Source organism: Camellia sinensis, chromosome 14 (assembly GCF_055761805.1).
Source record: "Camellia sinensis isolate YWXY chromosome 14, ASM5576180v1, whole genome shotgun sequence".
NCBI classification, from domain to species: domain Eukaryota; kingdom Viridiplantae; phylum Streptophyta; class Magnoliopsida; order Ericales; family Theaceae; genus Camellia; species Camellia sinensis.
In genome coordinates, this window is record NC_138974.1 from 86,796,856 (window position 1) to 86,868,944 (window position 72,089).

At 34.1% G+C, this 72,089-nt stretch overlaps 3 protein-coding genes across 7 annotated transcripts; 1 reads left to right on the forward strand and 2 right to left on the reverse strand.

Annotated features, from left to right (window-relative positions):
* The first annotated feature begins 2,699 nt into the window (after positions 1-2,699).
* LOC114289627 (uncharacterized) lies at positions 2,700-5,054 on the forward strand. The gene is made up of 3 exons (XM_028233386.2): positions 2,700-3,153; positions 3,300-3,429; positions 3,898-5,054. The coding sequence occupies exons 1-3, from the start codon at positions 3,018-3,020 to the stop codon at positions 4,682-4,684; spliced, it is 1,053 nt and encodes a 350-aa protein (XP_028089187.2). The 5' UTR covers positions 2,700-3,017; the 3' UTR covers positions 4,685-5,054.
* An 11,445-nt stretch (positions 5,055-16,499) lies between these two features.
* On the reverse strand, positions 16,500-24,412 carry LOC114289647 (lactoylglutathione lyase). 4 transcript variants are annotated; one of them, XM_028233410.2, is made up of 9 exons: positions 24,295-24,412; positions 23,904-24,035; positions 23,740-23,801; positions 21,708-21,768; positions 20,028-20,107; positions 19,854-19,924; positions 18,807-18,896; positions 17,628-17,750; positions 16,500-16,728 (listed from the first exon to the last, which is right to left on the reverse strand). In XM_028233410.2, exons 2-8 carry the CDS (start codon positions 23,994-23,996, stop codon positions 17,650-17,652), a joined length of 558 nt encoding a protein of 185 aa, XP_028089211.1. In that variant the 5' UTR covers positions 23,997-24,035; positions 24,295-24,412; the 3' UTR covers positions 16,500-16,728; positions 17,628-17,649. The 4 variants fall into 4 exon arrangements, with proteins under 4 accessions (XP_028089211.1, XP_028089214.1, XP_082761720.1 ...); XM_028233413.2 differs by having other exon boundaries at positions 16,500-17,217; XM_082905594.1 differs by having other exon boundaries at positions 16,500-17,217; positions 24,123-24,353.
* Positions 24,413-41,088: 16,676 nt separating this feature from the next.
* Positions 41,089-55,545, reverse strand: LOC114289650 (lactoylglutathione lyase). 2 transcript variants are annotated; one of them, XM_028233414.2, is made up of 9 exons: positions 55,327-55,545; positions 55,107-55,241; positions 54,943-55,004; positions 46,609-46,669; positions 45,569-45,648; positions 45,395-45,465; positions 44,346-44,435; positions 43,012-43,134; positions 41,089-41,190 (listed from the first exon to the last, which is right to left on the reverse strand). In XM_028233414.2, the coding sequence occupies exons 1-8, from the start codon at positions 55,441-55,443 to the stop codon at positions 43,034-43,036; spliced, it is 717 nt and encodes a 238-aa protein (XP_028089215.2). In that variant the 5' UTR covers positions 55,444-55,545; the 3' UTR covers positions 41,089-41,190; positions 43,012-43,033. The 2 variants fall into 2 exon arrangements, with proteins under 2 accessions (XP_028089215.2, XP_082761721.1); XM_082905595.1 differs by lacking the exon at positions 41,089-41,190 and having other exon boundaries at positions 42,826-43,134; positions 55,499-55,524.
* Between the last annotated feature and the right edge of the window lie 16,544 nt (positions 55,546-72,089).

Here is a 72,089-nt window from a genome sequence, read left to right on the forward strand (position 1 = left end):
TTATTATTATTATTTTCTTATTAGTATTTTTTAACTTATTAAAGGTTGTTCAAATCTAAAAAAAAAAAAAAAAAAAAAAAAACCGAACAAACAAACAAACAAACCAACAAAACAAAATAATAATAAAAAACTTATTAAAGGTTGTTGGTTTTAGTTTTAGTTTCTTTTTTTTTTTATTACCAAAAGTTAAAACTAAAACAAACTATTTTTAAAAAAAATGAAAAAATACACACAAAAATAAAAATAAATTACAAAAACACATAAAAATAAAATAAGATTAAGGGCAAACAACTTTCAATTGGCCTAATTTTGACTTTTTATTTTAAATTTTGTATCTATTTGGTCTAATTAATAACGTTCTTAGTTTTTCTGACGAAAAATAAGAATCATGTTAGGGATCATGAAAATATCATAAAATGCTTCATGAAAATTATTCATTCTTCGATTACACATACAATAAAGTACCACATACTAATCAAATGATGAAAAATCTTCATGAAGCATCGCATGATTTTTTTTATGATCCCAAACATTACTTGGAAAATAAGCACTAAATAAATTGAGGTTTTTTTTTTTTTTTTTTTTTTGATCAGCAAAGAAAAATTTCATTAAAAGCATGAAATTAAAGGTACAGGAAGATGACATGCATCGAGAGAGATTCGGAAAGTACAGAATACTCCTACTACTGCTACTCGCATCCATACAACCAACCCCTTGGCTTCACGATTTTTTTTTTAAACAAAAAAGTTAAGAAGAACTTAACTAGAAAATAAAATACAAGACTCCCCACAAAATCAACCCACACAACCCGAACCCAAAAACCAACACCAAAATACCCAAGCTTAACAAACTATCTCCCATTGCTGCTGCACTCCCAATCCACCTGAGCTACCAAGACTATCATCAGCCTCTTCTCCACTCTGCTGATTACCTCTTGCTGGCTCACCTACCCTGGTACACCATCCTCCTTGCCTCTGTAACCATCTTTTGACTCCAAGCTAGCAACCTATTTGAAGACCAACTTCTCTGCAAGCCCCTGAATAATAGGACACCCACCACCACTTCTATGGTCGGAACACCTCCTTATAGAACACCCAACTCCACTCCACTTCCGATTCAAACCTCCGAACACTCACAACAACCGAGCACACCTGATGACGAACAAAACCCGCTACCACTGCGGAACAAAACCCACTGCCAACTCCAGCTCCATGGTTGGACACCTCTGTTCCGATCCAAACTCCGAACACACCCACTGCAGAAGCTCCAAAGTTAACACCCAAAACAACAACCAAACCGCCAAGGCACCGCCATACATCTGAAAGAAGTTCACCCCTCAAATACCCACACGGAAAGGAGCGCTCGAATGAAATCTTAGATCTGGATCGAACATCTGGATCTAGATCTAAACTTTTAGATCTAAGATCTGGACCAAAACATCACCAAAGACCGAACCAAAGATTCATCCCTCAAACTCCCACTCGCACAGGAACGCCCGAATGAAACTCCTAGCCAGATTAGAACAGCTAATCCAGACCAAAACCGACCACCATCTACTCTGTTTTGACCCCTAAACCAAGCACCCCCTGGTGAAACAAAACAAAACAACCCCAATGGGAGCTGGACCAACAACACCAAAACACACCTAAGTGGGAAAAAATGTGGGAATCAAGTTATTATAAGGAAAGACCAAAGAGGGAGCTGGACCAGCCGACCGCCATAGCCAAAAGCGGCGGCCGGCCAGCCAAAAGTGAGGCCCGATGGTAGAGGTTTTTAGTGAGAGAGAGAGAGAGAGTTGGGGTTGAAATATACTTGAACGTGGTTTTAAACTATGATATTTGTCCTAAATAAATTGAGGTTAACTCACTAAGTTAAGAAAATTCATAATTTTGCATATAAAAACATGACACATGATACTTCCTTTTTATATATTTTTTTTATTTTTATCAGCAAAAAAAAAAAAAAACTTTATTGATGACAAAAGCATACAATTACATATGAGATTTACATCCATAAAGGAGTGGAATAGCAGAAAGCATCATAGCGAACCAACCCAATTCCAACTAGGTTGACATTGAGAAGATGGCTCAATCACTTACAAGCTCAACCACAAAGGGTTGGTGAGAAACCAGGCTCAACAAAAAAAGAAAACTCCCAAGAAAATCAACCACAGATTGCCAGGCAGATCACAACACAAATAACAACCCTAGCAGCAGCCTTAATCAACACAAAAATCAACCCTTTATGCATAATTTAACCTGCTGCAAATTATACACAATATCATTTACCGAGTAAATAGGGGTTTGAAGTTCTGACCCACAATGCAACCCTGATCTTAATAGAATCACACAGCCCTTCAAAATCCACTAGTGAGCTCTTAAAAATGATTTCATTCCTCTGCTTCCAAATAGACCAGAGCACCGCCAATGGTATGACTTTCCAGATAGCCAACTCCTTTTTTTCTAAGTTTAACACCTGCCCACTACTGTAACAAACCAGAGACTGATTCCGGCATTGCTCAAAATACACCCCACCAACTAATAATTATAATGAATTTGACTAAATTAAAATAAAATCATAAATTTACTGTCAAAATCAAATCAATTAAAATTACAAAAACTAAAATAACACAAGAATTAAAATATAGGAATTATTAACATAATTTGTCTTAAAAAAAAATAAATCTTGTTCAAAGGAGTAAGGTTGGATTTGGATGTAGGGTTTCAAGTTGTTGAGATGAAAATTTTTCTGTCTAGTTATTCAGCAAAGGAGTTAGAGGCTGATCAAACAGGCCAATCATTTTGACTTCTGCATCATCTCTCAATAAATAATACTAATAATAATTTTTGTTTTTACTGTTACAAACTTACAATCCCCAGGGCTCTCAATAAAAGGTCACTAGAAAGAACCACAAACACACACCACCAAGTCCATTTGAAAAGAGAGACAACTTTATTACTTCCTCAAAAAGGCCAAAAGAGATCCAACAAAATCACAACACACAATTAGAGAGAGAGATGGGGAGGGCTCCCTGCTGTGACAAGGCAAATGTGAAGAAAGGGCCATGGTCACCTGAAGAAGACTCCAAGCTTAAAGAGTTCATAGAGAAATATGGCACTGGTGGTAACTGGATCGCTCTCCCTCAAAAAGCTGGTAACTATTGTGAACTTTTCAACACAGACAAACCAACCAACCCCATTTCAAATTTAAATTCAATTTGATTTTGATTTGTACTCTCTCTCTCTCTGTTATTGCTTTATTTGTGGTGGATTTTGATTTGATTGGTGTTGGATCATCAGGTCTAAAGAGATGTGGGAAGAGCTGCAGGTTGAGATGGCTAAACTATCTAAGGCCTAACATCAAACATGGTGAATTTTCTGAGGAAGAAGATAGGATCATCTGCACCTTGTTTGCTAGCATAGGAAGCAGGTACACTCCAATTTCCTTGCTTTTATTATATTTTTTTTCATTTTGTTTTCTTGCATAATTTCCTTTATGATAATCAAGAACAAATAAATAAATAAATAAAAATCCCTTTTTTTTTGCTGTTTCTAGATACAAGAGACCTATACTTACCCAAATTGACCTGGTTATCCCTTTTTACCCATTTTCCCTAAATCATCATCTCTTCTGATCACTGAATATTGATGGTGTCCATCCAAAAATGGGTTAAAAGAACATAAATGAGAGAGACAAAGAGAGAGATTGATTTGGTTAAGAGTATTAAAGATGTTTGTTACAAGATTCTGCTATATTTGGACAATTCTGGTGCATGCATGACAAGTTTAGATCTAAAACCAAAACTCAATTACACAGCTGTTAATGCATAGGGATAAGCTCAGAGACAGATAAGCTTTCCTTCTTCTTATGTATGGAAGTTATTCCCATCAAGTGCAGGTGGTCAATTATAGCAGCTCAGTTACCAGGCAGGACTGACAATGATATCAAGAACTACTGGAACACCAAACTCAAGAAGAAGCTCATGGGTATGGTAATGGTCCCACCTAATCACAGAAAACCACCACCATACCCACCACCACCGCCGCCTCATTCTCAATTTCCTCCACCACCGCCACCACCACCACCACCACTGTACAGAGATTGCACTTCATATTACAACAACAACAACCCAGCTAGGTCTTTCACAGCCCTTGAACCCACTTCAATCCCACCACCTAATCTCATCAACAACAACTACAATCCTTCTTTATCAGCCAATTATTGTCTTCTTCAAACACAAGAGAGCTTGTTCAGTCCTATGCAGTATTACCCACCATTGAAAGAGAGCTTCCAATTGGTGTTTGTTGGTGATCAAGCAAGTTGTTCATCTTCTGATGGAAGTTGCAGTCAGATCAGCCATGGAAAAGAGATCAAACAAGAAGACATGGGGTTTCAGAGTTACATGTCAAATGGGTTTGAAGAGAATCACAAGTTCATGCTTGATTATGGAAACAACAACAACCCCAACAATGGAGGTGATCAAAATCTGATCAGTAGTACATGTACATGGATTGATGAGAAGCCAAATGTAAATGGGTATTTTGGGAATACTCCATTAGAGTATGATCTTGAGGAAGTTAAGAAGCTGATTAGTACTGATAATGAGTGTAACAACAACAACAATAATGGCTTCTTCAATGATGAAAACAAGACACAAGAGAGGACCATGGACTACTATTACTGATCATATCATGAAATATTAAAAAACTGACTGTAAGTAAAATCAGAAAGATTTGAAGGGGCATGGCATGGTGTATGGTGAGGGAAGGAGATTCATTCATCAGAAAAAGACTATCAGTTTCTGGGATTTTGTGTTGTGATGGATATCAATGAAAAACAATTTCTTTCTTTCGTTTTTTATATTTCTTTCTCTCTCTCTCTCGACAGTACATGGTAAAGCTTGCTTTTCTTTTTGTGCATTTCTTTTTGGGCAGTGATGGTGTTTGCATGTTTGTACGGTTTTTCAGAACTCAGAAATAAATGTCATGAAAATTGTAGAAGTTCTATCACTCAAAAATGTGGAAGATAATAATAAACCATCCACTGTTTGTTCATTTCAGTTCCTTATGTAGTACATATTGTGTGTGTGTGTGTGTGTGTGTGTGTGTGTGTGTAACTTTTGGCATTGATTTTGAATGCACTATTGAAACTAGTAGTTATTTTTCTTTCCAGCAACAAATATGTAGTGAGAAAAAGTTTCTGAAGATAAAATGTGAACATGAAATTTATTCTTGATATGATTAGTAAACATGTTAAGTTCAAATATGTATCATACACTTCATCTATTAAAATATATTTTACAGAATTTTTTTCGAGCTATAAGGTTTGTTTGGTTTTACTTTTGTTTTATGTTTTTGAAAAGTTTTTTTTAAAAAAAAATTATATAAGAATCTATACAGAAAACCTGTTTAGTAAAATGTCTTTTTAAACTATTTTCAAGATAGTTTAGAGAACACTTTCAAATTATTTTCTGAATTTTCAAAGACTATTTTCGCACAAAATTGAAAATAATGAAAATGAGAATTGTTTTCAAACTTTTTTGTTATTTTCATATTAGAGAATTCTCTTCATCTGGTTCTTTAGAGAGGTTAAAAAATTGTGTTGCTTGTTGTGAGAACATATTCAATAAAAGACAAGCTAATTAAGAATCTCACTCATTTGAAATGGTCAGGCTAAAGGTGGGAAATTGTATAATATATAGAACAAGAAAAATAATGACAATTTTTTTTGGATTTTGTGGAGGGCTCAGGCTTTGAGAAAGACCAAAAAAAATTAATCAAAATCCCAGTCTCTTCTTCCACAAACGAGTTTAATAATAAAGCTAGTACTATATATTATATATTTATTTAAGTGCATGGAAGAACATGCATCTACTTGTGTATATGCAAGTGTAGTATATAAATATATAGATTTATAATCTTTGATAACAAAATCAGTAATATATATTTATATATAGCATTACGATTAAGATGTTATGGCTAACAGCTAATGGCCCCCATTGATTGGGACTTGGAGATGGCAATGGATTGATCTGTTTGATCATTGACCATTGTTTTTTCTTTTTCTTTTTCTTTTTTCATTTTTCATTTTTCATTTAATTATATAACTGTGGAATGGGTCCCAATCAAAGTTGACCTTTGTTTAGAACAATCAGCTTAGGTAGGCTCAGTTGGAGAAATACAATTTGATGTTGTTAATAATATCACCCACTATAATGTTCTTGTCAATATTTCTGTTTACAAGGGTACATTTGTCTTTTCATATTTATGTGTTACTATTTTTAATCTTCTCACGCTCATGCGAGAAAAACTTTTTGATGTGTGACATTATCATGTTTCAGAAATAATCAGTACGTGTGACTTCAGTTTTTTGAATTTAATTTTTTAAAAATTAAATTTTTTATTTTTCGTATTTTTTTATTTTTAGTGAATATTTTAAATATTTTTTTTTTTTACTTTTTTAGATTGACCTTACTTAGATGTATTTAAATAGTGAAATATTTGTGAAAAAATATTTTAAAAAATTAATAAATACATAAAAATATAAAAAATGTACTGAATTTTTGTATTTTTTTTTTGTATTTAGAGTATTTTTTAAAAAAAAATTCACAAATATTGTACTTTTTAAGTGTATTTATGTTAGGTGTGTCTAACAATTAAAAAAAATTGCTTAAAATATTAAAAAAAAAAATCATTGAAAATATTAAAATAAGGAAAATAAAAAAATAGAATTTTTTGAAAATTATTTTCAAAAAACTAGAACCAAACAAAGTGAATAATTTTTTTGTCACGAAAGATAACACCACCTTAATTTTCTTTCAAAATAAATAAATAGAAATTTGTCAAACTGAATGGCCACGATCAACATTTGAACTATGTTTGGATTTTCAATATGTTAAGAAAAATGAAAAAATATGGAAAATATAATAAAAAATAGAGTGAAAGAAATTAATTTTTTTTTTCTTTTTGTTACAAAATCTAAGAGGGAGAAAGAGAATAATATATGATGTGTGTGTATTCAATATTATGCTAAATAATTAATGTAACAATGTATACAAGATTTCTTTATATAGGAGGATAGAAACCTAATTATGGTAATCTTAACTATGGTAATAAATATGATATGGTATGCATGATAAACCAGATATATAGTTACTATATTTAACACCTCCTTTCAAATTCAAGTAGGGCTACCAACTTGAGTTTGGAAAGAGAAACTAAAATATGAAATACAACTAAAAATAAAATAAAACATGGACAGATCCGAGACAAATATATTACTAAGTCCAGATAGGAGCACATGGGCACTTGAGATAGATCAGAGGCTAGAGCTAATGCCAATAGACAATTTATGATCGTGTCAGACCATTGTATGAACAGGACTGGAGAGCATAGAGGCGTTTGAGATAGATTAGATACCGGAGCTAATGTCCAAAGATAGTTTATGGTCTTGTCAGACTGTTGTAGCAACAAGACCAAAGCTAACAAAACTAATGTCGGAAGACAGTTTATGGTCGTATCAAACCGTTGTAGAAGAAGAACATGTGTTGAACCAGCAAACGTAGCATACACATAGCTTATGACATGGTGCTGAACGATAATGGCAACAAATGAATCATGTGTGCTAGAAGGTGGCTTGGAAATGAACAAATACACCAAGGGAGCGGCTTAGGGTAGTGTGCCAAAGGGGCAGCTTAGGGAGTATGCCAAGGAAGGCGACTTGGGTGGTTTGCATAGTGTATAACCATGCTCACCATAATATAGATGTAATATTCTCTCCTCAAACTCAAATAGGTTTAAAGATAGATACCTATTTAAGATTGAAGCAGAGGGAAAGACAAAGTGGAGAAGAAACACACACATACAAAAAAATGTATTGCGAATATATATATATATGATAGAGATATTTGAGGTAGAAATAAACTAATGTTAGAGGAAGAGATTATTACAAAGTGATACTGAGGAAAATATGATAGCGGAATGGGTTGAGGTATAGCGGGCGTTCAAAGCAAAGTTGCTGCCCGCATGTAAGAAGACAAAGAACATCAAGAACTCTAATATCATGTTACAACATCTAAAAGAGAGAAAAATAGAATATTATATGATGTGTGTATTCATTATTATATTGAATAATTAATGTAACAATGTATATAAGACTCTTTATATAGAAAGAGAGAAATCTAATTATGTTAAGCTTAAATATGATAATGAATATAATATAATATAATATATATGATAGATAAAAAATATAATTATTATATTTAACAATTTCGTTAACAATAAATCCAATTTTTTTCATTTTATCATCGACAAAAATTGAAATGTCTGTAGAAGTAATTTCACATCTTTCATTTTCGTTTCTCCTGAAAAACTTAAGACTCAACATATTAGTAGAGTACAAGTCACCAATGTTTTAAAAACTAGATTGGTGAGCGAACCGGAAAAGAAATCGGGTGGACGGATTACCGGTTCAACCGTCGGATTGAACCGGAATTAAACCGCAACGTAATAAATACATTAAAATTATATTCAAATAAAAATATAAGTAATAAAATTGTAAATTAAAAAAATTAAATTATCTTAAATATTTCTCCTAATATTTTTTTATTAAAAATATAATAATATATTTTAAAATATTATTAATTTTAATTTTGGAAGAGGAAATCAAATATTCAATATTCCCTCTATATGATTTTAATTCAAATAATTTGATTGAAGGAAGAGCAAAAATTTTGGAGTGATATCAAAATTTCAAGTCTCCCTCCAATAAATTTGATTGAATCTCACATGGATTTTTTGAGTTTTTTTGAAAGAATTTTTTTCTTATAAATAGGTAGAGACTTTCACAATAATTTCAAGCTCTTAATGGGGATTCCTCACAAGAAGAAACCCTTGAAAAAGAGTTTCTAATTAAAAATTTCTTATATATATATATATATATATAATAAGGAAAAAAAAAGTTAGAAAATATAAAAAAAAAAGTTCAAAATTTCCAAATTCATCGACCTGGTGAACCGTGCCCTGGTCGACTGGTTCGGCAGTTCAACCGCCGGTTTTGGTTCTCTCTAAATAGGCCGTTTTTTTTGTTTCGAACGATATAGAGGATATATCCAGAACGGAATCCCGATCGGTTGATGTTTCAACCAGTCGAACCGGTCGGTCCATGGCTTCCAAAACCATGCAAGTCACTACCCATAATTTTTATTTTTTTATATTAAAAGACCACGTAAAAAATGTTAATTTTGAACAGAATTATTGAATAGTGATCTCTATTTGTAGGTGATTGAGTAATTTTGAATTTAATGAAAACAATTTTATGTTCAGTTCAAAGATCATATCCACAGTGCCTAGTCCAAAAAACAAGTACCTCGAACAAGTCAGTCATTACTAATAATTTTGTTTTACTAACATCACGAAAAAAAGAGAGCATATTTTCAAATTATTGAACAAAAATGTTAGAGGCCCCAAAAATTCTACTAAAAGTTTTACCAAATGTCTCACATGAGTGTGGGACCCACATGGGACCCACATTGTGTGGGTCCCACACCCATGTGAGACAATTGGTAAAACTTTTGGTAGAATATTTAGGGTCTCTAGCATTACTCATTATTGAAAGGAAAATGGTCTCTATTTGTAGATGTAAAATAATTTTGAATTTAATGAAAGTAATTTTATATTCAGTTCAAAGATCATATCCAAAGTCCCTAGTTCAAAAAATAAAAATAAAGAAGCAAAAATTGTTTGGTAGAAAAAAAAAATAAAAAAAAAAAAATAAAATAAACAGTGTTGAGCCTAGTGAGAACTTGGAATTGGAAGCTACTATGACATTGGACGTCAAGGTTCAAATCTACCAGTTTTAAAATGTTATAAACTCAGAAAAAAAAATTCAAAAATAATTTAAAATTTAAAATTTGAAATGTATAAACTTGATTCATTTTATATAAGAACCCCACCACGCATCAAATTTAATATCTATGATGCACCCACTTTCTAGATAAATTCTTCAATATTTTTCTTTTTATGTTTAATAGAAGGGGGGCCATCGACCAAACAACTACTTTTAATCTAAATTTTGGACTGGATGAAATACTAGGTCTAAACTCAAATTTGTACTCCATATTGTTTTTTTTTTTTTCTCTTCTTCTTCTTCTTCTTCTTCTTCTTCTTCTTCTTCTTCTTCTTCTTCTTCTTCTTCTTCTTCTTCTTCATCTTTTTTTTTTTTTGTCTAAAAAAATAACACCATAAACATCAATAAAAGGCCATGTGTGGAATTTCCATCATTTACTAGATAATGAACATTGTACAAATTGATATCTCAAATTTTTCTACCAAAATTTTGAGTTTTTGTTTTAAATATTTATTATGACTAACGGGGTTGTTCATTGTCTCTTAAGAGACACTTTACCTCACAAACAGTTGTTATGATTTCAAAAAAATACTTTCTAATTAATTTTTTTTTTATAATATTCATAAGTTAATACATATATATACTAATATTTATTTTCATTTACTAATTATGTTGTTTTCACTTTTTTAATGTAAAAAATTAATACTAACATTTATTGAATTAATATGAAAATGTGAATTGTACATTTTGTGGTATGGTGTAGAAATTGGTCTGACCCGATCCATTTGGATAAAAAACCAACCCAACCCAGCTAGCCTCAGATGGGCTTCCTTCTCAATCAGACCAGGCCATGCTGGCCCCATAACCAAAAATTTCAGGCCCAGTCCTAATCTATGTCCAAACATTAAAATAAGTTAGACCTTTAATAATAACTTTTGATTTCTTTTATTGAATTACCCGTGAATTATGAAAGTTAAACCACCTCTACACACTCCATAAAAACATGTTTGCGTACTATGTTATGTTCTTAAATAAAAGTACAACTCATTTTTTATTGAGAAAATTATTCATTCAATTGTACTTTTAAAAAATTATTAGAGTCATATAAAAATATAAAATTTTAATTATTAATGTTTGTAAAATTACTCTGTAATTTTTTTAAATAAAGTTATGCCAAATTGATTTTTTTTTTTTTTTTTTTTTTTGATTTTTGAAGGAAGAAAAATAAAACTTGGAAAGAAAAGATAATTGAAATCATTTGATGTGGAGGAAGTGGCAGGGAATCCACATTGGGAAGCAACCGAAAGGCTCCAAAATTATATGATCACAAAGATCTTTGATATGTCAGGGTAATGCCCTCTGCTCTGCTCCATCCCCTCTCCCAATGGAGAAGTTGTTTCCTCGGGTAGGGTCATATGGTGTCGAAGTAATTGATGAAAGAGTAAAATTTATAATTTTGTATTCAGAAATTAAAATAAAAAAAGAAATATGATAATTTGTGATTAATTAAAAGTATGATCACGTGATTCTGTTAGATCAAGAAATAATTTTTCCTCCCAATGATATTTTGAAGAAAGTATGCACAATTTGTTTATTTTGATTGAAAATATATTTAAAAAAAACTTTTTAAATAATTACTTTTTGAAGAAAAATATTTTTTTCATATTTGATTGTTCAAAAAATTAATATAATAATGGTTGTATTAGCGATAAATGAGGGGGTGGTGAGGCTGCAGTAGCGACAATTAAATAGGGATGAATTTAAGAAAAGCCAAGGGCTCACTTGCCCACCTCACACACTTTTTCATTTTCAATTTCCCTTTGTTTAGGGTAAATTACATTGATACTTTTTGAAATTTGGTCCGATTACATCACATTTCTTGATATTATAAAAATTATATTTTTATCTTTGTGATTAATAGTCTCATTTTACAAATCTCTTGCTTATGTAAAATGCAACAATTTCTAGTAAAAAAACATAATAAATTACATTGGAAAAAAAATTAAAGCAAAGGAAACTAAAAATAAATAAATAAATAAATAAAGCAAATTAAGAAAAAAGAGAGTGTATGAATTTAATGTTTTTTTTATATCAACGTTAATTCTGTCTAAATAATTACAATGACAGGGGTCACTGTAATTTCTCAAACATTAGGAAGTGATATGTATTAAATTCAAATATCAGAGTGTGTAAACATAATTTATCCTTTTTTTTTTTTACAACATACAAATTTATACAAAAATATTATTAAAATAATATGACTATCATTTTTGTAAATCAAACTCATCTTCATAGGTGTGTTTTATTTTAAAAGTGAAAGATTCACTTTAAGTCACATCATTCCAGGTAGAAATTTTGTATAAATTTTTTGTTTTTGATAGAATTAAGAAGTTTAATGTGTTGAAATTAAGAACTTTGATTTAGGGTGATTCGTACTAAAATTATACGGGTAAATTATACTGATACCTCCTAAGGTTTTTTTTTAATACAGATCTCCTTTCGCATTTAAAAAATTATACTCACTTGTCAGGTTAAAATAACATATTTATCTCTTAACATTTATACATATAAAATAATAAAATAATATAGATATTTTGTTCATGTTATTTCAAGAAAAACAACAATCATCTTCTTTGGTTTAACTCACACAAAAAAATTAATTTTTTTATTTTTCAAGTTTTTTTATTTTTATTTTTACTGAATTTTTTAATATTTTAAGTAATTTTTAATTTTTATTTTTTTAGATACACTTAATCTAGATATACTTAAGACGTATAATATTTTGTGATTTTTTAAAATTCATCAAATACAACAAAAAAATTATATATATATATATATATATATAACAATTCAATACATTATCTTATTTTGTTATATTCAATGGATTTTTTTTAAATTTTTTGTACAGATTTTATACCTTTTAAATATATATAGATTAAATTGATCTAATCTAAATATAATAGTGAAAATAAAAATGAAAAATTATATTCATATATAAAAATTTATACAAAAAAGTATCATAAAAATATTGTGATAGTGATATTATTATAAATATAAATCATATTTCTAGGTGTTTTGTTTTAAAATGAAATGTCAACATTAAGCTATATCATTGTGTTTGAAAATTCTATATAAAATTTATGTTTGTATATTATTCCTCAATAAGAATATGTTCATGTAGAATTTAATGATAGAAAGTTATAGAATGTAGACATGATGATAGAAAGAAGAAATTGTAAGAAAAATGGTAAGATGACCATTTAAAAAAATTTAGGACATGACATCAGCAATCTATGAAGTAATTTTTAATGGGATAACAAACTTTAGAGAGGAGAATGTAATTTTTCAAATGTAATGGAGAATCTGTATTAAACAGAAATCTCAAGAAGTGTTAGTGCAGTTTACCCAAATTATAAAATTTTGAAGGGATTTTAGTTTTTTTTTTAAAACAAACATGAAGAAATAATTTTATTTTTCAGTTGAGTATTGTGAAGAACTAATTATGGAATTAAATGGATGATCAATGAAATAAAAAAGTAGCTTAGTTATATACATTGAAAGTGACAATTTTATAGTATTGATAGTAACTTTCAAAGCATAAAAGTTCATATTAAAAACTTTTGTAAAGAATATTAAAGTTTTTATACTTAAAAAATAGTTTGAAATTTTAATATTATCTTTTTACTATTAATTACAAGGAGAACAAAAAAAAAAATCAACATTGTAATCAATGGGTGCCCTTTTTGAACTAATTTTTTGACTCCGTCACTAATAATAATAGTAATGGGGTAGCAATTGTAACAATAGTAACCACAGTTCCGATTTGTAGCTCAAAAATACTGAGACTCGAATGGCCTGAGTTCCATAACAATGTCGTTTTGGAATTTTTTTTCCCCCCTCTTGTCTCTCTGAGGTAAAGAAGAAAAAGAAAGGAGAGAGAGAGAGAGAGCAAGCACCAGATGATTCATCATCAACAAAGCAACCTAAGATCATCATCATCATCATCAACACCAAATGATGCATATTTCCTAATCTACAACACATCATCATCATCAACACAGCACATATCTATACACACACATATCTATATATACATATATGAGAGAGAGAGAGAGAGCCACCCACCGGCGCCGCCATTACCGCCTCCTCTATGTGTATAGAGATCTGTGCTCTTCTTCCTCCTCTCCATCTTTTCTCCTTCTCTCTCTCGCCTCTTCTCTCTTTCTCTGTCTATTTCAGAGAGGGAAGGGAAAGAAAAGGGGGGAAAAAATACCCAAAACGACGTCATTTTGAATATTTAAGCCAATTTTTTTCGAGTTACGAAGGATTATTCATAGTAACCATGACAATGACAACAATGATAGTGATTGTAATGGTAGTAGTGATAATACTAATATAATGACATTAGTAAAATTCATCCAAAAAAAACTTATTTTCATTGACTTTCAATTTTTGTTAACCAAATATAAAAAAAAAAATATACAACAAAATAAATATTTATATTTTTTTAAATGGCGCAAGACAACATAAATAATAACAAATGAAAAAGAGGACGTGTTATATCACTGACAAATAAAATTTTTTTTGTGATTTTTATTTGAGTCCCACAGCTTTAACAAGTTCAAAGAAAGTGTGAAGTACCACACAATGCATATTAAATATCATATTAAAACAAAAAGTAATAGAAAAATAGGAAAAAAAATTTAGGACTCTGCCAACCCATTGTCTGCAATATGTACACCACCACGTATGAAGAGTATATATTAAATTAATCAATAAGACTGCCAATTATACTATTTCTTTAATCAAATTAATTAATTAATTTTATTTATTTTTTAAGTTGGGAGTGTGCAGAAAGCTTTTTTATAGGAATGTCTTTTCTGGTGAAATGTAAAAGGTCAAAAGGGGTGGAACCTACTGACAGTCTGACACTTGATATATATATATATATATGTGTGTGTGTATATAAGCTTTTAATAAAATTTCTTGGAACAGTTTTTTTTCTGCTTTTAGGAATATGATGATCTGTTTTCAACATACCCAAAAACCAAAAAGAAAAAAAAGGGCCTAACAGGTGAAGTTTTGGACGTTTGCATAGGGGAAGAAAGCATAACTTTTATGGTTTTTTATTTATTTATTTATTTTTATTTTTTATTATTTAATATGGTGTGGGGTTCATTTGTGCAACATTGACTCAAATATCAGACCTTAACCAACAATTTATTTTTTATTTTTTTATTTTTTCAACATTGACTTTTATGTGCCACTTTAGTCTGTTAATGACAAGGCAGTTAGTTCATAAAAGTAGAGTTAGTTATTGGGTGTTGATTAGCTGTTGTTGTTGTTTATTTTTATTTTTATTTTTGTCCAAAAAAAAAAAAAAAAAAAAAAAAACAGTTGTGTGTTTACTTTTCAATTTTCATTTTCTAATTTTAGTTTTTGATGCTTCTGACACAAAAATAAAGAGAAAATCAAGATTTTACATTTACATTTTTTTACAAAAACTGTTCTCAACTTTTGAGATTTGCTTTTAGATTCACTTCGTCAAACAAATTATTCGTGTTATTTAAAATTAATAAACAGAAACAAAACCACAACCAAACAAGCAAAGATTTTCCAAACAAACACATGGAGAAGAATTTTTTTGTAATGGAAATCAAACCAACTACCAAGGAACTGGAACTCCTTGATGGATTTTGTCTTTGCAAATTCATATGTATTTGTATTAGAAAATATTCCTAGTCAACAGACCACTATACTTCTATAATTAGGTCTCTATACGAGTCGGAAGATCTAAGAACACACACACATGGATAACATATGAGAATATTAGTATACTAGTATAAGACAGTCATGTCATAAAATATTAGCCAAAAACAAGCTAAGCTTCTATATAATCCTTGAAGCATATTGATATTAACTACCCCTGTTTGGCTCTCATTTTTTTGGGACTTTTCTTCTGTTTTTACTTTTAGTAAATTTTATATGCAAACATATATATAGGTTGTTAATATAACATGTATGGATCCAAATTCCTTAAAGAACTTAAATAGCATCTACATTTCAAGCTCCTACTTGATCATCCCAAATCGATAGGTAAAAGATGTATATTCTGCATTTATATCTGTGTATACTACAATTTCTGGAGGGGTTGTAAGACCGATACACATATAGCACTTTGTACAAACTTCATTTCCTTCCATCATCAATCTACTTAGTGACAAGTAACAAAGGGTGTGATAGAGATTTGATCTTTTATTTAACATCTTTTCCCCTCCCCTTATCAGACTACATTTTCATGTCCTAATTTCAATATGACATCATAATAAATATATGGATAGCAAATTGGTAACAGTAAATATTCACACTCACTTTTGTCTAATAGATATTCATTTTTCTACCCCAACAAAAAGAAAAGATGTTCTCAAAAAAACAGAAAAAACAAAAGGAAAATTTATCTTATTTCACTTTTTTTCCCCCATCTTTTCTTCTCTTTCAACAAATTCAAAATCCAAACATAGCATTATATCTCTAACAATGGAGGAAAACATTAAATAAATAACTGGATTTACAATATGCAAAAGGTACCAATGGATTCTCTGAGCTAAGGTTCACCATTACATGTTGAGCATTTAAAAAGTAACAGTGTAGAATAAACAGAATAGTTATTTATTTCTTTCATCATGTTTTTTACAAGAGAAATTTCATTAAAACTTAAACAGTATAGGTCTCATCTTTATAGGACTCAATACATGGAAGAGCAATAAAACTAAAGAAAGTGCTTACTATCAAAATCTCTTGCAAAAGCCAAGTCTTTGGCTAACAGAAACCGTAGAAAGATCAAAGCATGCATGGAAGCCCACATGGTAAACCCCAAGGGACCTGCATCGCAAACAATTGATTGTCACTGCCATCCAGCAAGGCCTACATATGAAACCTGCTATATGATTCACTGGAATACTATCCTATCCACTTCCCATGTGGCATGGTGACTCCTATTATTTTTTATTTATGACGGATCCTACATATACATATGGCATTTGTTGAGTAGATACACAAGATAAAGCCATGCAGTACATATGGTAACAATATCATTTTCTGAGTCTCAGCAAAAGTCGAAACCCCTGCTACAAGTAAGCAAATCAACCATGGTATACTTGATCTAAGCAAAGTTGGCATAATTGTTACATACACTTATGAACTAATGCAACCAGACAACCCGTTTACAATGGGGGTACAAATAAGCACCAATTGTCTTGGCTCCACATATATTAAGGAACTGGTATTTAGGGTAACTCTTTAACCGATCAACCAAATTGACTACAAATACACCAATTATTTAACATGATAATGGAAAACAGCTGGCATGGCCTGTCACAAGGGAAGAAATGTTAATACAAACTGAAAAGGAATGAATAAAAACAGTGAAAACAGATTAGAGCATCACACAAAGTAAAATCCTAGAACAACCAATACCATAACAAAAGAAGGGAAGGAAAAAAAAGAAGAAAAAGGAAATTTTCCATCATGCATTTTTGTTACTGAGTGAGAACCTTTTTTTTTTTCCAAATGCAAAAACCAAATTAGTCCAAGAATAGAAATTCAAAAGATCAGCCCTTGCTAGTTAAATTAAATCAAGTTCGCCCAGTAGTACAGTTATATGGGCCATTACATGCCATCAACCATTTCTTATCACTAGTGTTGTGCTGACTGATTTGCCAATATTCTTCTCAAATATTTACCAATTGCTAATCAAAGAAAAAAAAACCTGGCATGTTTACCTCAAATATATTCAGCACTATATCAAGCAGCACCAGAAGTTGTACTTCCAATTGTTTTAAGATCGAAAATCTCAATCCAATAGCCATCAGGATCCTTAATGAATGCTATCCCTTTCATTTTCCCTGCAAGCAGCATGGCATGTTTCTGACATCAATGATAATTACACAATTATTCATCCTTAAAGTTTTGGTAATACATCCAGCTTTTACACTCCTACCAATAAAGCAATGCAGCATTAGTAATTTTCAGTTAAGGGTGCAACTTCGGCAAGTTCAACCCAAGAAACCTGATCCCAACCAGAAACAAATCAGGCTTGGGCAGTGTATTTAAGAATTCGAGCCAAGCTTGGGCTAAATTTCTCCAGCCCAAAATAAGTTCAGGCCAGGCCCGCGCAGAAGCCACAGACAACCAGAGCACGATTTATGAAAATTATATATGATAAATACTAATACCTATACAGCTCTGAATGTTAGATTACCGTTGGATTAAATCTTAAGCTGAGATTATTAAAAATCCAGATAGATTACCACTGGATTAAATCTTAAGCTGAGAATATTGAGAACCTCTCACCTGGCTTCCCCTCACACTCCCTCCCTCTCTCACAGTCTAACTCTCTGCCTCTTTGTAGACCTGGCACCACTGTCAATGTGCTGCACTGTGACTTCCTACCTTTCCTTCTCAGGTATCTCTCTAGTCGCAGCCCCTCCCCCGCCTCTCTCCATCCTCACAGGTCACTAACACACAATCACCTTCGTTCACATCAGCACCAAGACTTGCTGGTATTTGCACCTCTTGCAAAATCTTAGCTCATGGCTCCTGATAAGGGACCTCAAAGAAGCAATATCCTCCAACCATAGGGAATCATCTTTCACTAGGACTCAACTCTCAATATAAAGAAGGGAAGAGAGGTTCATTCAAAATGGAGAAGACTGTTTTCTCACATCATATAACTGATTGAGTCAGCTTGAGACATGGTTCTCCCATGCACATGGATTTGCAGAAATGCAGAAAGGTGGACCAACCTTTTATCTACAAGCAGTCCCGACCTTTTATCTACCATAGTCAGTACAATATTATCCCTCCTCATCAGCACTTGTAGTTTAAGCTTGAGACTATTTTTTATTGAGGAAGCATCCCATCAGCTTAATTGAATTATAAAAATGAAAAGAGTAAATTACCATCATCAGGCTTCTTCACAAACTCCACCCCTAGATGTTCAAATCTCTTGCAAGCCTTGATTGTGTCATCAACAGTAATGCCTATGTGTCCTGAAAGCAAAATTAGGGAAGTCAATCTCATGAAATGTTGGTTAAAAACCCAGCATCCAAAAACCAAAAATCATCTTTACAAAGAAAACATCCACATGCCTAAAGAAAATGAGAACAGAGTCAAGCACAGTCAATGAGGATTAATTCCTGACAAGGACACAACCATCAATCAAGAATAGGCTCATAGCACTTCATGTCTAATCTAGTACAGCCCCTTTAAGTTTTACGAAATTTAGAAAAGCCAATTGAAAAGCCCAGCTCACACTTCTTAAAACTCAAGTATTAAAAAAAGAGAAACTAGAGCCTTCTAACTAGCACAGATAAGGCAACTCTAGGTAATGTAGGACACATTCCAACACACCCTCTTGGACTGCAACATACAGTAGCCGGACAAACGACACACCAATCACAAACCCAACCAAGCTCTGATACCAAATTGAAAAACCCAGCTCACACTTCTCCTTAAAACCCAAGTATTATGGAAAGAGAAACTGGAACCTTATAACTAGCATAGATGGGGCAACTTCAGGTAATATAGGACACATTCCAACAAAGTCAAGTCATGCTATAATCATTGTCTGAAGCAGCAACAAGCGCTGATAAGCTGTGGACAATAACTCTTACAAAAACAAGATTCATTTCTTGGGCAGTCCACATTTTAGGAAGTAGACGAGTAAGTTGGCATGGTTTTATTTTGCCTAGTTTTAATGGTTGATGGTTTCAACTTTGATTAGATGAATTAATTCCATGGCAGATTATTCTAGGCGTGGAACAACCTCGGCAGTATGGAACCTAATCAAAATGATCCAATATGCACTATCAGATTGATGTGGCATTCAGCAAATTAGATCAGCAGTGCCGATGGATGGTCTTCAAAGTCAACAGAAATGGTACGTAGGAATCACATCATAAAAGATACATATGTGCCATTCAAGCCAACATCTAAGAGTTACATACCAAAGCCACGAGGTTCTGAGTTCCCATTATGGTAACCTTTGAAATCAGGATCACTCTCAGTACCCCAATTACTGTGGCAAGCATTTGAGTGTCAAAATGTTACGGAGAAGGGGAAGAATAAAGAATTGATTTCCACGAGAGAGAAAAAAAATGTGATATCAAAATAAAATATACTGTGTGAGCTCAATTGTAGCCTTCTGACTGAATGTCCAAACTGTACGATCAACTGCATTGCTGGGAGCTGATGTTGGGTCCTGAGAAAGAGACAGAGAGAGTGACGTCAAGTTAATTGTTTTTAAGTGAATTCACTACATAGCACCAAAAGGAGGAGCCCATGTATGTGTACTAGTTAAAAAGACAAAAGTTGTACCATCCTAGAAAGAACTAATATCCCAAGTTATCAACAATATCCCTAATGCTGTGGATTAATGACACAGTTGTCTTCCACTCCATCTAAGTGTTCATCCCTCCCATCAAATGGCCTTCAAATCTGATGACTTTTGCCACTAGTTTTAGTACCCTTCCAACTACCAAACATATCAACCAGTGTGTTTGGGAGAACCCATCTTACAAGAATATACATATATATATATATATATACAGCCTCTCAAGTAACCTTACAAGGTTTAAAAAGATAATCAACTGTCTCCTCGTTGCAGAGGGCAGAACGCCAATTAGAAAGTGCCATCAAGAACATCTTTTCAAGAAGAAAATTTAGAATATCATGGTTTTAGAAGATAGAAATAGATAGAGATACACAGACAGACAAATACATATATATATATATATATAGAGAGAGAGAGAGAGAGAGAGAGAGCTAGGGCTACAAACGAGTCGAGCCAAGCCGAGTTTTAATATGTTTGGACTTGTTTATTAAGATTTTAACGAGCTCGGGCGGGAACTCGAGCTGAATAAAAATTTAACGAATCGAGCTCGAGCCAAGTTGGCTTAGGCTCGACTCGAGCTCGAGCCTGTTCACGAGCCTTAATGAGCCAAAAAATTTATAAATTCATACTTGCATGTGAGACTAAAGTTACAATTAAAAAAACTTTGATTATATAATTATATATACACAATATATAAACATACTAAAAAAAAGTCCATATTTTACTAAAATAATAATATCTACTACCACTATTATATAAATGTACTATCTATAGTTACCTATTATTCACATTTATATTTTTTAAATATATAAATAGCATATTTCTCTTATTTTTTATACATATTTTTATATTATTTAATATATAAATAATAAATATTAAACGAGCCGAGCTTTGGAATGTTTAGGCTTATTTATTAAAAATTTAACAAGCTCGAGCGCGAGTTCGAACGCAAAAAAAAATTAACGAACTGAGTTCCAACGAGCTCTTACCGAGCCGAGCTCGAGCCTATTCACAAACGGCTCTGTTCATTTGCAACCCTAGAGAGAGCTGTCTAGAACATTTGGAAGAAAACTAAAATATTTTATGCTTTTATCATAAATGCATGGCTTATTGGAGGATTTAGGCCCCATTTGGGGTGGTGGCTTTTCGGCTAAAATAGCTAAAAAGCCAAAACACCCAATCATATCGCTCTCTATATTTTTCTACACGTCTTTTGTAAAAAGCCAACTAAATTTCTAGCTTTTTATGAAAAACGTACAGAAAAATATAGAGAGCGATATGATTGGGTGTTTTGGGAATTTTGGCTTTTTGCCTATTTTAGCCAAAAAGCCACCACCCCAAACGCGACCTAATATGAAGAAAGGCCTTCCATTGCTAAACACAAATTATGTACAAGGCACCATTAATGACCACCAAGGCATCGGTAGTAATAAAAAAAATATTGCAAAAGTAATGTAGAACACTTTACCTCATATCCTATAAAATACAAGCTAAATTTCATTTCTGGAAAATCCAACCTCTTAAGTAACCTGTAATATGCAACGAAGAAATTCATATCAAATTCAATTACATAAACTATAGATTTACTCCCAACTTTCCTTTTTTATGAGCAATAAGAAACTATTATGAAAGAAAAAAGATACAAGGCAACTAAAAGAATCCTTGGCACCCTCCAAATTTTTAAATATAATTCTCTAAGGTTATTGTGATTGATAATGAACTTAGAAGTGACTAAGTTTCTTTGGTGCCTGACGGGTAATGTTGTTTCTCACAACCCAGAGGGTCAAAGGTTCAAAATTTGGTAGAGAAGAGGAAGATAACGAAATTAGAAATGCCTTTGCGGCTATGAAGCACAGGGTACTCCAAAAATGGTGCCATACAAGTACCGGGTACTTACCGGGTGTAGGTACACATACTGATATGATGGTACGCGCCGAATACTTGCCGGGTACGGCAAATATATTTGGGTACGTCATGGGTATGGTCCCGGTACGGCGAGGTGACTTTCTGTTTTTTGGCAGCTGATAGAATTTATTGCAACCTTTATTATTCTTCTTTTAAGTTTGAAAATATTAAGTAATTTATTTCCAATACTCTTTGCCCACGAGTCATAGTTTTGCTCTCTTTTGCATCATGTTTTAGACGATCAAAAAAAAGAAAGAAAAGAATTATATAACTTTTTAGACAAGTTGTTTTCGTTTTAGTTTTGATATTGAAACTTTGATTTGTATGTTGGATGTTTAGCTATCAATTTTTAAAAATTAAAAAAAAAATTGACGTACCTTAACCGTACGCGTACCCTACTTTTTTAAGAATTTGCCGTATCGGTACCCATATCGTACCCGTATCCATATCTGTACCAGCACATGTGCTTCATAACTTTGCGGGATGCTTGTGCAACCTTACCTTAGGGGTTATAATTCATAGGGAGTTCACGGTGAGATTCCTAGTGTATTCTTCAAAGGCCCCAAAAGGTGCCTTTTTTTAACCAAAACCCTTACCTGATTGTGCACAAATCATCCCCAACCTCTAATTTGTGGACTTTCAGCACACAGTTTTTAAAATCCTGCATCCTGCAACTTTTAAACAAGTCCAAACTATTTTTTCCCATCTACAAATCCTAGATTTCTCCTTTTAATCCTACAATTTTTTTCTGTCCAAAGCCCAATACAAGTCCAATTGTTTGCACCACTAGGCCCTAATTTCCTAATCAGTCCTACATCATAATACCTACAGGTTGAGAATCAATCAAGAACTCAGAAAACATATTCAATGAATTACTTTGAATCTACAATTGACAGTCATAGGTGATAACATAGTCACCAAGACAGAGAAACTAAGTTAGTCAGAATGCTTTGTTGAATACTTGAAAAACTCTACTGCTTTCTGGATCCTCGCTGTGAATTTTCTATATATACCCCTCCTATCTGAAAGTTGCAACTACCAACGTTAATGTGAAATCAATTTGAAACAAAACTAATTCACATATTTGAATCAGTTGCTTTTCCTACAGTATCATGATTTCATCATTGGATAATGACCAGTACTATTCAGATCATCAGACTTGGATCTTACTCTGAATTGTTGAGTGGCCTAGTTAACCACTAAACTAATTGGATTCACGATGCCTTTTATGGCCATTTTGGGACCTCACGAAATAAACATATTTGTTAATTTGTTACTAATTCACAGTCATTAGTGGATCGCCAAGGTTACAATTTTCCACCAAAACATGGACATAAAGCTGTTTTGACACCCATTATGAATATTGCATTAGATATGCCCATTGGGAGTTGACTATTGCACGATCACATTTAAGCAAAAAATAATACTTGGTCTACCAGATATGAACAAAATTACAGTAAAAGAACAACTTATGAACAAAATTGAAGCACCAGACCTAAGTATTAGACACACGTATCAGCATCAAAACACAGAGGGAAAAAGAAATCTCAAAGTAAAAAAAAAAAAAGGAAAAAGAAAAAGAAAAAAGGACTTACGACATGCCCAATACGCGAGAATAGAAATCAAGACTGACTTTTGGGTCCTTAATCCGAAACATCTGAATTCAAAACAAATTCCAAACATGAACAACACATGTACATACAGTCTACAGATACATACATATAGGGCATGAATTAATTGAAGAGTAATTGGGACTTACAGTTTGTTGCATGAAGTAACTTTTAGTGGCTTCATCGGGAGTAGTGTGAAGGCCTGGATTGTTGGAGGGAGATTCTTTGGATTCTGAAGCCATTGATGATGATGATGATACAAAACGAGAGCGAGTCGGGTACTGCAAAAGAGATAGAGAGAGAAATGGAGATTAGAAGAAGGTGAATTGGGAATTAGGGAATCAAAGCATTTTTAGGGTTTTGGGGACCTTTGGGTTGATGGTGGTGAGAAAGGTAAGGATTGAAGGTGAGGTGAATTTGGTGGTTTTGGTAATGAATCGGAAGAGAGAGGGCCGAGATAACGAACTTGCAATCGACAACGCCATTATTGGGTTCTGTTCTAGAGAGAGAGGGAGAGAGAGAGACGAGGAGAGAGCTCACCTTGTGCTGAGTGACGACGAAGTGGCGGCGTTGATGATAATTTACAGGGATTATATTATACAGAGTTTTTTTGGCTGAAATATTTTAATTATACTATATATTTTATTTTCAAAATATTTGACGAGTGAAAAAAAAAAAAAAAGAGTTAGTTTTTTGGGTTTTTAATTTTTTTTTTAAGTTACCATATTTCCTTATATTTTTACATTAAAAAAAGTCAAAAGTCATAAAAAAGTTAAAAAAATTAATTTTTTACCAACTTTCTAAAACATCACTTAATTGAAAAAGATTCATGGTATAATGAAATTCACACTTAAAATTGATATGAACCATATACTAAAATTTTAGATAATTATTTATCCAAAGCCCTTTTACTTTATAAGATTTTATTACTATAATAATTCATAAAAAAATAAAATTCTTAGTTGAAATCTTAAAAGTTCGTGGAAGACACATTTTGATTAAAGAGAAATACTTCAGACCCTACTAGGCCCAGTGGAATCTGATTGGTCAAAATTTTATTATTTATTATTTTTATTTTTTTTCTTTTTGTCTAGAGAGCACAGGAGTGGGGGTGCTGGGTCACTCTACTGAGAATTCCAACACAGTTGTTGATTAAACTAGAGGTTGTTTGGTGACCAAAAAAACAAAAATAGTTGAAAACAGTTAACTTGTTTAGTATATTGTTTTTATTTATAAAATAAAATAAAATAAATTCTATTTTTCTATAAAATGAAAAAAAAATTATTTTCATTTATTTTTAAAATAAATTTTCACTTTCTCCTCCCTCTTACCATCAATGCCTGCCATCTGCTATCATCCTCGGCCACCCCCAAATGGTATTTCAATAATTATTTTTTTCAGTTTCCGTATGTTAAAGTTATTAATTATCATCTCATTAAAATTTTAAGATGCTAGAAAAAAAGAATAGTTATATTATTAAGCCTTCGTTTGACATATCATGCTTTTTGATTTTTTGACTATTTTAATTATAAAAAGACAAAATAAACTTTTTAATCCAATAAGACAAAACATCACATCCAATTCATAATCATTTTATTTTTTTCTCTCATAAAAATCAAAAAACTTATTCCAAATAAAATTTTTTAACCTTAAACTAAAAAAATCTAAAGATTAATTCACATCTCAAACAAACCATTAATAATTTCAATTGGCGTCACGACCTGGTGCTCTCTTGTAAATAGCCAAAAGCTCTTGACCTAGGGGGGTTCTGTCCAGTGTGTTCACCGTGATTTACGCCCTATTTGAAGCAGCCCCTCTTTGAAGATCCAGTAATGCTAGGTATCATGAAAAGTCTTTCATGAAAATGATCATGAAAGATTTGTGACCTTTAGATTACACTTAAAATAAAATACCACACACTAATCAAGGTAATCTAAGGGTCATAGATTTTTCATGATCATTTTCATGAAAAAATTTTCATGATCCCTAACATTTCTCTTGAAGATCTGGTCTCACATGGACTGTAGTGTTGAACTGATTCTAATCCCTCAGCTGATTGGAACAAACATTGGCATTTGGAAAATGCTAGAGGTCCTAAATTTTCTACCAAATAAATGACCAAATGTCTCATATGGGTGTGGGGCCCACAAAATTACGGACCCCACACCCATGTGAGACATTTGGTCATTTATTTAGTAGAAAATTTGATATCCCTAGCATTACCCTTGGCATTTTCCTCTTTATCCATTCCTTTTTCATAATCATAGAGGAAGGTTTTGTGAAAGTCTTTTTTTTTTTTGGTCTTGTAAATGCAAATTTTTTTCTATTCAGTTTCCTCTATAAGGGAAGTATTTTAATTAGCAAATAGTATTATATTTTAAATTGTTAACACACCATCTTATTTGAAAACTTTAAGCTATTTGAAATAAAATTATTGTATTATTTATATTCTCAATGCCACCGAATGTTTTTGCAATCTAATTTATATTGGATCTTGTTTTTTATCTTTATTTGTATTTAACTTTTTAAGATTAATTATTCTTTACTCTCTTGTAGTTTAGTCTAAAAATATTTAATTTCCTTGTGATTTAAAACAATGGTGCTCTATACACCAATTAGTATATATACTAGTGTGTTAATTAGTGTTATGATATTATTATTGACCACGTTTATTATACAAGTTATAAATATCTAAAACTATACAAATGATGTCACATCATCTGTTAGTATATTAATGTGTACATTAATTAATACATATAATATTATTCGATTTAAAATTGAAAACATAATCTGTGTGGTTTGAACTTTCGTATAATGGTTTACTGACTTCCGTGTAATTTCCTACTCTGCTTGTTAATGATTTTTATAAAAACTCTATATTATTCTTATTTTTTATTCGTGTGGTTTGAACTTTCGTATAATGACTTACTGACTTCCGTGTAATGACCTACTCTGTTTGTTAATGATTGTTATAAAAACTCTATATATTCTTATTTTTTATTCGTGTGATTTGAACTTTCGTATAATGACTTTCTGACTTCCGTGTAATGGCCTACTCTGTTTGTTAATGATTTTTATAAAAACTCTATATTATTCTTATTTTTTTTATTAAATTTTCATGTCAATGTCACTCCTTTTCACTTTCACTCTCTAAAAAAATTAAGGATAAAGTATACTGACACCCCTGAAATTTATATTTATTACAATTTCTCCTTCACATTTGAAAAATTACAATGCATATTAAATATTATATTAAAATAAAAAATAATAGAAAAATAGAAAAAAAAAATTAGGACTCCGCCAGCCCATTGTCTGCAATATGTACACCACATATTCATGTATGAAGAGTATATATATATTAAATTAATCAATAACACTGCCAATTATACTATTTTTTTAATCAAATTAATTAATATATATATATATATATTAGCGTATTTTAGGCACGGTGTAAATAATATTAAGATTAAAATACAGTTATAAAAATATATTTAACAGACTGTACTCTACAATTCCAAACAAATCAAATATAAAAAAAATTAAATATCAAATAATGCACACCAGCCAGTACTCTACAATTTAAAAGAAATTAAAACTAAAATGCATACCAGTTAGTGTTACTCCTGCCAATCAAATTATAACTATATAAGAAAAACAAACATTATATTGTCAAGACCCACGCCTGACAATACAAAAAAGAAAAACAAATACATATCAGTTTAAGGTTTAGAAACACCAATCCAAATAAATTGAAAGCTACGTAAATAAAAAATGAAAAAGAAACATAACAAAGAGAAGATTGTGAAGATCATCAAACCTGCAAGAGTTTTGAAATGAAAAGGACAAAAAAAGAAAAAGAACAAAGAGAAGATTGTGAAAATCATCAAATCTGCAAGAGCTTCGAAGCAGAATTCAAACAACCCAATTCTTCTTACCAGGTTGCCTGAACATTATATTTAGGTATATAAACATATATTTTAGCAACAGATAAATCATATTATTAGTAATTTAAAAATTAAAAAAGTCAATTCTATTATTAGGTACCTAAATAAGCCAGAAACATTATAAAATTTATATTACAGTGGTACCTAAATAAGCCAGAAACATTATATTTAGATACTTAAACATATAATGTTAGATACCTAAATATATATTATTTATCATAATATATATTTATTATAAATCGTCAACCTGTGAAGCCAGAATTGAGCTTCACCAATCATCAAACCTGAAGATCATCATACGCTAGATGAATCTTCAACATATTTGGTGATATGTTGCAACCTGTTACATTGAAATTGAGATCTCCATTTCTTGCCACAAATGGAGAGGAGCCAAACCCGAGCAGCTAAATAAGCTTATCTGTCACTAGGTTTAAGTTAAGAATTGCAAAACTCACAATACTTTTCTCATATATGATAATATGAGCAGAAATGGGCTTCTCTAAAAAAAAAAACTATGCAAGCTTACACATGTATTTCAGCACCTAAGTCAATAACTCAACTTGACTAAAGAGATTAGCAATCAAATGGAACAAACAGATTTAACCATTATAGACCTCAATTCCACCAACAAACAACACACCCAAATGTATATAATTCCTCTTACCAAGCTTGAATTCACCTCCAAACTTAGACCCAGCTCACCAAATTACCTCTAATGACAGCAACCCACCAACAAAACTACTTCTATTAAGTCTTAAAAGTCAAAGCCCAATAAAAATTCTATTTTTTCTGGCAATAACAAACACGAATGAGTACTCTATTACTCTGGATATATGATCAGAGGTTAATGAAAGAAAAACAATAAGGTTTTTTAGTTCTTAATAGTAATCCTATAAAAGAATAAAAATATTATAATAACAAGTATAGTGAGCTAAAATTTTGTGTAAGTAGAATTTTCCTTTCATTTTATTAGGCAGTTCAAAAAATGTTTTAACTTTGTGTGTTCATAGAATTACACTGCCTTCGTGCTTGTTGTTGACTTGAATTGACAAGGAGTCAGTTACAGTAAATTGGCAAGGAGTTGGTTACATTGTACTATAAATCTTCTTCCATCTATGACATTATTTATATTTGTGGTATATGACTGTAGTTAGGAGGCTTTAAATGCATCATAAAATTTTAAGTGCATTTAGTGCCTGCCCTATAATAATTGTATGCATACCTAGGATAAATGACAAATATACCAAGTAATTCATGGTTTCATATATTGATTTTTGGGAAATTTAAAAAAGAAAAAAAACTTCAAAATGTTGACCTCGGTAACAAATCAATCCTAATTTGAAATTATTTTAATTCTAACCATTCATTTCTATGAACCATTTAAACAGTCTAACAATTTTTTTCCCTTTATTTTGGTGTTGACAGTCATTTGCTACCCTTACCATGATCCATCACTACCCCCATCTTCTCCACATCTACCACTACTCCTCATTTTCCTCACCTCACTACTACTCATCTCATTCCTTTCTCAATTCATAAAAATTCCAGTAAAAAAATATGAAGTGCTTTCTAAACGAACCTTTAAACATGAAGCAAAAATGGTTGGTTTATTTTGTATCTGCACCAACACAATTGAAGCAAATAAAATTAAGATATAGGTAAGTAAGTCCCAGTTTTTTCTCACAGTATAGAAACATTCAACTTCTTTTAAGAAAATTCAGCAAAAATTCAGAGCATTCATTTCTAACTTGAAATTATTTTAATTCTAACCATTCATTTCTATGGGCCATTTAAACAGTCTAACAATTTTTTTCCCTTTATTTTGGTATTGACAGTCATTTGCTACCCTTACCATGATCCATCTGTGACAACCCTCACCATTGTTTACTGATAATACTACTGATTACTGCTAAACTGTGACTGAACATGATTAAGTAACTGATTTGACTGACATTCTGACTGATTGATTGAGTGTATTAGTTTGAATGCATGTCTATCTGTTTGACTGTTAATGATCTATTCATGTTTTATGCTTTAAACTGCAAATTGAAGGCCTTATCGGCGGCCGAATCCGGAACTGATTAGTGTTTTGTGTTAATTACAATTAATGTGATTTTATGGTAAATTTAATTGAAATTTGATTTGGTAAGATTATGTTAGATTAAGTAAAGCTAAATCTCATTAGTTTAAGTTTTTACCAAAATGCCACTTAGTGGACTATTCCATGAGCCATTTATTTGATTTATATATGTTGGCATTATCACAACTCTTCAGCCATTTTCCTCAAGTCCAAAATCGAGTGAGTGAGAGAGGGAGAGTAGGAGAATTGATTTCAACAAGTTTTGGCTAGGAAAATTTGAAGAATTGAAGAGGTTTTACAAATTAGGCTCCTACACCTTAGCAATTGAGGACCTAAGGTAGGAGAATCATCTTCTTGAACTTGTATTTAAGTTGTATCTTGCATGTTTTATGGAGTTTGGTGATTAGAGTCTAGAATTGGTTCAAAATGTTGAATTAAAGCTTAAATCATGCATGCATGTACATGTTCTAGCATTTTGAGGTTGTTTTCATGGAAATTGCTACATGCATGTCTTTATTCTAGCTATGGTCCATGAATTCATCATGTTTTTGAGTGAATTGACTCATTTGATTAGGTATTGGAAGCTTTGATTTCAATTGACCACTTGCATGTCATATGTTCATCATGTTCTTGAAGTTTTGTTTGGAAATGGGTTCAATTGACTCACCCTTGGGCTTTGATTTTACAAATTGATCTTCAAAACATGTTATATTATGGGTTTAAAGTGTTTTTCCAGAAAATGGGCCCAAGAGGTTGAGTTTTGATGTGTTAAATGTTTGGTTTGAGTTTGGGAGGCAAATCTAGAAATTCCAGATTTTGGCTTCCACGCTCGAGCAAAGGATTCCACGCTTGAGCGACCATCTTTTGTTCAGAGCTCCGCTCGAGCGAAGGAATGGTGGCTCGAGCGTAAATTGCAAGCTCTCAGGTTTTTGGTACACGCAGATGCACGCTCGAGCGAAGGAACCTACGCTCGAGCGAGGACTGTGTCTTACGCTCGAGCGAGCGTCGAGCGGGCGTCGAGCGGAAATTTTCAACATCCAGCGCTTTTTGCATTTTTACAGACCGCTCGAGCGAGGAAGTCCACGCTCGAGCGACCCCACTGTTTTGACAAGCTCACTCGACGAAAAAAGCCACGCTCGAGCGAGACCCTATTTTCTAAAAATTCTGAAAAGTGTTTTAAAGTGCATCTTTGCATCCTCTTTCTATCCTAGGCATTCCTAGGCCATGTTTTAGGCATCTTAAGGAGGATATTGATGTAGAACCATACCGAGTCAAGTTAGGGACTAAGTCATTGATTCCCAAGTGTGTAACTTAGTGTGTGTTCATTCTGTAACTGTGTAGGGTTGGCATCCGAGGACGCTCTAGCCTATTTGTAGCCAGTGCTCTGTGAGTAACAATGTTGTAAAGATATATTCAATCATGAATATTTTATGAATGATCAACTGTACTGCTTTCTGAAATGATATTTCTTACTGAATGAATGCTTGTCCTATTTGCGAACTGTATTCGTGGCATCCATAGCAATTTACTGTTAATGTACTGTACTGCTACTGTCACAGAGATCTCTGTCGGTTCCCATGTTGGAACCACTACTGTTTACTGATATGATGGCCATCAACTGACTGTTCGGTTTGTTAAGACCTACTGTACTATTTTTCTATGGGATGTACCACATATGACTGCTATGACTGAATGACTGATATACTGTTATAACTGACTGTTTTAAATACTGAAAGGACATTCATTCTTAACCTCCTTATGCATATGTTATTCACTGGGCTTTAGCTCACTGTTTATATATATATATATATATATATAGGTGTCCAGGCACCGGATCGAAGCTAGGAGCGTTGGGTTTAACTCCCTTTTTGTCAAGCCAACCACTGTGCCTCACTGAGAGGTTCCAAGTCCTTCAAGCTAGGGCTTTTTGGGGTGTTTTAGATTCATCATTTCTGTCTCTGTTTTTGTATAGACTGACTGTACCTGTACTGTACTGTTCTACTAGGGATTAGGTCCCTGTCCTGAATGATTGTACATGTATGTATATACTGTTTTGGTTCTGAATGTGAATATGTATGAAAAGTCTTTTTTTTCACATATAGACTGTCACAACTCATTGGACATCATTTATTACTGTTTTGGGTTCCGCCAGCCCCTGTACTCTGTATTACTGTTATTACTGTTAAGCAGGCCTTCGGTAATCACGGATTACTGGCCGGTTATGGTGCTAAACCCATAGGGGCGGGTTTGGGTCGTGACACCATCACTACCCCTATCTCTTCTTCCCATCTACCACTACTTCTCATTTCCCTCACCTCACTACTACTCATCTCATTCCTTTCTCAATTCATAAAAACTCCAGTAAAAAAATATGAAGTGCTTTCTGAACGAACCTTTAAACATGAAGCAGAGATGGTTGGTTTATTTTGTATCTGCACCAACACAAAATAAAATACATCACCTCTATCTTATTTGTAGATTGTGTTTTTTTATTTTATTTTTAATTACATGATTGTGAATGTATATAATTGGATTGGAGTATATAATAGATATTGGGTGAATCATAATTATGAATGAGCCATAGCCAAAATTAACATTTGAGCCAATTTTGATAGTTGTATTGTTTAGAAGGTAAAAAATACACATTGAAATAAGATTGTGTTAACACATTTCAATTCAATAAACTGGCCTAACTTTGTTAACATTATGCTCTACTTCTTTTTAACACTCTTATGTATGGAACTGAAACCAATTTTTAAGAGAACTTATGAAACTATCTTGTTTGCTTTCAATAAATGTAATCTGCTTGTGAAGCTTCATGCTTTATGCTGAAAACCTTTAGGAAGGCATTGTCAGATAATTAGTCTAATAGTTTTTACACTGTCCTTTTTATCAACTCATATCTTATCTGATTCTTTTCCTGAACTATATTTAGACAGATGTTTTAATTATCTAATTTAAATACAATGGGCTATTTCTTTCTCACTATAATTCTAATTTTTAACAATCAAATAAAAACAAAAGATCACAAAACATTACTTTGTATGTTAAAAAAGGAAACTCAATTCACACATTTATCAAAATAACCCAAATCATTTATCAAAACACTAATCATATTTGAAACACTTCAATCTCATTGATACTTTATTTGGTTCACTGGAATGAGATAAATGATGATTCCCATTGCAATGAATTTTTCATTATTCTTTTAATCAACCAAATATGAGAAGTGTAAGGAATCTTTGCACTTTATTATAAAAGATTAACACATAGTTTAAAAAAAAAAATGTAATGATAGGAAAAATCCAAAAATTAGCAAATTTGACTATCCAAGCCTATAAACAACAATTCCTATTTAGCAAAGTTGAGAGCTCTATCCGCTAAACAACAATTTCCAACAACACATAAAACATATGTTAAAAAACTTAAATCCCATCCCAAAAATGTCTGATTTCCTGAGATGAGAAAACAACAAAGAAAAACAACTCATTTCCGTTATTCATTCATAATCAACAATGATTCAAGATACAATTATAGCCTGCTCAATCCATTTCAAAAGCATAATAACAAATTAAGCATCACTGTAAAAATGTAATAAATATATTTAAAAAAAAAAAGGTCGAATGTAACAATCAATCTTCAAAACAAACTAAAATAGATATGTAACGACATAAAATGAAATGAAATGAAATGATGGGTGTTGAAGGTGGGGGTGGGGAGAGGGCTTTGAGCGACGGAGTTACATATCAGAGCCGTTGGGGTGGGAAGTGGTTTTTTGGCTAAATGTCATATAAGACTCTGTATTTTCCTACCTCTTCATTTGGTTTTCCCCTTTGGCTTGACACACTTTTAACTTTGAGCACGAAACTGATCAATTTTGCAATATACATTCATCGGACTGGACCAAACAGTTGAGTATAGTTCTCTAGTTGTGTGTAAACTTGGTGTTTTATCCAGTTCTTGAAAAACCATTTTGACTTAAGGTTATATTAGTTGCTAAAATCAGAAGGCTTAAATTTTGCTATTTTTTAAATACATACTTGGGTTTTATATAGCCAAATAGAGAACCAACTACAATTAAAAAATAATATAAGCAAAAAGCCAAAACTATATAAGAAGCCAAAAAGCAAGACAATCCATTTCAATTATCACAATCTAATTTACCGGATTAATAAATGATAGTAATTACTTGAAAGTAGAAAAATGAAAGAAAAAAATAGGAAAAACACAACCCATCATTGGATTATTAATAGGAAAAACAACCCCAAAATATCTGATTTCCTGATTAATCCCTAAATGAATCAATTTTGTTAGGTTTTTATTCTTGGCAACCCCGTTTGACAAAACTCCTTTCAGTTGTATTTATTTTCGCACTTTTATTTCAGTGAGGCTATGAGTTTTTAGATGCGAATCCAACCCGAATTATACCTTTCAGAGAAGTTTGTGATGCTAATGCTTTCAAGATTGCCACTTCGTTGATTATGACGGGGATCGAGCTGTCCGGTCAGCTCGCAAGGGCCCACGGGGCAGCGCTCCTTGGTGGGTTCGGGGCAGCGCCCAGGTGGGGTCGAGGGGCAGCGCCCCCGAAGCAAAATGCAAAAATGCATTCCTAGTTGCCTGTCGAGAATCCCTGGTTCCAGCAGTTTTGGTCGCCTGTAAAAGTACTGAGCTGTGTGATTTTGCGCTCGAGCGGGTTCTCTAACGCTCGAGCGGACCTCTGTTATATCACACGCATATTTTGCTGAGGACGCTCGAGCGGGCTGTTGGGCGCTCAAGCGAACCGCGCGAACACAGTTTTTCGAATTTCAATAAGGAGTGGGTTTTCTTCCAAATCTAGGATTACTTTTGGTTTTCTATAAGTAGTTGGTTTTCTCCCAAAACTAGACTACTCCTGAAGTCCTCCAGATCTTATTTTTGGATTCTAAGGTTTATATCTGGGGAAATTTTGCTAGTTTTCTTTGATGTTTTATTGAGTATTCAACTCATGATTTAAAGAGAGTACATCAAAGGTTTTGTTTGTTCTACAAAAGAGAGAGTTGTTCTTCGGTGGATTCTGAAGAATTCGAGCTTGGAGCTTTGGTGGATTCCGGGGTGGCTCATCGTAAAGACAATTCCGAGGTGAAGACGGGTTGGAAGAGACACATAGAGGTTGGTTCAATTCGGGCGTGGATTCGCTAGGTAATTGAGAATATACCTGTGTAATTCCTTTATATCTTCTTAGTGGATTGTTTTGTGGCTGTTGCCCATGGTTTTTTTATCACAATTGGAGATGTCCAATTGTGGTTTTTCCACGTAAAATCGTTGTGTCGTTTTGTCTTGATTGTTTGATTGGGATTGTTATATATTGCTTAAATTGATACATAATCACAAACCAACATCTAGGGGATTTCTAGATTTTTCAAATTTCAATTATAACTTGCTTAATACAATTATAAACTGCTTAATACATTCATAATCAAAAGCATGAACAACAAAATGATTCAAAAATTATAACCTGCTTAATATAGATTTATGGATAAATAATTCAAAAGCATGAACAAAAACAATGTAACAATCAACAACAATAACAATATAACATGCTTAACACAATCCACAATAGGTGGGTATGGAATTAAATTGGAATTATATTTAAATGAAAAAGAATAAAAAAGTAAAATTATATTTCATTCATATAATTTTAGGGTGTATCATGTATAAACACTAAAAATTCTTGGTTCAAAAGATTGGTATTATCGAAATTGGTTTTCTTCTATAAATTGAAATTAAACAAAACTAAGATGAGCAATATAGAGTAGGGATGAGGTTGCCAATTAAAATTTTATTCAAGTCTAAGCATATGGAAAAAAAAAAAAAAACAAAAAAAAAACAAAAAAGGAATCTCAGTTAGGAGTTTAATTTTTTAATTTAGAGATTGTTGATCAGTCAAGAACTCAGATACATGACTGATGTCAGAAGTTTAATTTTTTAATTTAGAAATTTTTTAATTTAATTTTTTAAGGCAAGAAAGTGATGTCCTCAACTTTGATTATGTTCACCAATTAAACTTACAACTCAGTTATTGTTCAATCACTCTTCTTGGACAATGATGGATAAACAAAAATGATGACAGGTTTTCTAACAAAGATATACATAACAAAGAAAAATGCAGGAATGATGATTACATAGGTTATATAATCTATACTCTAACTAATCATCCCTTCAAGAAGATGGCAAACATAAAATATTATGATTGTCTATTTGATTTAGTTTTCATTGCTCTTCTGGCCAAAGCAGAGGAGAACGAACCTACTTTGACTTGTTCACCAACTAATAAATTGTGGTTTAAATCATGAAAAGAGACATGGAACTATATAAATCATGAAACCATATAAGTTCACCAAGAGTTTTCTTTACTTCTTTTACACGTCGAGACATGATTTTTAGGGGAAAAGAGACCCCCCCCCCAAAAAAAAAAAAAAAAAAGAAAAAAGAAAGAGAGAGAGAGAGATAGATAGAGAGGGAAAAAGATGAGGCAATTCAAACCATATAAAACGTCTTAACCATGAACAATAACAAATAAAGCCAATCTCCAAAGATATCTTAATAGCACTTCCAAACACAATCAGACTCCAATCAAAATTGAGTGAATTCCTGTAACAAAGCTAATTAATCCAAGAACTTGACACATTTCAATGAAGCATCTTCTAAAACATATCTTCTAAAGCACATCTTATTATTACTATTTTTTTTTTGTAATTATTCATGAAACAAACAATAGAAACCAATATGGTGGATACAAACCAAAATGTATATAAAAAAGAATGTAGTGAAATCAAGCCACAACCAAACTGCAAAATTAAGACAAAAACACAAATCCAAATCCTCCAAACAACACATTTCACCAAATCAAGCTTGCTACCAAAATTGTGCAACTAAATAAGAAAATACGGGATAGGATTGTGCAACAATACATACCAAAACAAATAAAAGACAGGATACCCTTTATTGGTTTTGTTTCATATGGTAAAATAGGCCCTTTTGTTTTCACCAAATCAAATATTTCCTGCGTTTCTTACCTAACAGGATAGAAATTTTTTCAAACCCTTAGAAACATAAACACAAACACAAACACAAACACAGCCCTTTAGATGAGAGAAAACAATTTTCTTGATTAATCCATTTCATGAGATGAGAGAAAACAACTCAGAAAATTTCCATAAATGATTAAAAAACATGAAGAGAGTGAGAGTGAGAGTAAGAGTGAGAGTGGGGGGACTGAGACCTTGAGGGGAAGAATACGACGACGACCACCGAATCAACGAAGAGCCAATGAAGCAACAAAGAACCACCGAAGCAATGATGATGAATGGGTTTCAATACAACCACTGTGGCAAAGAAAGAGAGAGAAACAGTGTTGATGAAATGGGTTTTAGGCGGTGAAGGGGGAGTGAAATGGGTTTGAAATGTTTTCAACTTTCAAACTATATCCAGCGGTGAAATGAACAATCTCAACCTTTAAATTCATAGGATAGATGTTCCATTGGGATTCAAACCCATTTCAATTAAACTAATGTAAAACAATGAAACTCTCAACAACCAATTCCAAAGACTTTTGCTTGAACGGTATGATACTGTGAAGGGCCTATTTGTGAATTCTATAATTCTGTTAAGGGCCTATTCGTTGAAATAAAAAAATGAAATGTGGTTAGCTTTAAATGAGACAAAATGTAAAAAAAAAAAAAAAAAAAAACCCAAATTTGATTTTAAACCATACTTATAAATTTGATTTTAATATACCCAAATTTTAATAAATCAGACTAAAAAATTTGATTCTTGCTCCCCCTACGCCACCCAAATAATGATAATTGTAAGAAAAAAATTAAAAAACCAAGCTTATAAATTTCCTACACAACCAACCAAAATAATGACCAATCACAAACTGTAAACATCAGACACAATGTTTCAATCCCAAATTGGACAATGTTTCAATGTTTCACCGAATCAATGTTTAAATGTTTCAATCACAAAAATTAATGTTGAAATTAATTAATTAATTATAAAATTAGATTAGAGTTTAGTAAAGACTAAAGATTAGAGATTAGAGATTATAAAATTAGATTAGAGTTTAGTAAAGACTAAAGATTAAAGATTAATTAATTATAAAACCAGGCTTAATTAATGTTTCAATCAAAAGATTAGAGTAGAGATCATTATCAGTAAAGACTAAAGATTAGAGTAAAGATTATTCAAAAATTAAAGATTAGAGTAAAGATTATCCAAAGATTACCCAAAGATAGAAATATAAATACCAAAGAAAAAGCCCAGGTTTGCTCACCTGAACTGTATGTATATCGGATTATTTCTTTGTTGAACACCATTGTTTCCTTTTGCAGTCCCTTTGTCCCTCTTTTGCAACGGCTCCGTCATTGTTGACGAAGATTGGGAGAGAGAGGGAGGAAGAGAGAAGATGAAGAGAGTAAGGGTTGGACGAAATGGGCTCCGATGGAGGTAGAGAGAGAGGGGGGGTGCCGTCGTCAATATTCATGGGTGTTTGGGGCTGCCACTGTTGATGAAGATTGGGATGGCGGAGAGATGGAGGGAGGAAGAGAGAAGATGATGAGAGGGAATGGGCTCCAGCAGGGAAGGTTGGGCTTTGATGGAGAGGGAGAGGGAGAGGGAGAGGGAGAGAGAGAGAGAGAGAGAGGGGCTGTGTGTTTTCAAAATTTGAAATAAAAAAAGAGATAAATGGGAGAGACAAATGGGAGTGAGAGAGAGAGAGGGTCTGTTGAAAATGAGGGAGACAAATGGGGTGAGATATTTTGAACCCTTAGATTAAATCAATCTAATGGTTCAAATTTTGACATAGGTATAAGAGTCACATCTGGATTCGAAAAGCCTCTTGCCTTATTATATAAATATATTTTTTTTAAGCTGGGAGTGTGCAGAAAGCTTTTTTCTAGGAATGTCTTTTCTGGTGAAATGTAAAAGGTCAAAAGGTGTGGGAACCTACTGACAGTCTGAAACTTGATATATATATAAGCTTTTAATAAAATTTCTTGCAACAGTTTTTTTCTGCTTTTAGGAATATGATGATCTGTTTTCAACATACCCAAAAACCAAAAAGAAAAAAGGGTCTAACAGGTGAAGTTTTGGAAGTTTGCATAGGGGAAGAAAGCATGAATTTTATGGATTTTTTGTTTTTATTTTTATTATTTAATATGGTGTGGGGTTGATTTGTGCAACATTGACTCAAATATCAGACCTTAACCAACAATTCAATCTCAGTGGACTTTTATGTGCCACTTTAGTCTGTTAATGACAAGGCAGTTAGTTCTTTATCATAGTAAAGTAGAGTTAGTTATTAGGTGTTGATTAGTTGTAGTTGTTGTTGTTGTTGTTTTTTTTTTTTTTCTGTTAAAAAAAAAAAAAGTTGTGTGTTTACTTTTCAATTTTCATTTTCTAATTTTAGTTTTTGATGTTTTTGAAACAAAAATAAAGAGAAAATCAAGATTTACATTTACATTTTTGTACAAAAACTGATCTCAATTTTTGAGATTTGCTTTTAGATTCACTTCGTCAAACAAGTTATTCGTATTATTTAAAATTAATAAACAGAAACAAAACCACAACCAAACAAGCAAAGATTTTCCGAACAAACACATGGAGAAGAATTTTTTTGTAATGGAAATCAAACCAAATACCAAGGAACTGGAACTCCTTGATGGATTTTGTATTTGCAAATTCATATGTATTTGTATTAGAAAATATTCCTAGTCAACAGACCACTATACTTCTATAATTAGGTCTCTATACGGGTCGGAAGATCTAAGAACACACACACATGGATAACATATGAGAATATTAGTATACTGGTATAAGACAGTCATGTCATAAAATATTAGCCAAAAACAAGCTAAGCTTCTGTATAATCCTTGAAGCATATTGATATTAACTACCCCTGTTTGGCTTCCATTTTTTTGGGATTTTTCTTCTGTTTTTAATTTTAGTAAATTTTATATGCAAACATATATATAGGTTGATAATATAACAAATATGGATCCGAATTCATTAAAGAACTTAAATAGCATCTACATTTCAAGCTCCCATTTGATCATCCCAAATAGATAGATAAAAGATGTATATTCTGCATATATATCTGTGTATACTACAATTTCTGGAGGGATTGTAAGACTGATTCACATATTGCACTTTGTACAAACTTTATTTCCTTCCATCTTCAATCTACTTAGTGACAAGTAATAAAGGGTGTAATAGAGATTTGATTTTTTATTTAATATCTTTTCCCCTCCCCTTATCAGACTACATTTTCATGTCCTAATTTCAATCTGACATCATAATAAATATATGGATACCAAATTGGTAATAGTAAATATTCACACTCACTTTTTTGTCTAATAGATATTCATTTTCCTACCTCAACAAAAAGAAAAGATGTTCTCAAAAAAATAAAAAAATAAAAAGCAAATTTATCTTATTTCACTTTTTTTTTTTTTCCATCTTTTCTTCTGTTTCAACAAATTCAAAATCCAAACATAGCATTATGTCTCCAACAATGGAGGAAAACATTAAATAAATAACTGGATTTATAATATGCCAAAAGGTACCAATGGATTCTCTGAGCTAAGGTTCACCATTACATGTTGAGGATTTAATAAGTAAGAGCATCTCCAACGGTAGTAGGCATTTTACCTATCCAAATATTACTATAAAGTATATATTTTATTTTGCCTATCAACTGTTTTATGTTTTTACTCCAATCATGCTCTTTATTTTAGCTATTTATCCAAATACTATTAATTTTATAGAATGCCACGTCAACAAAAAAGATGGAGGGAAATGATCCTAATGATTGAATACATTTTGCCTAGCGTTGAAGGCTAGCTACATGTAGCTAGTGAATATGAGTTGAGCCAAAATGCCTAATCATATGCCTAGTGCATTGGAATTGAAAAAAGTGAATCACACTAGGTATTTTAACTAACAAGTATTATATGCCTAGTGCATTGGAGATGCTCTAACAGTGTAGAATAAACAGAATAGTTGTTTATTTCTTTTATCGTGGTTTTTACATGACAAATTTCATTAAAACTTTTAGGTCTCATCTTTATAGGACTCAATACATGGAAGAGCAATAAAACTAATGCTGTGTTTGGTTGGAGAATTTGAGAAGGGATTTGAAAATGAAAATAGAAAAGGTAGGTGAAATATAAATAAAATATGACTAAATTTCATCTAGTTTTACACACATTTTCTCTTTTCTTTTTTAAATCTCTCTCCAAATTCTCCAACCAAACACAACATAAAGAAAGTGCTTACTATCAAAATCTCTTGCAAAAGCCAAGTCTTTGCCTAGCAGAAACCATAGAAAGATCAAAGCATGCATGAAAGCCCACATGGTAAACCCCAAGGGACCTGCATCACAAACAGTTGATTATCACTACCATCCAACAAAGCCTATATATGGTACATGAAACCTGCTATATATGATTCCCTGGAATACTATCCTATCCACTTCCCATGTGGCATGGTGACTCCTAGGTTTTTTATTTATGATGGATCCTACATATACATATGGAATTTGTTGAGTAGATACACAAGATAAAGCCATGTACTACATATGGTAACAATATCTTCCGTAGTCAGTCAATCTCAGCAAAAGTGGAAACCCTGCTACAAGTAATCAAATCAAATCAACCACGGTATACTTTGATCAAAGCAAAGTTGACATAATTGTTACATATGCTTATTAACTAATGCAACCAGACAAGCCGTTTACAATGGGTACAAATAAGCACCAATTGTCTTGGCTCCATATATATTAACGAACTGGTATTTAGGGTAACACTTCTATTATCAGAATTTTACGATTCGCGATTCGATTCACAATTTTTGCAAAATTGATACGAATCTATGAGTAAAATTATTTTGGAAGTGAATCTCTAGTGAATTACACGATTCACTTTTTATGATTCATGCAATTTTGAAATTATTGTGTTCGACACATTTTCGACTCTATTTTTCTCCATCTTTTTATTGAAAATGACATAACACAACTTCTAATAGCGTTTAATACCAAAATAACCAACATATATACATGATTTGTTGTTATTTTAGTGATCATGGAATTTTTAATAGGATCCAATCAGATTTAGTCAGACCCAACATATTTTTAACATTTCTTCTCATTTTTTGTCACTTTAAAAAATCGTAATATATTTTCTAAAGATGTTTAAGATTAAAGTTACACTATGAATTATCTATTACTATTTTATTAAATTGAATATTACATGTGTGAGGTCAGTTATACCTTTTAAAATATTTTAAGCTTTAAAATAAAATATTCTAAATAATTCTTTCTTATTATTTGCTAACTATTACTTAGAAAAGTATGCATACTTATTGTCCAAATATCAATATCGTTCTTAATTATGGTTACTTTAGAATCGATAGTTTGTCTATTTGGTTATTATCTTTATTAAGAACGTTGATAAGAAATATCTAAACAAGAAGAAAAAAAAAGTAAGATGGTAATCTTACATAGGAACTTTTGTTAACTAAACAACGTGATCATCATTCAAAGTAACATTTTTATTAATTTAAGTTTAAATATTTTATATTCATAAGATATATTTAACATTTAAACGTGTAGATATATGCTTTTAAGTAATTTAGAAAGAGTGACCGAATCTTTACGATTCACGATTTGCAATTCCATACGAGACTATATGAATCCCGATTTGATAACTATGTACAACTCTTTGACCGATCAACCAATTCAACTACAAATATACCAATTATTTAACATGATAATGGAAAACGGCTGGCATGGCCTGTCACAAGGGAAGAAATGTTAATACAAACTGAAAAAGAATGAATAAGAACGGTGAAAACAGATTAAATGAACCATCACACAGCAAAATCCTAGAACAACCAAGACCACAACAAAAGAAGGGAAGAAAAAGAGGAAAATTTCCATCCTACATTTTTGTTATTGAGTGAGAATTTTTTTTTTTTTTTTCAAATGCGAAAACCAAATTAGTCCAAGAATAGAAATTCAAAAGATCAGCTCTTGCTAGTTAAATTAAATCAAGTTCGCCCAGTAGTACAGTTATGGGCCATTACATGCCATCAACCATTTCTTATCACTAGTGCTGTGTTGATTGATTTGCCAATATTCTTCTCAAATATTTACCAATTGCTAATCAAAGAAAAAAAAAAACCTGGCATGCTTACCTGAAATGCATTCAGTACTATATCAGGCAGCGCCAGAAGTCGTACTTCCAATTGTTTTAAGATCGAAAATCTCAATCCAATAGCCATCAGGATCCTTAATGAATGCTATCCCCTTCATTTTCCCTGCAAGCAGCATGGCATGTTTCTTGACATCAATGATAATTACACAACTATTCATCCTTAAAGTTTTGGTAATACATCCAGCTTTTACAATCCTACCAATAAAGCAATGCAGCATTAGTAATTTTCAACTAAGGGTGCAACTTTGGCAAGTTCAACCCAAGAAACCTGATCCCAACCTGAAACAAATCATGCTTGGGCAATGTATTTAAGAATTCGAGCCAAGCTTGGGCTAAATTTCTCCAGCCCAAAATAAGTTCAGGCCAGGCCTGGGAAGAAGCCACAGACAACCAGAGCACGATTTATGAAAATTATATATGATAAATACTAATACCTATACAGCTCTGAATGTTAGATTACCGTTGGATTAAATCTTAAGCTGAGATTATTAAAAATCCAGATAGATAACCATTGGATTAAATCTTAAACTGAGAATATTGAGAAATTCTCATCTGGCTTCCCCTCACGCTCCCTCCCTTTCTCAGAGTCTAACTCTCTGCCTCTCTACCTGGCACCACTGTCAATGTGCCGCACTGCGATTTCCTACCTTTCCTTCTCAGGTATCTCTCTAGTCGTAGCCCCTCCCCTGCCTCTCTCCATCTTCAACCCCTTTTCTCCATATCAAACATGCACTCCCCCATTTTCCCAATTTCACCCCCCCTCACAAAAGAAAAAAAAAAAAAATAAATAAATAATTGGAAAGGACCAAGTGATTTTGGTGATTGTTCACCAAAAATATGAACTGGTATATGCGGGATATGCACAGGTCACTAACACACAATCACCTTCGTTCACATCAGCACCAAGACTTGCTGGTATTTGCACCTCTTGCAAAATCTTAGCTCATGGCTTCTGATAAGGGACCTCAAAGAAGCAATATCCTCCAACCAGAGGGAATCATCTTTCACTAGGACTCAACTCTCAATATAAAGAAGGAAAGAGAGGTTCATTCAAAATGGCGAAGATTGTTTTCTCACATCATATAACTGATTGAGTCAGCTTGAGACATGGTTCTCCCATGCTCATGGATTTGCAGAAATGCAGAAAGGCAGACCAACCTTTTATCTACAAGCAGTCCCGACCTTTTATCTACCCTAGTCAGTACGATATTATCCCTCCTCATCAGCACTTGTAGTTTAAGCTTGAGACTATTTTTTATTGAGGAAGCATCCCATCAGCTTAATTGAATTCTAAAAATGAAAAGAGTAAATTACCATCATCAGGCTTCTTCACAAACTCCACCCCTAGATGTTCAAATCTCTCGCAAGCCTTGTATGTGTCATCAACAGTAACGCCTATGTGTCCTGCAAGCAAAATTAGGGAAGTCAATCTCATGAAATGTTGGTTAAAAACCCAGCATCCAAAAACCAAAAATCATCTTTACAAAGTAAACATCCACATGCCTAAAGAAAATGAGAACAGAGTCAAGCACAGTCAATGAGAATTAATTCCTGACAAGGACATAACCATCAATCAAGAATAGGCTCATGGCACTTCATGTCTAATCTAGTACAGCCCCTTTTAAGTTTTATGGAATTTAGAAAAGCCAATTGAAAAGCCCAGCTCACACTTCTCCTTATAACCCAGGTATTAAGGAGAGAGAAACTAAAGCCTTATAACTAGCACAGATGGGACAACTCCAGGCGATGTAGGACACATTCCAACACACCCTCCTGGACCACAACATACAGTAACCGGACAAACGACACACCAATCACAAGCCCAACCAAGCTCTGATACCAAATTGAAAAGCCCAGCTCACACTTCTCCTTAAAATCCAGGTATTAAAGAAAGGGAAACTGGAACCTTATAACTAGCACAGATGGGACAACTCCAGGCAATATAGAACACATTCCAACAAAGTCAGGTCACACTATAATCATTGTCCGATGCAGCAACAAGCGCTGATGAGCTGTGGACAATAACTCTTACAAAAACAAGATTCATTTCTTGGGTAGTCCACATTTTAGGAAGTTGACGAGTAAGTTGGCATGGTTTTATTTTGTCTAGTTTTAATGGTTGATGGTTCCAACTTTGATTAGATGAATTAATTCCATGGCGGATTAGTCTAGGCGTGGAACAACCTGCAGTACTGAACCTAGTCAAAATGATCCAATATGCACTATCAGATTGATGTGGCATTCAACAAATTAGATCAGCAGTGCCAATTGATGGACTTAAAAGTCAACAGAAATAGTACGTAGGAATCACATCATAAAAGATACATATGCGCCATTCAAGCCAACATCTAAGAGTTACATACCAAAGCCACGAGGTTCCGAGTTCCCATTATGGTAGCCTTTGAAATCAGGATCACTCTCAGTACCCCAATTACTGTGGCAAGCATTTGAGTGTCAAAATGTTACGGAGAAGGCGATGAATAAAGAATTGATTTCCACGAGAGAGAAAAAAAGTGTGATATCAAAATAAAATATACTGTGTGAGCTCAATTGTAGCCTTCTGACTGGATGTCCAAACCGTACGATCAACTGCATTGCTGGGAGCTGATGTTAGGTCCTGAGAGAGAGAGAGAGAGAGAGAGAGAGAGAGAGAGAGAGAGAGAGTGAGTGATGTCAAGTTAATTGTTTTTACGTGAATTCACTACATAGCACCAAAAGGAGGAGCCCATGTATGTGTACTAATTAAAAAGAAAAAAGTTATACCATCCTAGAAAGAGCTAATATCTCAAGTTATCAACAATATCCCTAATGCTGTGGATCAATGACACAGTTGTCTTCCACTCCATCTAACTGTTCATCCCTCCCATCAAATAGCCTTCAAATCTGATGACTTTTGCCACAAGTTTTAGTACCCTTCCAACTACCAAACATATCAACCTGTGTGTTTGGGAGAACCCATCTTACAAGAATATACATATATATATATATACATAGCCTCTCAAGTAACTGTACAAGGTTTAAAAAGATAATCAGCTGTCTCCCTCTTTGCAGAGGGCAGATCACCAATTAGAAAGTGCCGTCAAGAACATCTTTTCAACAAGAAAATTTAGAATCTCATGGTTTTAGAAGATAGAAATAGATAGAGAAACACAGACAAACAAATATATATATATATATATATATATATTTCATGCTTTTATCATAAATGCATGGCTTATTGGAGGATTTAGGCCCCGTTCGGGGTGGTGGCTTTTTGGCTAAAATAGCCCCAAAATACCCAATCATATCGCTCTCTCTATTTTTCTGCACGTCTTTCGTAAAAAGCTAGAAAGCCAACTAAATTTCTAACTTTTTATGAAAGACGTGCAGAAAAATAGAAAGAGCGATATGATTGGGTGTTTTGGGTGTTTTGGCTTTTTGACTATTTTAGCCAAAGAGCCACCACTCCAATCGCGGCCTAATATGAAGAAAGATCTTCCATTGCTAAACACAAATTATGTACAAGGCACCATTAATGACCACCAAGGCATTGGTAATAATAAAAAAAATATTGCAAAAGTAATGTAGAACCCTTTACCTCATATCCCATAAAATACAAGCTAAGTTTCATTTCTGGAAAATCCAACCTCTTAAGTAACCTGTAATATGCAACGAAGAAATTCATATCAAATTCAATTACATAGACTGTAGATTTACTCCCAACTTTCCTTTTTTATGAGCAATAAGAAACTATTATGAAAGAAAAGGAATACAAGGCAACTAAAAGAATTCCTTGGCAGCCTCCAAATTTTTAAATATAATTCTCTAAAGTTATTGTGATTGATAATGAACTTAGAAGTGACTAAGGTGGCGTTTGGGAAGTGGGTTGACTTTTTAGTTTTTTGACTTTTTTGGCTATTTTAGCCTGGGCTAAAAAGCTTGGTTTAGAAATGATTTTTTAACTTTTTGACCTTTTTGGCTTTTTTTGTGAGAGGAGAGTGTAATGATTATGGGTTAGATGTGATATTTTATTTTTTGTAACTAAAATAGAATACTTTGTCTTTTGTGGCTAAAATAGTCAAAAAAACCCCAAATAGCTCTTCCCAAACGGAGCCTAAGTTTCTTTAGTGCCTGCAGGGTAATGTTGTTTCTCACACACAACCCAAAAGTCAATGGTTCAAAACTTGGTAGAGAAGAGGAAGATAACGAACTTAGAAATGCCTTTGCGGCTATGAAGCACAGGTATACCAAAAATGGTATCACACGAGTACCGGATACTTAACGGGTGCAGGTACACGTACTGGTACGGCGGTACGCGCACCAGGCATGCCGAATACATGCTGGGTACGACAAATATATTTGGGTACGCCATGGGTATGGCCTCGATACGGCGAGGTGAATTTTTTTTTTATAGCTGCTAGAATTTATTGCAATATTTATTATTCTTCTTTTAATTTTGAAAATATTAAATAATTTATTTCCAATACTCGTTACTCATGAGTCATGGTTTTACTCTCTTTTCCATCATGTTTTAGACCATCAAAAAAGAAAAAGAAAAAGAATTATATAACTTTTTAGACAAGTTGTTCTCATTTTAGTTTTGATATTGAAATTTTGATTTGTATGTTGGATGTCTGTTTGGTAACCATTCCAATTTCAATTTACAGTTTATATTTACAAGAATTTAAAAAACTGTCATAAAAACTTGTTTGATAATTTTTTTAGTTTATAAATGGTTGTCTCAGTTTATAAATTTAAGGAAAAAACGTAAACTCAAAAAATGAGTTTACATTTTCAGTTTTCATATTTTTAAATTATTTTTTTCCAAATAATTTATTTTCAATTATTTTATTTTCAAATAATTTTTTTTTCAATTATTTTTGATTAATTTTTTTTCAAATATTTTTTTTCCCAATTAATTTTTTTTTCAATAATTTTTTTTAATATTAATTTTTTCTTCAAATATATTTTTTTAAAATATTTTTTTTTCAATTAATTATTTTTTTCAATTAATCTTTTTTTTCAATTAATTTTTTTTCAAATATTTTTTTTCCCAATTAAATTTTTTTCAATTATTTTTTTAATTAATTTTTTTTTCAATTATAATGTGTGTGATCCCATTGTCATAAATAATAAAAATAAATATAAATATTTTAGGCCCGAATAAACATATTTTTTGGTTTATGTTTTTAAAAGTTTTTAAACATTTTGTCCAAACCAAATGCGTTTGTAATTTATGTTTTTCTAAAAATAAACAAAAACTAGTTTATAAAATTTTTGTAAACATAAACAAAAAACGTAAACGTTACCAAACGATACCTTAGCTATCAAATTTTTTTTTTAAAAAAATTAAAATTAAAAAAAAAATTTGACGTACCCTAGCCATACCCGTACCCATACCCTACTTTTTAAGAATTTGCCTTATCGATATACCCATATCTGTTAGGGAAAATATGCGATTCTCCACAAGTAAATCAATCAATGAGAATAAAAATTAATACGGAAAAATTAAATAAAAACAACACAAGAATTTTTACGTGGTTCCCTCAATGTGAGATACGTCCACGGGATCAAAATTCGATTCCACTATCAACCAAAAAGTTTCCAAATGATTACAAACGAGACACAAATGGTCTCACAAAATCACCCTTAGGTGAATTTCAAATAATTACAAATAAACAAGAGGAAAAACCTCACCAAATAGATGAACAAAAATCTTCAAAAATAGAGTTAAAGAAAACCCAAAATAACGAACCAAAATATACTTCAACGCACAAACCCAACAAAGCCAAATCAATCTGTAGTAGCCATGCAATACTTCGGCAGAATAAACAAAGTATATACCCGAAGCACTATATATCTTAGAAGTCAATTTGGTGCCGCACGTTTTCCTAGGATGAACATAACAATATATATATATATATATATAATGTTAAATCTTGAACTTATTTTATCAAAATCCTAATTGTATCCAAATTGAATTGGATTTTCACAAATTAAATATAATATATAAAATATATTATACCTAGACCAAACCAAATTAAAATTCTTTTAACAAACCAATTGGGTCCTACACTCCAATAAGGAGGTATACCCAACAATTCTCCCTCTACTGACTTAGGTGGAGAGATCAACCATACCCGCTAAAGTTTGACACTTCAAATGTTTGTCCCTCGACAAAGTCTTAGTCAACATATCCGAAATATTATCATCCGTGTGAACCTTTTCGAGTTGCAATAACTTCGAATTTAACACATCACGAATCCAATTGTATCTCACATCAATGTGTTTTGATCTCGAATGAAAAGTAAAATTTTTACTCAAGTGAATAGCACTTTGACTATCACAATAAAGCACATACCTCTCTTGTTTCAAACTCAACTCTTGTAAAAATTTCTTCAGCCATAACTCTTCTTTGCAAGCTTCTGTAATAGCAATAAATTCAGTTTTGGTAGTTGAGAGAGCAACACATTTTTGTAATTTAGATTGCCATGCCACAGCTCCCTTTGCAAAAGTCATCAAATACCCTGAATTAGATTTCCTAGAATCAACATCACCAGCCCTGTCAGAATCTGTAAACCAATCAAACATCGGCTTACCATCCCCAAAACACAAACATACCTTCGAAATCCCTCAAAGATACCTTAGAATCCATTTTACTGCTGCCCAATGTTCTTTACCCGGATTAGAGAGAAAACGACTCACCACACCAACGGCGTGAGCAATATCCAACCTTGTACAAACCATGGCGTACATCAAAGAACCAACTGCTGAAGCATAAGGAATTTTCAACATCTCTTCTTTGTCTTTCTCACTTGTAGGAAATTGATTCGAACTAACCCTGAAATGACCCGCAAGTGGACAACCAACCGGCTTTGCTTTATCCATGTTGAACCTCTCAAGAACTTTCTCAATGTAGCTTTCTTGAGACAACCAAATCAGCCCCTCTTTGCGATCACGAACAATTTTCATACCAAAAATTTGCTTTGCTGACCCCAAATCTTTCATAGCAAAAGACTTGCTCAACTCCAATTTCAACCTGTTTATCATGGTAGAATCTTGACCCACAATTAACATGTCATCAACATAAAACAAAAGAATAATAAATTTACCATCCGGAAAATTTTTCACAAACACACAATGGTCCGAAGTGGTTTTAGAAAAATCATTATTCATCATGATAGAGTCAAATTTTTTGTACCATTGCCGCGGGCTTGCTTGAGGCCATATAAACTTTTCTTCAATTTGCAAACAAATTTCTCTTTCACTTTCTCTACGAAACCTTCCTGTTGCTCCATGAAAATTTCTTCTTCAAGATCACCATGAAGAAATGCGGTCTTCACATCAAGTTGTTCAACTTCAAGGTTCATACTTGCAGCCATGCCAAGTACAACCCGAATACAAGACATCTTCACAACCGGTGAGAAAATCTCATCAAAGTCAATGCCTTTCTGTTGCCCAAAGCCTTTCACAACAAGACGTGCCTTATACCTCAGATTCTTTCCATCATTCTTCAATTTGAAAACCCACTTATTTTTCAGAATTTTCCTCTCCTCAGGCAACTTCACTAAATCATAAGTGTAATTTTCAAGTAAAGAATTCATCTCTTCTTCCATGGCCTTTTTCCAATTATGTTTCTTTGCGTGCTCAATTGCTTCTTGGTAGCTCTCGGGCTCCCCTTGATCAGAAATCAACACAAACTCATTGGAAGGATACTTTCTCGAAGGTTGTCGGTTCCTTGTAGATTTCCTCAACTCAAGTTGTGGTGGCAGTTCTTGAGTTGGATGCTCTTCCTCAATTTCAGGCTCAACTTCATTAGGATTAGCATCATCCTCCACTTCTTCAATAGGTGGCTGCACATCTCTCCCATTTTCATCATCAACTGAAGATGAAGGAGATGCATCTATGTCAATGAGATCACGAGTTTTTTGCTCCGGTTGATCACCTTTACCAAAGTCTTCAATTGTTTGGTCTTCAAGAAACACAACATCACGGCTTCAAATAACTTTCTTGTCGACTGGATCTCATAATCTATACCCAAATTCATTATGCCAATAGCCAAGAAAAATACATTGTCTTGACTTACTATCAAGCTTGGACCTCTCATCCTTTGGAATGTGAACAAAAGCTCGCCAACCAAACACTCTCAAGTGCTCATAAGATACATCTTTACCGGTCCAAACTCTTTCTGGAACAATCATCATTCAAAGGATAGGAAGGAGACAAATTGATCACGTCAACAGCTATTCTCATTACCTTACCCTAAAAGGATCTTGGCAATTTAGCTTGTGAAAGCAAACACCTTGTTCTTTCCACAATGGTGTGATTCATCCTCTCGGCAACGCCATTTTGTTGAGGAGTCTTCTTAACTGTCTTTTGGTGCCGAATACCTTGGCTGCGACAATACTCATCAAATGACCCAATGTATTCACCACCATTGTCTGATCGGATGCACTTCAATTTCTGTCCTGTTTCTCTTTCAACCATGGCTTGAAAATGCTTAAATACTTCTAGAACTTGATCTTTAGTTTTCAGTAGAAAAGCCCAAACTTTTCTTGAATAATCATCAATGAAAGTAACAAAATAAAGTGCACCACTATGTGTTCTAACTTTCAAAGGACTACAAACATCCGAATGAATCAACTCCAAAACATTTTCTTTTCTAGAAGCAAAATTTTTATGAAAAGAAACTCTATGTTGTTTACCCGCCAAATAATGAACACAAGTTTTAAGATGTGTACCTTTCAAATCGGGTAGAAGCTCTTTCTTGAACAAAACTTGCAGTCCCTTTTCACTCATGTGCCCAAGTCGCTTGTGTCACAATTCAGTAAAAGTATCATTTTCAAGTGCATTGACAACACCTTTACAAATTTTTCCTTGCATTGAATAAAGTGTATGAGTCTTCTTACACTTAGCTACCACCAAAGAATCCTTTGTGAGCTTCCATATTCCATCACCAAATTTGTTGTTGAAGCCTTCACCATCTAGCTTCCCAGTAGAAATCAAATTAAGGCGAATGTCAAGAACATGCCTCACATCTTTAAGCAATAACTTGCAACCCAAATTTGTTTCCAAATAAATATCACCCATGCCAATAATCTTAGACAGACCTTCATTACCCATTCAAACAGAACCATAATCTCCTTTGGTGTAGATAGTGAAGAAATCAACTCGAGAAGTCACATGAAAAGAAGCACCAGAATCAATTACTCAATTGCTCTCTTGGCCCACAAAATTGATACAATCATCTTTACAAACAACCATGAGATCATCGGTAGTAACTGCTGTTGTGTCTTCTTGCTTCTTATCTACACTTTTGTCACGCCTTTTCTCCTTGTTCTTGAGCTTTCGGTATTCTCGCTTCATGCGCCATTTCTCATGGCAATAATAGCACTCAATGTCTTTCTTTAAAAAAGAACCATCTTTTGATTTGTCACGGCTTTGATCACAACCATGAGGAGTCTTACTCCTCCCACTTGTTTTGTTTCGGCCTCTCACAACGAATGCTTCCGAATGAGAGGAACCCGCTGATTTTCTTCTAGTTTCTTCATTCAACAAGCTACTAGTGACTTGATCCATTGTGACAACTCCATCGGACGCCGAATTACTAACTATCACAACCAAAGTCTCCCAACTTTCGGGCAAAGAACTAAGTAGCATCAAAGACTGCAACTCATCATCAAAAATAATTTTCATAGAAGCAAGTTGGTTAACAATACTCTTTATTTCATTCAGATGTTCCGGAATAGGGCTGCCCTCTTTATATTTTAAATTAACCAACTTACGAAACATAAAAGTTTTATTTGTGGCTGATTTCCTATCATAAAGGCCTTCTAATTTTTTCCATAAATCATGTGCTGAAGTTTCAGTAGCAACATGATGAAACATACTGTCATCAATCCATTAACGGATAACACCATAGGCTTTTCGATTAAGCCTCTTCCATTCATCATCTTTCATATCATCAGGTTTGCCACTATCACCCTCAATGGGTCCATACAAATCTTTACAAAATAATAGGTCATTCATTTTAGTTTTCCAAGTAACCCAATTGCTTTCATTGAAACTAGACATACGACCCACATTCCCCTCCATTGATTTACACAAATAATTAAACCCAAATAAACCGTAAGATCTGATACCAGTTGTTAGGGAAAATATGTTATTCTCCACAAGTAAATCAATCAATGAGAATAAAAATTAATGCGAAAAAATTAAATAAAAACAACACAAGAATTTTTACGTGGTTCCTTCAATGTGAGGTACGTTCACGAGATCGAAATCCGATTCCACTATCAATCAAAAAGTTTCCAAACGATTACAAATGAGACACGAATGGTCTCACAAAACCACGCTTAGGTAATTCCAAATAATCACAAATAAATAAGAGGAAATATCTCACCAAATAGATGAACAAAAGTCTTTAAAAACAAAGTTAAAGAAGACCCAAAATAACGAACCAAACTACGCTTCAAAGCACAAACCCAACAAAGCCAAATCAATCTATTGTAGCCATGCAATACTTCGGCAGAATAAACAAAGTATATACCCGAAGCACTATATATCCTAGAAATCAATTTGGTGCCGCACTTTTTCCTAAGATGAACATAACAATATATATATATATATATAAGGTTAAATTTTGAACTTAAAACTGTAATTATATCCAAATTGAATTGGGTTTTCACAAATTAAATATAATATATAAAATATATTATACCTAAATCAAGCCAAATTAAAATTCTTTTAACAAATCAATTGGGTCCCACATTCCAATAAGGAAGTATACCCAAGAATATCGTACCCATATTCATATCTGTACCCGCACCCGTGCTTCGTAGCTTTGCCGGATGCTTGTGCAACCTTACCTTAGGGGTTAATTCATAGGGAGTTCTAGGTGAGATTCCTACTGTATTCTTCAAAGGCCCCAATAGGTGCCTTTTTTAACCCAAAGCCTTACCCGATCGTGCACAAATCATCCCCAACCTCTAATTTGTGGACTTTCGGCACACAGTTTTTCAAATCCTGCATCCTGCAACTTTTAAACAAGTCCAAACTATTTTTTTTTCCATCTATAAATCCTAGATTCCTCCTTTTAACCCTACAACTTTTTTCTGTCCGAAGCCCAATACAAGTCCAATTGTTTGCACCGCTAGGCCCTAATTTCCTAATCAGTCCTACGTCATAATACCAAAAGGTTGAGCATCAATCAAGAACTCAAAAAACATATTCAATGAATTACTTTGAATCTACAATTGACTATCATAGGTGATAACATATTCACCAAGACAAGAGAAACTAAGTTAGTCAGAATGCTTTGTTGAATACTTGAAAAACTCTACTGCATTCTGGATCCTCGCTGTGAATTTTCTATATATACCCCTCCTGTCTGAAAGTTGCAACTACCAATGTTAATGTGAAATCAATTTGAAACGAAACTAATTGACATATTTGAAATCAATTCCTTTTCCTACAGTATCATGATTTCATCATTGGATAATAACCAGTACTATTCAGATCATCAGACTTGGATCTTACTCTGAATTGTTGAGTGGCCTAGTTAACCACTAAACTAATTGGATTCACGATGCCTTTTATGGCCATTTTGGGACCTCACGAAATAGACATATTTGTTAAATTGTTACTAATTCACAGTCATTAGTGGACCACCAAAGTTCCAATTTTCCACCAAAACATGGACATAAAGCTGTTTCGACACCCATTATGAATATTGCATTAGATATTCCTGTTGGGAGTTGACTATTGCACGTTCTCATTTAAGCAAAAAAGAATACTTGGTCTACCAGATATGAACAAAATTGAAGCACCAGACCTAAGTATTAGACACACATATCAGCATCAAAACACAGAGGGAAAAAGAAATCTCAAAGTTAAAAAAAAAAAGGAAAAAGAAAAAGAAAAAAGGACTTACGACATGCCCAATGCGCGAGAATAGAAATCAAGACTGACTTTTGGGTCCTTAATCCGAAACATCTGAATTCAAAACAAATTCCAAACATGAACAACATATGTACATACAGTCTACAGATACATACATATAGGGTACGAATTAATTAAAGAGTAATTGGGACTTACAGTTTGTTGCATGAAGTAACTTTTAGTGGCTTCATCGGGAGTAGTGTGAAGGCCTGGATTGTTGGAGGGAGATTCTTTGGATTCTGAAGCCATTGATGATGATGATGATGATACAAAACGAGAGCGAGTCGGGTACTGCAAAAGAGAGAGAGAGAAATGGAGATTAGAATAAGGTGAATAGGGAATTAGGGAATCAAAGCGTTTTTAGGGTTTTGGGGACCTTCGGGTTGATGGTGGTGAGAAAGGTAAGGATTGAAGGTGAGGTGAATTTGGTGGTTTTGGGGATGAATCGGAAGAGAGAGGGCCGAGATAACGAACTTGCGATCGACAACGCCATTATTGGGTTCTGTTCTAGAGAGAGAGAGAGAGAGAGACGAGAGGAGAGAGCTCACCTTGTGCTGAGTGACGACGAAGTGGCGTTGTTGATGATAATTTGCATGGATGATACAGAGTTTTTTTGGCTGAAATATTTTAATTGTAATATATATTTTATTTTCAAAATATTGTTCAAATCACTTCACTCTGTTTAACTCACATTTGGTTGTCAAATATTAAGAGTATTGTCATCATTCTCTTCAAATTTTTAATTAAATTACAATTTAAAATTTACTTTTACTATTTTAATTAGTCATTTTTTTAATATTTACTATATTAAATTCTCTATTCTAATTCAATCTTATTAAAATATTAATTTTTTATTATATTTATGATTCTCTACTTTTTTTTATTAAATTGATGACGTACCACCCAAATAATTCTTAAACACATGCAAAAAAATAAAAAATAAAAATTACCGTTGGCGGGTTGACCAGCCAATCGACCAGTTAGGTTAATTTTGGACATTTTTCTTCTTCTGCTACAAGCACTCACAGGACATCCGATAAGGTATCCGGGAAGACATTTGGGTGAACGACCGGTTTAAAGATTTTGGCCCAATTTTACTCCAGAAAATAAAAAAAAAAAAAAAAATCATGTAGCTAATGAATAGTGCTCAACAAAGTTGTTAAGGTACTATAGCAAATTTAACAAAAAGTTAATTGAAAAAGAAATTGTTAAAACTGATAGAGGAACAATTTTGTGATTTACTAGTTACATTATATCTTTTTGTTATTTTGACTATACTAATGCAATGCTCTAACATATATAAAAGAATGAAAGCTACTTGAACCTAACACAATGCGCCAAAATAATGTCTAACTGCACAAAATTGCCTTCCATTTTGTATTTTTTTAATAATACTATAAATTGTATTAAAACATATATTTATTGCATCTTATCAAGTGTATTGGGCACTTGTTAGCATGATTATTTATTTATTTTTTAATTTGGATAAAATCAAAATTAATTTATTGTCTACGGTCTAAAAAAATTGTAATCAAATTAAATCATTAAAATTATTGAACTAATCTGACCCAAATCATTTAAACACAATTTAGTTTAATTTGAAACTATGTTTTTACACAATCTGTTACTAAAAAAAATTATATAACATTATCAAAAAAATTTAACTTATCATAACCTTGAAAAATAATAATATGCCCATCACACAAACTACTCTTATAATATTCAACAATTAAACAAAAACATAACATTAAGCAAACATTGTTTAACATTAAAAAAAATAAAAATAAAAATTAATATTTAGCAAATAAACATACTATGATTTAAGTTAATAGTAATACTACAAATCCAGAAATGACCTACAATTATTATCTTGTTATTCATATTTATTCTATATACGAATCTCACACTACACAAATTTAATCTCCACTATATAATCACCCATCCAGAAAAATCTAAGTTCCCAGACTTATTGTCAAATCCAATATTTGTTAGAATTGATCCTTTAGGTTCAGATAGATCATTATCATGTAATTTTTTTCTTTTTTGTCAATCGACCATTCTTTTTTTATCCTTTTCTTTTGTGTTCATTAATGACCAAATAATTGAATCTCTTATAACAGTGACTATCCAATTTCAATTTTTTATTTGGTTTTGCCATTCTTTTTTTATCATTAATTTTATAAAAGTTAATTTTACTAACTTTTGCTTTTATGAATACTTCACCATGTATAAAATGATTTTTAATTATAACAATCTCCTAATTTTGCTCATCCAATTTCACTCTCAGTGATGTGAAATTAGGGATGCAAAATATAAGAGAGAGAAGAGTGTGGAATCGCTTCACCGTTTCTTGCATACTATTTGAAGAAAAGTTCAAATAAATACATACATGTGCTAGAAAAATAGGTTGCAGCTCACAATTCATGATGTGATGGAAGTTGTTATTTTTTATTGTGATTGTCAAAAAACTTGTAGAATTCATCAATAAACTCATTGAAAAAAATTCAATTAATTGTTTATTGATAATTATATAATTGAGTATTAATTATGTGGAAAAAAAGTCTATTATCAAATTTATACTAATTATTTAACTTTTAAAAAATCAATATCATCTGATCATGTGATTATAAATGCTCAATTAATTAATTTTTTTTATTAATAATATACTCAACAAACCTTACAAGATTAACTATTTACATTACAATTAAACTTTCCAAACAGAGTTCTTATTGACCTTTTATTGTAATAGTTTCGTGGCTGTTTCTCGCTTATTCTATTTGGGAGTGGCTAATGTGTCTTCCCATAGTTCCTCCAAGTGGTTGACATGAGACACTACTGTTGGCTCAACCAACCAAAAGCCAGCATGTGTTTATACCAGATGCTACCATTATTCGAACCATAGTTTAATAAAAGAATAATGGAGGCAACATTTTTTGAAAGCTACAAATCCACTTCTCACTTAACAAAAAAAATTTCGGGTGAGCCTTTGTCTTGCTAAAAATTTTAAATTGCTTTCTATTTGATTTTATGTACTCTGATTTAAATGGAAAGCTATGTATTGTGTTTTTTTTCATTTTTTCAGTGTTTAACTCTTCTTGCTTTTGATAAATCATGGATATAGTGTGTTAGCTATATGATAAAATTGTAGCGATCCCAGTTTTGCCATTTCGCTGAGTATGTAGGGGATAGAGCTTCCTGGTCAGCTCGCGGGGGTCCAGGGGGTAGCGCCCCTTGGCGGGTCCAAGGGCAGCGCCCTGGCGGGGATCGAGCTGCCCGGTTAACTCGCGAGAGTCCAAGTGGCAGTGCCCCTTGGCGGGTCCTAGGGCAGTGCCCTGGCGGGGTTGAGGGGCAGCGCCTCCGAAGCAAAAATAAAAAATGCATTAGAAGTTGCTTGTCTGCTTGAGCGGCCGTTTATGCGCTCGAGCAGAGAATGTTTGGTTTTAGAAGTTTGACCTGTCTGCAAAAGTACTGGGAAAGTGTATTTGAAGCTCGAGCGGGGCTTTCCACGCTTGAGCGGACCATGTTATATCAGTTCGTGAATCTAATCTTTTAGATCACTTTTGTATATCTCTCTCTCTTTTTAAAAACCCTTTCATCTCCATTCTCTCTACATTTCCCTACGCCAAATTGGATCAAACCTTGATTTCTCAAGATCCATTAGAGTTCTGCCATAAGTTCTTCATTAAAGTTGGTTAACTTCTCAAGGGCTTCGTTGTGTGCGGTGAAGATCGAATTTCGACACCGTTGATTTTGGGTGTTTCATCTCATTTCTTCTTCAAAACTTGAGGTAGGGATATTCTTAGAGTTATATATATTTTTGCAAGATCTATATAATTTTCGAAATCATCGTTCGATAACTTTGAAAATTGATTGTTGATTCAAGAAGTTGAGCGATTTTGAAAGTGGGTTTATCTCTTGTTCTTTTAAAATGATCTTATGAGTTTTGATCTTCGTTGATTGAAGAAAAGATAATTTTGGAAAGTTTTTTTCAAAAGATTTGAGTTGTATAGTTTTGGTGAGAAAACTTAGAATTTGGAGATTTTTTTAAGAAGATTAAAAATCCATGAATGATATTGTTATATTTATTTTGTGTGTCAAAAATAAATGGATGTTTGAAAATTTTCTTATTTATATTTATATAAATGATGAATTTCACAGAATATGAGAATTGTTGTTTATTTTGGAAATTATTGTTCAAAACGTTGAAATAGTCTTGAAATAACTAATTGTTGAGGATACTTGAGAAGAGGGAATTGTGTTATTCATTGGATGATGAATTGGAATCAAAGTGTTTATATTCATCTTGTGAAATTGACATATCAATTCATTTGATTACATTAAACTTTGAAAGTTGATTTGAAAACTTGCATTGAGAAAAGAATGTTGAGAACCAAGTTTTCATGGAATGGTTTTGGGATAAATACGTTGGTAAGTCTTGATAGGTGGTGTAGATGATATTGAATAAGTTGGCTTGAGAGTCCGGGGTGAAAGACCGAAAATCCGCGCGGATAGATGTCGAGCCTTCCTGTTAATACCGGTAAAAATGACAAATTGGTAGTACTTGTATAGTCTACTCGCAGACACCGACTTAGGGATTACCAGAGTCGTATTTACCGCCCTTGAAATAAATCGTTAAGTTTTGAACAATTGAAATTGCATGATATCATTGAGTATGATAATTTTCAAAAGATGAAAAAATGATTTATCTTCAAAAATGACATAGCATGGCATGTGCATTGTACAAAATGTACATACTTTGTTAAGAATTTCCTACGGGACTTTATGCTCACCCTACAGGATTTTTGTGCAGGAAAAGATGTGGTGATTCTACCCAACTAGGGGCGTGGAAGAATGTGTGTTGGGAGTACAATGCTCTCATTTTACTGTGACTCTGTGTGTAAGCCAAGGCCTATGTTTGTGTGGGTTTGAATAACCGTTTTGTGTAACCAGACTCAAGCCTTGGAAACTTATAAACTCTTGGGGGTATTTATTTGTTTATTTACTTGTTGTTGGATTAATGTATTGTCGCATGAAGAACTATTGTATCATGCAATGTAAATTTGGAGATTTATATTCAATTTTCCTTAAAATAGTCATGATTGTTGTATTATCATTTGGACTAGAAATTTGGGACGTTACAAAAATTATCCAAAGAACACATCTACTATTTCCGAACAAGGCAAAGTAAGTTATTGTAGAAAATCTCTAATTCTATGTGTGCTTTAATAAATATTTATTCATTAGCTTTTGTACGAAATAACAGTCATTTGTGTGTACTTTAATAAATATTCATTTCTTAACTTTTCTATGAAATAACATTCATTTATAATAGTAAATGATAATTTTATTTATAATATATGTAGATTTATTTAGGGAGTAGTAGTAGTAATAGTAAATTAAATTTGAGAATAAAATGATCATCTTATTTCAATTGTATTTTATTGAACCAAAAACTACTTAAGAGTTGGATCCCACTAAATTTTTATTCCTTAATATATTTTTTTTCACTTTTCCCTTATGATAATATTTTCTTATTAGTTTTGTTCACTTGATTTTTTTAAACTTGTGTTCTATGCAGTTTGTGACAACATTTTTCACTCATGTTATATCCGCACTTAGGAGTAACATTACTGATAATGTTATCCAATATTTGATTGCATATTAGATATTTGATGAAAGCTATATGATTTTTCTTCATTTTCATACTTGCCTTTTAATTGAAAATAAAAATGGCCCATATGCTATGATCTTCCAAAGTACAAATGATTATTATTATTACTTTTGAACATATTAGGATATTTTCTAATTGAATTTTGAAAATTTAAATTATTAGATGATATTTTAAAAAAAAATTGTCCCAATATGACATTTTTAGTCATATTACATCGTTCACCTATATTTTTATAAACTAAATTTTTAAAAGAAGATATATAAATAGATGAAATAAAAACACTATAATTGACATAATGTATCATATGAAAAGATTAGATTATTTTTTAAGAGGAACAATACCTTTTATAGTTGCTATATATATAAACTTAATTAATTGATAGATTCAATACTTTGAGCACCTTGATATGCAAAATAATATCAGCAACTATATAACTAGAAATGTAACTGTGTGTTTTCACATATGAAGTTAACTTAAAAAAACTAATAGTAATGCGACCCCACGCACTACAACTAGTTAATTGAAAAAGATTCATGGTATAATAAAATTCACACTTAAAATTAGTATGAACCATATAATAAAATTTTAGATAATTATTTATCCAAAGCCCTTTTATTATATAAGATTTTATTACTATAGTAATACATAAAAAATAAAAATTCTTAGTTGAAATCTTAAAACTTCGTGGAAGATAAGTTTTGATTAAAATAGAGGTTGCTTAGTATATTGTTTTTATTCAAAAAAATAAAATAAAATTAATTCCATTTTTTTGTAAAATGGGAAAAAAATTATTTTCACTTATTTTAAAAATAAATTTTCACTTTCTCCTCCCTCTTACCATCATCGCCCGTCATCTACCACCATCATCGGCCACCACCAAATGGTGTCTCAATAATTATTTTTTCAATTGCCATATGTTAAAATTGTTAATTATCATCTCATTAAAATTTTAAGATGCTAGAAAAAGGATAGTTATATTATTTAATAATTTCAACTGGCGTTACAACTAGGTGCTCTCTTCTGAAGATCTAAAGCTCTTGACCTACGAGGGTTCGGTCCAGTGTGTTCACCTCAATTTGCACCTTATTTGAGAGTAAAGCAGTCCCTTTTTGAAGATTCGGCCTTGCATGGACTGCAGTGTTAAACTGGTTCTAATCCTTGAGTTGATTGGAACAGACCCTGGAGTTTTCCTCTCTATCCAATCCTTTTTCATAATCATAAAGGATAAAAGGCTTTTTGAAAACAGTCCCGTTAGGTAGCCCGAATCTTCCTAGGCTTGAATGGCTCGAGGTGCCAAAACAACGTCGTTTTGGCACCTTTTTTTTTCCCCCATTTCTTCCTCCTCTGTCTGTATATGTTCTTCCACAGTTCTTTTTTTCTTTTCTTTTCTTCTTCCACAGAATCAAAAAAAAAAAAGGGAGAGGAGAGGAGAGGAAGGCTCTGATGACTTGCATATATATATATATATATACATTTTCTTTTCTTCTTTCACAGAATCAATAAAAGAGAGGAGAGAAAAAATCAAACATCAAACATCAAAAATCAAACCCAATACAAATCAACCCCCAAAATCCCACAAATCAAAACAAATCAAACCCAAAAATCGAAACAAAAATCAAACCAGAAATCAAACCAAAAATCAACCCAAAAATCAAACCCACAAATCAAACCAAAATACACAGAACAAAGAGAGATAGAGAGAGATACAGATCAATAGATCCGTGTGTAGAGGATGGTCGGTGATAGCGAGGATGGCCGGTGGTGGCGTCGGTGATGGTGGCGCTTCTCTCTTCCTTTTTTCTCCCTTTCTCTCTCTTCTCTCTTCCTTTCTCTTATCTTTTTCTCTCTTCCTCCCTCTGCTTCACAGATAAAAGAGAGGAGAGTAAAACAAAAAAATGAAACCTAAAACAACGTCATTTTGGGTTTCGAGCCCTCAAACATTTTTGTTTTGAAAAAGTCTTTTTTGTCTTGTAAATGCATTTTTTTTCTATTCACTCTCCTCTATAGGCGAAGTATTTTAATTAACAAATAGTATTATATTCTGCCTCTGTTTGAGAAGAAGGACTGGGTTGGGTTTAGGATTATTTTAGTCACAAAAAAATAAATGAGGTTTTTTAGCACAATAAGACAAAATATCACATCCAACCCATAATCATTACATTTTTTCTCTCATAAAAAGTCAAAAAAATCCTTCCCAAACGAGGTTTTTTAGCATTAGACTAAAATAATCAAAAAGTCAAAAAGCTAATTGAGAGGGAGATTTCATAATCTGGTCTTGGGCCGTAGTATTGGTTGGGCTGAAGGTGGTTGTAGACACCCCATTTTTGACCGTCCTCAAGACTTGGACGTCACCTTTTGAACACTCGGTGATCATCCTTGTTTGTGTTCGTCTTGAGTTCCCGGAGGTCTCAGCTACGCGCCTTGCTTCAGGATCTCTCGACTCGACTATTTTGCGTTTGGGTTTGCACCAAACACTTGTGTTTTTGCTTTGGAGGGTAGAGAATGGCTTGTTGGCCATCCCTACACTCCACCGGCCATGGCTTGAGGCCACCAGCTGTGTTTTGTTGCCATCGGCTAAATGTTGGCCGACTGGCACTCTAGATGGTCGACCGGCCATCTATTTTGGTCAAATTGCATTTTTGGCTGGCCGACCACTGTTCATCTGCTTTTGCAGATATTTTTATGCCAGCTGTGCTAGCTGGCATACACTTTGCTCCCTTTCATACACGTGTATGGAAGGATCTCCCTCTTGGCTAGCTTGTATGGAAAGCTTTACAAGAGGGATTATCTATAAGAGGGAGCCTCTTCTCCCTCCATTAGGGTTAACAAATTTTTCAGAGCTTTGAGTTTTAGGGTTAGGGTTTGTTCATACTCTATCTCTATATCTCTCCATCTCTTGAGTGTTTAGTATGTGTTTGTTCTTACTATTGCACACAAACACCTACCATTACACCTTTCCTTAGTTGCTGAGGTATTAGAAGGTTGATCTTAGACTTTTTGAGCTGGTTTTGATCGAAGAAGAGGTCTATTCTTGTGATCTTGGAAGTGTTCTTCAAGGGTGATTGTTCTTGCCCTTTATTCCCCATTTTTGCATAGCTTTTTTGACTATCTTGCAACTATTTTTAGATTTTTCATATAACATATAAAAGTTCTATTTTTACCTGCTTAAAATAGTTGTTTAAGGTTGCTTTGAGCTTTGGGGTTGTTTGACCCCTCTTAGGCCTTGTTTGGCCCTATTTTTGTGCTATTTTGGTGAGCTCCGGGACCACTTTGTTTGGAATTTTAGTGGTGAGGATGGTGGTTTAAGGTCCTAAGAAGGAGAGGGCCACCGCCTCTCCTTGTTGTCCTTCAAAAGGGCTATTTTAGCCTCATTAGTGAGCACCTTGTTTAAGTGTATGTTGGCCATGCCTTAACTGTTTTTTATGACTATCTTTCCATGATATAGCATTGTCGTGAGTTGGCTTAGGCACACCATGCTTGCTTAGCATACATGTCTTGTAATGCCATGAATTGGCTTAACATGCCTTGTGCTTTGAGCCTTGTTTGTAGCATATTTTTGGCTTAGCTTTGTGAAGCTTTTATGCTTGTTTTAGCATGCTAAAGGTTTGTTGTTGGTCATTTGAGTCGTCCATGCTTTGCTTTGTATAGCTACCATGCAAACTCTCTTGTATGTCTTGAGCATTGACCCCTCTAGCATGCCATCCTTGCATCATTTCAGTGGTTTGGCACTACTTATAGCACCATTTCAGTCCTCATGGTGTGCTTGTATGCTTGCATTTGATGTCCCTTTAATGCCTTACAAGGTTGCCATCTTATGCTCTATGTGTGGCCTCTTGTGTATGCTTGAATGTTCGGACCACTTATATGCCATCTAGGTGTGTCTTTAGCTTTGTTTAGGTCTGCCTCGGACTTGTTTTAAGTCCTTTTAGCTTTGTGAGGCTTGTTTGACTTATCCATGGTTTAAGCCCCTTAGACTTTCCTTGAATCTTGGACCATTGTTGCATGTTTAGCTTGTCTTGTCTACCCGGTTTGGCACCTTTATAACATGATTTTCAGAGCTTTCTGTGCATGCTATGTGTCCACGTTTATCCTCTTTTAAGTGTTCTTAAAAGTTGTCTCCATATGCTTAAGTGTTTAGGCCTTAACATGTGCATGTTTGTGTGTGTTTTGCCTCTCATTCCTTAGTGTGTTGGCCACTATTTTGGGCCTAGTATAGGGCTGCCCAAATTGGTATAAGTCCATTGTTTGCATGTTGTTGCATGCTCACCTTGTGTGTTGTCATATACTTAGCCTATTGCATGTGTTGTATGCTTCAATCGCTTTGCATTTGGCATGCATTCTCTTGGCTAAGTTGCCTAACATGTTGTCCATGTTGCACCTTGCATGCTTGTATGGTTAAGCTTGCATAGTTATTCCATGTCTTGAATACTTATTTGCTTAGGTTGTGTGCCTATTGCATGCTTACTTGTTTGCATCTCATGTTGCACACTTAGCTCACATGTCTAGGTTGCATATTATTGCATGCATCTTTCACCTCTTGATCAAGCCATGATAGAGGTTGAAAGCCCCTTTGTATGGTTCTATGCATTGCATTTCATTTGAAATCAAAATGCACGACATGGTTCCTTGGGCCATCACGCATTGAAATGCGCGATTGGTGGTCCGAGAATCAAGGAACATACCCCTTTGAGTCACAAACATGATAAGGGATGTGTTGGTGCACACATTTGCTTGAAATGCATTGCCATGCCTTGTTTTGCCCTCTGCTGCTGTCAAAACAGTTTTTGCAGGAAACTTTGGCCGGCCGGCCATCCATACTGCCGATCGACCAATTATTGATGGCCGAGAGCTCAACAAATGGTCGATGACCATTCGGACATGGTCGGTGGGGTTTCCACTTGGTCGGTGGTGATCCACAGTGTCCATAGAGCATACCTTGGGAGTCGTGCAATTTTCAGAAGAACAGAGCAGGGGAAACAGAGACGAACTTGTGCATAACAGTGGACTTCCGAGCGGAGCCGAGCACGCATTGCATCGGGCCCTCCCCCCGAGGCTGTTTACAATTTTATTAGATTAGTTAATTTTCTTAACTAGTTTAATTGGCCTGTAATATTTAATTAGCTTGTAGGTTAGTTAAATCTGTATTATTCTTTTGGTCCCTCCGAGCGAGGGCAAATTTGTAATAAGTGTGGGTGCGTGTGTGCATGTCTTCCAACCCCACGCCTTTCTTCCCTTTTATTTACTAGTTTTCGATGGTTAGTATTAGGACATATTTAAATTAGCATACCTTATGTTATGCATGCGTGCATTCATACATTTGTCTTGCATGCACCGGGCTCGGCGCATCATACTAACGGCATTCGTGTTTCAATTCCAAATTGAATACGTGTTAGTTGTAGCATTTCGCATGTCATTTTAGAATAGCCGAGCCTATTGTATTCACATTCCTGCATGTGCTGCATTAGGCATTTCTGTATAGTTAGGATCATGCATGGATTTCTAACATAGCTTTTGTTTTGGCTTGGAGTACTCTATAAGCTTTTACGCTTTAGTATCCTTGCATGCGTGTGAATGTTGCCATGACAACATGATTATCATGAGACTAGATGCTTATGTGATATGAACTGCCTGAATGCCTATGGATGGAGGTTGAATTACCTGAATTGGAATAATGCATTAAAACCGTGAGTTTTAAGCCCACTTGATAGTGGCAAAAACTATCTTTTCTAAAGCTCACTTGAAGGTGGCAAAACCTGCATTTTAGCCTACTTACGAGTAGCAAACTGCTTTCAAAAAAACAAACATGAAATGTTTTGTTCTAACTCAGGCGATTCAGTCTATACTTGTATGTTGTGCGCATCACATAGTAAATCTAGGCTAATAACCGGAATAAGAACACATAACGTTTTTAAAATTGGATATCATGATTAGTAGAGGTCGATCTTCGGATTGGGCGAGAGGGGGTGCTCATAGCTGACCTTCCCCAATCGTACCCAAGTTCCCAAGCCGAGGCAACTTTGGCGATGACGGACACGTGGCCTTAGTCAAACGAGTCAGGATTTCCTAAATTCTCCCAAAATAAAATATTTAGGTGGCGACTCTGTATCTGGAAAAGCAGTCCGTATTTGGCACTTCTTTACAAAAATCTGTTTTTCAAAACGATTTGCCGGATTTGGACTCTTTGATTCAGATTATGAACCGTGACGAATTTGCGAGTTCGAACTGTAGTGAGCCCAAAACTAACAGAACGGGACCCATCCTTTCGGGGCGTTCGGGGACGTCTGCAGTTTCTGGCGACTCTGCTGGGGAGTTAGAGAGCTTGACTCGAACTTGTGATATCCTTTTTTTGATTTCACTTATGTGTTTCTTTGCATTGCATTGGTGCGCCTAGGACACCGTGTTTGCCATCTGCCATTCCTGAACGGTTTGCCGGAGGCTTGTCTTGTCAAGGCATGACCATAAGGCTGACCGGTTATAGGCTCTGATAGTATGGGAACACAAACCCCGATTTTACCGGGCACCCTTTTGACCATTCGACCTAGTGCATATCGAAATCCGTAGCGACCATTCCGAGTTAGGACAGGTTGCTTACCCGATGTTAGGTTGTTTGAAACCACTGTGTGCGTAGTGAAACCCTAGCTCCTGACAAAATAGGACAGGGAAACCCTACCCCAACATAGGGGTGTTTTGGCTCTCTCTTACTTGCTATGTGCTTTTAGAGTGTATCTCTACAGGAACGTACATACCAGTTTGCAAGTCTGGGGTATCAGGCCTAAGGGCATCAGTATCAGAATTTGAGAATCGGTTATATCCACGGATATCAGATTCAGTGTTTCAGGGTAGTGATTTTATGGAACAGTGATTAGTAATAGAGTACAGTTATTCGGCTACGCTTATGTCTGTTCAGTTGGGCTGAAATACTGTTTGCTTTCCCTTTTAGTTCAGAGATTTGGGTTCAGAGATTTGGTGTTCTTCCTCGCTGAGGCAAGACAGATATCGGATCCATCGATCACCGACTGCATCGTCTCCGTTTGGTTCAACGGACTTATGACGACCCAAAGCTCAGAGGAAATTGTGGTTATGGCAGCCGCGTTAGACCAAGGGATCATCTCGCAGGATGAGACCAATGTTGATTTACCGCATCCACCCAGGTCGCCTGCTGCACACCCGATTTGGACCCCCCAGTTGTATCAGGCTCATGAGCCCACCACGTTTGAGTTAATGGGAATGATCGGCGACCTCCAGAGATCCGTGGCCGATTTGGCCTATGGAATGTCGGCTTCGCCACCAGCCACATCATATGCCGGGAATTTTGTACCACAGGAGCCCCCGCTACTGGGGCGGATTGTGATCGAGCTCAGCCAACCAGAGGTTGCCTCCAGCTATAGCAACGACGTGTCAACAACAACCGGGTTTCGCTCTGATGTAGTAACCCAAACCCTCGATCAGACTGAGGCTAGAGGTAAGAACAAAGTGGGAACAGATGCTGATCCCGTTGGACAATTGCTGTGGGCAGTCGAGGCTTTGAAAGCCGGGGGAATGAGTAAGCAGTAAGTGTTCGCAGTCATGACTAAAGCTGTGGATGATGCTTTCCCCACTCCAACTGAAGGCAGTTCAAGCCAGGTAGAAAATCAGGATAGGCCCCGTCATGCCAAGACAGTTCCTTTCATTCCCAACCCTGCACCAGGAAAAGATCAGAAAGCCAAGGCAGTACCTACCGACCCTTTCGCTAGTGTGTCTAGCAAGAACCCTCAGACTTCGAAGTACCTGCCTCGAGGGCTCAGAGTCTTTCATGCCCTCTACATGCCTTTGTCTTGGGCATTTCAAATTTTGGCTAAAAAGGGAAATCTTAAACCCCTCGAGCCTCGGCCTCTCCCGAAGAATCTCCCTCTCTCACATGATGCTACCTTGTACTGCGCGTACCACCAACAGTCCGGTCACAGCACCGACGGTTATTTTCGCTTTCGTCATGAAGTGCAAGATTTGATCGACAATGAGGTTATCCTCCCACCTACCTCAGCAAAGTCTATCACTACTGAGCTATTGGACTTCGAAGATACTGCAAGTTTGTGATCAGGGGTTGGACCACCTGCTGGCGGTGCTTGGTGCATTTTGGGCGTGGCGTCTGGAACGCACTTTTGAGCATCTGCGAATGCCAATTTTTGTGGTTCCTGACTTAGGTGTTGAGTCAGTTCGGTGGTCTTGTTTTGAGTCAGTCTTTTTGCTTAAGGGTCTGTCTTGTCGCATCGAGTCAGTCCCATTGTATAGAATGTCGAGTGATTTCGGGGTTGTTGCCTTGAACACCCTTTTGTTTTGTAATTACCCTTTTGCTTTCTTTTGAGTCTGTCTCTGCCATGGAGCCAGTTGCTACCAGGAAATTTGAATGAAATAGCTGTGGTTGTCATGTTTTGTACTTATTGCTGTTTTGAGCCAGTTGTGCCAACAGATCTGAATGAAAAAACAGTAATTCTCACACTCTTGTGTTTGCTTCTACCGTATGCCAGTTGTGCTAGAAATTCTAAATGAGATGGCAGTATTTGACTAGAAGTTGTGTCTTTTCTGTGCCTTGAAATCATTGCATTGACCTAAGTTTTTCAAAACCTTTTTGAACACTGCGGTGAAAACAAATGGGAAGGAGTTCCACGGGATTTGCAAAACTTTGATCATTTGAGAGAAAGAGAGGCATGCTAAGCCCTTAATGATTGAAATCATGTTTGTTAACGTGAGTACTGAGAAGGACCCTGGCTTGATCCAGATTGGTTCTGCACTGTCTTCAGCACGAACGATTAGTCGCTTTCTTAAAAATTTTCAAAAAACGTTTTGCGCAGTCCTGCGAAGACCTGTGTGGAATCGCTCTTGAGATTGTGCAGCTTAGGATCGCTCTCAGCCTCAAGACTTGAGCCCTTGCTTTAAAACCTTGAACCACAATTCGGAGTGTTCAACGATCGACCATCAAGAGAGGCCTGTGTGGCTAGATTGGAAGTAGCCCTCGAACAAGAGGCACCAAAGTCAGATCAAGAAGATCAGATCTCATCAGAAGAAGCTTGTGAAGCTAGAACAGAAGCACCCCTCCAATTAGGGGCAAAAATGTCCGATGTGCTCGAAGAACCGAAGATGGGTCCTTCAACAAATCAATACAACAGTCATTTTCCAGGATTCAGATGATTTCAGGATCTCAAAACCATTTGGCATGGACTTATTACACTTTTACCCTTTGAGAGGCTCGCTAGGTCGGAAACCCGGAAGGGCAACCCAGGCAAAAGTTAGAGCAAGAGAAAATACAAAAAAATGCAAAAGAAATGAAAAGAGAAAAATAGAAAAAAAAAAAAGAGAGAAAAGAAAAGAATTAAAAAAGGAAAGAAGAACAAAGCTCGCAAGGTCAAAAACCCGCAATGGGCGCCTTGGCAAAAGTTAGAGCCTAAAAAAAGTGAAGGTTAAAATACCCGAGTGTACCTTAACCCGAACTACGTAAGGCTTGATTCCCATGTTTGGGATACGTAGGTGTAGACACCCCATTTTTGACCAACCTTAAGACTCAGACGTCACCGATTGAGCGCTTGGTGATGTTGCATAATGTGCTCGTTCAGAAGTTTCAGAGTCGCGGCCGTGAGCCCTGCCTCCGGACTTTTGAATCCTCTTCTGTGCCTTGCCTCGGTTTGCAAACCAGACTCGGTTTTCTCTGTTTCTTTTCCTGAGGGGAGGGAGAGGTCCCGTAGACCATCTCTCAGTGGCCGTGGGCTACATTTTGTGGCCGCAGGCCATTTTGCCCATTTCGGAGTCCGGTTTCCGGTTTTTCGGGACCGTTGGCCGTGTGCCTCGGTTCGGGACCGCCTAACCATCTCCGTTTGTTCTGAATTTTTGGCATACTTCCTTTTTACTCCCTTTTGAGGGACACTGGGGTCTGAGAAACCACTTCGTGGCCGAACGCCACTTTCGGTGCTTGGCAGCCCATTTTCGGGACCCCGAACTGCGTGTTTTGGCCCCCGAGCATTCGTTTTGCATCGGTTTTCGTTCATTTTTGGCAGGTTCCTCTGTTTCATCACCAGGAAGGTCACTGGAGGGTGGGAGGCCAGCAATTATCTTGGCAACCAGTTATATTCCATTTTCGCCCTCCAACACCCGTTTTTCGCACTTTCGAGCCAATGTTGAACACCTTGGGGCCACTTTCTTCAACCCCAAACCACATATTTGTGTTGTACACACATGGGAGGATCCAAATATTATTTGGCCGGCCAGAAATTCCATTTGACCCTTTTGAACCCCTCTTAAAAATGGCTTGCTCTCTTTCCTGTTTTAGAGTTTCCAAATTCGAACCACAGGGTTGTGATGAGGGGACCTGGGAGGCCACCTTTTTTGTGGTGGCCGGCCACTAAAGCAAGTTGACCTTTTTGACCCCTAGCCGGCCGGCTAGGGGGGGTGGCCGGCCGGCCACCTGCAACTCCAAAAGGTGGCCGGCCATGATCCTCTCAAGTGGCACTTTACAGCTGTATAGCTGTTGTTCCCCAGAAACATCTGTATCCGGGGGATATTTTGTGGAGGAAAGCCTTGGTCCTTTTCCCCCACCCTTTCCTTCCATGCTCCCCCTCCTTTTGGTCCTTATAACCAGCTGCAAGCATTGGTATTGGGGGTTAGAAAAAATCATCTTCAAGCTTGGTATACAAAATCCTCCTCCATCTCTCTCATTTCCTTGAAAACCTCCAAGTCCAACACCACCATTTCTTCTACACCACCAATCCCCACCCTTCCATCCTCCATTCCAGAAGTTTGAAGGTGTTCTCCAAGGCCTAAGGGTGCTGCAAACTCAAGCCAAGAAGCATCCAAGACTTGTCTTCAAAGGTAAGTCCTATTTCCCCTCTTTTGAGCTTAATTTTGCAACATTTCTTAGCCATATATGCTTATTGTTTTGAGCTCCGGCCCTAACTGAAAGTGGCCTTCTTTTGAGCTCTTTTTCACTTTTTCTTAAGGGCTCAACCCTGTTTGAGCCCCCCATCTTGCACTTGCTTCAATATCTTCCTTGAATGCTATTTTCTTGCATGCTTTAGCAGCCTATTATGCTTCGGTTTTTGGTCATTTTACAGAACTAAAAATAGTCTTATTTTGGCCCATTCTTCATGTTTCATTAAGTGTCTTTGGCTGTTTGATGAATATTTTGTATACTTTGTGTTATAGCCACTTTTGAGCCTCATTTTGCATTGCATTTCTAGCATGTTTGTATACTGATTTCAGGGCTTCCATAAACTGTAAATGTGCATATTTTTGGTCCCTATTCAATGTTTTAGAAGGACATTTTTCAGTTTGGGCTTTGCATATACCACTTGCCTCTTTGGCCACCTTTTGGCCCATTTTCTTGCATAAGAGCTTAGCCATATCTATGTTTGTTTTTAGGGTTTTTACAGTTCTGTAAAGTGGCTTATTTTGGGCCCCTATTCAATGTTGTTGAAGGGCCCTAAACTATTTGGAGTCAGGAG

What these genes read in the sequence shown, in the direction of transcription:
- LOC114289627 (XM_028233386.2), top strand. Translation starts at nt 3,018, where the DNA reads ATGGGGAGGGCTCCCTGCTGTGACAAGGCAAATGTGAAGAAAGGGCCA. An exon ending in CGCTCTCCCTCAAAAAGCTG is followed by an intron (nt 3,154 to 3,299) that starts GTAACTATTGTG and finishes TTGGATCATCAG; the next exon opens with GTCTAAAGAGATGTGGGAAG. An exon ending in TTTGCTAGCATAGGAAGCAG is followed by an intron (nt 3,430 to 3,897) that starts GTACACTCCAAT and finishes CATCAAGTGCAG; the next exon opens with GTGGTCAATTATAGCAGCTC.
- LOC114289647 (XM_082905594.1), bottom strand. Translation starts at nt 24,239, where the DNA reads ATGGCGTTGTCGATTGCAAGTTCGTTATCTCGGCCCTCTCTCTTCCGA. An exon ending in TCACCACCATCAACCCAAAG is followed by an intron (nt 24,036 to 24,122) that starts GTCCCCAAAACC and finishes TCTCTTTTGCAG; the next exon opens with TACCCGACTCGCTCTCGTTT. An exon ending in TGTGAAGAAGCCTGATGATG is followed by an intron (nt 17,751 to 18,806) that starts GTAATTTACTCT and finishes TGCTGCTTGCAG; the next exon opens with GGAAAATGAAAGGGATAGCA.
- LOC114289650 (XM_028233414.2), bottom strand. Translation starts at nt 55,443, where the DNA reads ATGGCGTTGTCGATCGCAAGTTCGTTATCTCGGCCCTCTCTCTTCCGA. An exon ending in TCACCACCATCAACCCGAAG is followed by an intron (nt 55,242 to 55,326) that starts GTCCCCAAAACC and finishes TCTCTTTTGCAG; the next exon opens with TACCCGACTCGCTCTCGTTT. An exon ending in GTTACTTCATGCAACAAACT is followed by an intron (nt 55,005 to 55,106) that starts GTAAGTCCCAAT and finishes TTTTGAATTCAG; the next exon opens with ATGTTTCGGATTAAGGACCC.